Source organism: Ipomoea triloba, chromosome 1 (assembly GCF_003576645.1).
Source record: "Ipomoea triloba cultivar NCNSP0323 chromosome 1, ASM357664v1".
In the NCBI taxonomy this organism is placed as follows: Eukaryota; Viridiplantae; Streptophyta; class Magnoliopsida; order Solanales; family Convolvulaceae; genus Ipomoea; species Ipomoea triloba.
Genome location: NC_044916.1, coordinates 6,164,402 through 6,236,490, shown reverse-complemented (window position 1 = coordinate 6,236,490; position 72,089 = coordinate 6,164,402). Strand labels below are relative to the sequence as shown.

Sequence of the window (72,089 nt, the reverse complement as noted above, 5' to 3'; positions counted from 1 at the left end):
ATAGGGGTTCTCTTAGTAGTAATGTTTTTTTGTGATTTTTATGCTACACATAGGAGAGAGATGAGGGATAGATAAAAAAAAAGGGGGGAAAAAAACCAAAAGCTGGGATGTTGTATCTCTCCGTTCAGAAATGAATCACTGTTTCAAAAACCATACTTTGCAGAAGAACCAAGTACATTCTCTCTCCCTTGTCTCTTTCTTCCACATCACAAATCACTATTCCAAAAACCACTAAAAAATCATTGATAGGTATGCTCGAGCAAACCCATTAGTTGGGTTTTAATTTGGTTTTTGTCAAAAATTGAAATAATAATAATAAAAGAGTGTGGTCGTGTCTACACACGCCTACTGGGCGTTGTTGGTTTGCTTAACTTGCCATAGCTATTGTTTATTTTTTAAAAATTTCTTTTGCGGGGTCCACTGTTCAAACAAAAAACCACTCTCTTGTAAGAATCTTTTATCTTCTCTCTCCACTTTCTCTCTCTTGCACATTTCATTTTGTCCCATAAAAAACCTCCTAAAATTTACAATTGGGGATGCTCTAATGCAATAATTCACTTTTTGTTTGGAATGTGCTCACATTTTTTTTTGATTGATTGTTCAATTTAGATATAAACTTGTATCACTATAACATATTTAGTAACTCTCGAAATTTACTTAACTATGCAATTTAATATAATACTAAGAAAGACAAAATTTTAATTTTCTGAAAATAAGAAAATTACAATTCCTTCCATCAAACAAAAAAATTTGTGTGCCTTCCAAATTAAATGGGAGTGAAACTCTAATTCCTTTCCACCAAACCCGCTGTATAGGTGCTGTAAATGTTGATTTGTGCATAAATTATAAAAATAATAAAATAATGAATTATAGGGATAAAAATATTATTTTTAATTTATGAGAAAAATTTAAATGTTCAAGTAAATATATCTCTTTTATCTGCGCTTTATCTATCTGTTCTCTCTATCTGCAACTCTGCCGCTTTCAACCGGCTCCAATGTCGCAAAGCACGCAGCGTATGCTGAGGGAGGTGAAGAAATTCGCTGACCTTCATTACACCCTCTTCACTAAGCGCTATGGCCACCAAATCAGGGACATTCTCGAGTTCCCAGTAAAGGTGGTCTTGACCCCCTTCACTCTCCCCTTCGACATTGCTGGCTCCGCCCAACGCGGCTTTGGCGTCCCCGAGCTCATTTCTAAGCTCTCCTATTGCACAGTCTTCGTAAGTATCCAATCTGATTCCTTGGAAAAATTTAGTCTTTTGACGCTGGTTTTATTGGCCTTTGCTTTTGGCGGAATGGGCCACCATATGTTCGTCCATTTGTCTGTTAGAGGTCTGTGTACATAGTTTTTATTGAATTGGGGGTCTGGTTCACATATATTGCTTGAATTGGAGTGTAGGCAATAGCTACCATTGGGACGTATGATATTGCGCTGGAGCTGGGAAAGAAGTTGGTTTGTACAAGGTAGTTAAGTAGTCGTGGCTGGGCTTAATATAACTTAAATTTGTTCAGTTTACATGAAGGTAATAACATGATATTGTTTGAAACCTGTTTTTGAGCTGCAGTGACTGTGGGGCCTGCAATGGGTGGAAGGCTTTACAGTGCACAATGTGCAAGGGGTCAGGGATGGTGCAATACCAGGTGAAAGATTACCGCCTGAGAAGGTAGGTTCCCACTGATGCAATAATCTTTTGGTGTAATAAGATATAGCCAGAACTCCCATCCTGAGAAAAATGCTGATCTTTATATGTTCATCAGTTCCATAGTCTTTTACGGATTTATTATAAGTATTCTGAGCTGCAACCCATCCTTTTATGTGAAGTAGATATGCACTTTGTAAACTCTATAAGTTCAAAATGGCTTTATTCTCTTGCAACACTTTTACCCTAATTTGATGGCTACTTGATTGTTACACCACTTTTTTTCCTCCCCAAACTCAAGGGAAGAAACAAAAAAGCCAGAGTGTTTCTTATATTTCAAAAATCTATTTGCAGGGGAGAGAAGCCAACAGCTGAATCCATTGCAGATGCCATAGCAGATAATCGAGCTGAGTTAGTGCACTTTCCTTCAGTGGTGGACCTTCATTTGCCACTGCCATATAAAGATTGTCCAAACTGCGACGGAACTGTGAGAACTATTATACTTTTATTTCTGTGAAATATTTTCCTATGCTCCATTGCTCCCAAATTGTAATTTCATTTAATGTTTACTTGATTACTTATTCTGTAGGGTTCTATGATGTGCCCAGAATGCAAAGACAAGTTACCAATAAAGATATCTATAGATAATGTGAGTTCAATCGCAAGATTAATTTCAGGGTAAATTTAGAACTTCACCAGTTTATATTTTTAATTTCTCATGTTTGTATTCTCTTACCACAGATAATGGAGCCTCCATGGATACCTTATAACATAATGAGAAAGATGGACTACCCATATGAGGCTAGTGCTATCTTATCCATTTTTACTTCTATTTCAATTGTTAACAATAATTTGAACTTCTTTGTCTGTTATATGACTACACATCATTAATATGGATAGAAGGCAAACATTAACTTGCACTAGAATACATCAAACATTCAAAGAATGAATATTGTAAATGATGATACTTTATCATTCTTCATTTGAATTGTTATTTTAAATGAGTCCTACATGTTCAAGTGTAATAAGGCATGCACTTTGTGCTGATTCTCGTAGTATGTAAATTGCAGTTTTATTTCTAGCTTTAGCCATTGGAGAGGGTGGATTGCAGTGTAAATTATTCTTTTCCTGGTTTAGGATATGAAATCGTTTCCCACTTAATGTATTTGCAAGAAATTGAAAGTCTGAAGATGAGAGCTAAAGTGTGTTTTGACCTTGAAGAACCCAAGATCATGTAGCATTGCTCGATTTTTTTGTATTAATGTTCAGAATTTCCTTAAGATTTCATAGTTCTGAATCCTGCTTTTGATTGCAGCATATAGTGGACAGTATGAAAAACCCCAGCATTGCCGAATTTTGGTTGATTACCTTGCCTCAGGTTGTGGGAGGATTTGAATATGATGATGATGTCAAGAGGAAGATTTGGTGGCAATACAAGGTTCACTTCTGTTTACATCTGTATTTCATTGCAAACCCTAGTGTGAATTTCTATTCTATGTAGCCCATTTTTAGCTATTTAGCAAGAAAATTAGCTTGTCTTGATTTTCATTTACCAAGGGTCAAAGGCTCAAAGCGTCCATCACTCCAAGCTCTTTCTTAAACCAACTTCTTTTTTCTGCTTTCCAAACATAAGAGAAGGAAAGAAAGTGAATGAATATTAATCTTAACAATTAAGTTGATTACATTATTGACTTCTCAAATATGTATGTTCATTTGCTCACGGACATTTTGTTTGGTAAACCTACACGGCTACACCTTCTGAGAAACAACTGATTGATAAAAATTTGACTCAACAAGCACTGAATATTTAGTTGGCTGGTTATATCAGTTAATGTATAACTTGTTAATCTTATAGGAAAAAATTTTGAAAATTCACATCCTATTTTTGGCATCCAAAATTTCATTACTAATTTACTAAGATTCTTCTGTTCCTTTGATCACTGGTTTTTGAGTGTGCCAGGACTGCAACTCTGGAAAAGTGTCCTATTTAAGTTTGAATTTAAAATAAAACACTGAATCTACATGCAATTATGCACATGTTGAACCTACATGCAACTCTGGTTGTGCATTTTTATTTTTACAAATTTATTTTAGCTTATAGTAATCTATAGTGTTCAGTAGAGCAAGAATACACACACATACATACACATACGCATAAGATATAGAAACTCAATCCATGAAAGCAATAGAAGAAAACAGGTTTATGTTGGGCTATATGCTTATGCTGCATTCTTGAACTGTTTTCTCGAGTGTTTTTAATTGAGTTCTAATCAGTTTGTGTAATTAATCTTTCAATGTACTTAAACTTAGTCCAACTTCATGTATGTGTTACCATTTATTATATTATGATTAGTTTTCAGCTTCCTATCCTTTCAATTTTATAGGAAGAATTTCAATAATAGATGTATGGAAATACGGTCCACTTGATATATTAATTACATCCTTGCACAAAGTGTCAAATTCTTTTTCTAGTAAATTACAGTAGCATTTAAGACTATTGAAACATCAAATCAACTAATGGTAATTTACAAATTGAGATGCAGAATCTTCACTTTATCTGGTGCAAGATGCATTTCTCCATATTGAATCTTTTTAGAATATCTAACATGTTGTGAAGTCATTGGTAACTTGTGATATTTCTTTTTTAATTCTTTAGGAATCTATGCGATATGATCAACTAAGAGATGAGGTTGCCAAGCGAAAGCCTGGATGGGAGTATTTGCAAGAAGTACGGTGATTTATTGTGATACATTCTATAAATGGTTGAAACAGATTTTTATTGGAAAAAAAATTTTCTACAGGCCTTGATCTCAATCGATCCTGCCCGTGCTAGGGATGATCCTGTTATTGTGAAAAATATTCCTTATTACAGGGCCAAGAAGGCATTAGAAACTGAAGTAATGAAACTTCACCCTCCACCACGGCCTCAAAATTGGGGAGTAAGTCTATTAGCTTTATTTAATTTAAAATGTTATTTTTACTAAGCTCACAAGATTAAATGACTTCAACTTGTGGAAAACAAATTTGTTGCTGTAATTCATAATGAGCTTGTCTCAGTTTAGACTGATATATGACCTGAATGAATGACTGTTGGCGTTAGATAATTCATTGCATTTGTCTTAACTTTTTATCAGGGAGTTCAAAGCACACATGTTAGGTTCTTTAGTTCTTATATGTTTAGTTGAAATGCAGAGGGGTATAGGCCAGGTGTGGCATGCTAACCTAGGAATATACACCCCATTTTAGAGTGCAGCTTCTGGTGTTGGACTCAGAAGGGGGTAAAATCCTGTCCAAATGGGCCAGTCGTAAGCCATTTTTGAAGACTGTAACCTGTTGATTTGTTACATCCAAGTTTAGAGGAAGAGCATAAATAGTTCAGAGAAAAATTTATATATATATACATGTGTGTGTGTGTGTATATACATGCATACATAGAATCCATAAATGTAACTCTCAGCATCATTTGGCATGAAAAAAAACATAGTTACATAGGACCTTCTTGGTGTCAAGATTGTTAGCTTTGGTCTTAGCCAAGCGTGATTTGACCAATTTAGTAAGTATGCTCGCTAGCTTATGTTAAATACTCTTATAAATAGTTGTATAGAAGCTTATGCCATACATGGTTGAGATTTGTACTCTGAAGTTGTATGTGTTGTGAATCTGTAGAAAAGTTCTTTATTTTCAATTGTTCATTTCATTATGAAACCATCTACAGGAGTTGAACCTTCCACTTAATGCATCTTCTTGGAGCGAAGAGGATCTCAAAGATCCAAAAACACTCTATGAAATGACGGTACTTCTTAATGCTCAAAGGGAAATTGCAGAGAAGATGCTGGATGCTCAGTGGGAAGCCAATTGGCGGGAAGAAAAGGTCAGTAACAAAACTCTTTGTGTTGGAAATGAATCTACATCATTCTTTGTTTGGGTGATGTAGAATTGCTTGCTCTGTACAACTTTAACTAGTCATGAAGGTTCAACATTAACATTTCCTTTTCCTTTTCTATGGGTAATCTAAGAACCAAACTGTTGTTTTTGCTAAATATACGGAGATTTAGTGAACAGTGATTTCCCTGTTTTTGCTATTACATGTCTATTGGCTTGATCTGCCTTTTATCTGACGTCATCATTTGTCGTTGATGGAGTTTTCCTGATAGTAACCCTAACATTTGATGAAATTTAGCTAAACAAAATGCTGGAGGAGAAGGTGCAACCATACATTCAGAAAATTGACAATGGTGTCCTCTCTACGCCTATCGTGATAACCCGACAAAATGTGACCCGAAAGGTGCAATTCTTTGCTTACTCATGAAAGCTCATTTCTTTTTCTCCCTTTATTCCATCTAAGTAAGAGAATCCTTAAAATGTTCACTAATGCTCTGCTCACTCTGTGTAAAATAACCATAAAGTATTTTGTGTAAAATGGTTTATGATTTATTTTGTTTGCATCATATCCATTAGAAAAGCTTATGCTGATATGTGATACCTTTTTAATGCCGATATTATTAATATTTTTTTCTTAATTCTTATTTTTGAAAAAGTGATTTATGATTGGTAAGTAATTGGTTTAATTTGGTGCAGAAAAAACGATGGTGGTTCTTTTAATGCTGTGCTGTGAAATAAACAATTCTTCCTGTAATGCATCACTCTGCCTTTTTTACCTTTTACCTGGGTTCTATGAGGCCGCTCTGTTAGTATAATATTATTATTATCCCCTTTTCTGTAACTTAGAAGAAAAATGCTACAGTACATCAATTTGAGCATTTCTTCTTAAAAAGCTTACACTTAAGATTTTACTGTTGTATGAAATTTTGAGTATTTAAGAATGGTATATATATAAGAAAACTTTGAATTTAAATGCAGCCTTGAATTTTAATTTTATTATAGAAGAATTTCAAAAAAAAATTATATTTCAGAGAAAATGGAGTTGGAATTTGGATACACGTCAGAAAGGTCCAAACGTTACAATAATTTAATTTCACGACATATAACAATTGAGCCCAAATGTTACAATAATTTGATTTTACAACATATAACAATTGAGTCCAAATGTTACAATAATTTGATTTCACAACATATAACAATTGAACGACTAAAATTGTTATTTTCTCATTAAAATTCATTTTTAACTGTAAAAGAATGGTTTTACTAAGGTTTTTTTTTTTTTTTTTTTTTTTTTTTTTTTTTTTAAATTTTAAATAATCTAATTTTGATGTTTAAATTAGTTTGACATGATTCATTTTCAAAAATTAACTCTATGATCTCTATTCAACCATAATTTAAGAATTAAAACTACATTTCCCCCTAAAAATCATATATTCAAATCTTTATACCTTAGCTAACTTGACAAAATTATCTGCCAAAAATTATAAGGATATTTATTAATGATGAACTGAAAGATTACAATAATGAACTGGAATACATGAAAAAAAAAAAAAAATCTAATACCCAAATACTTAAAAACCTAATATATAATTTTAACAAAAAATAATAAGTTCTCCAAAAGCAAAACACATAGTAAGTATGAAGGTAGGAACCAATATGGCTGAAAGATGGATTGCCGCTGTTGCTGCTGACGTTGACTGTGGAGGTGAACTCGCCGGCGAGTTATGAACATTCGCCGGATCGCTTCGGATACTCGAACCGTTACAACCCCCTCCAGCCGGAGGAGATTTCGCCGGCGACACTGGTATCGTTGGTAAAGGAGTTTCAGAATAAGCCGGCGAAGGTGGTTCGGGCGTCCCCGCCGGCGCCGGAGGCTTTGCCGGTGCATTAAACGCCGGCGGAGAACCCGCCGGAGCACTGCCAGAAGGCCCTTTAGGCGGAGCGGCGCTGGGACGGTGAGGACTAGCCCAGGGAGCCACGCCGGCCGGCGAAGCCGTTGAGGAACAGCCTTTAGGCGGAGCATCGCCGCCAGTTGACGGCGGCGGCGGAGGAGCATTATGGTGTTTGGGAGCAAGAACAACCACAACGATTTTTTGTCCATTTTCACAGTTTTGTTGAATCCCAGAAATGAAATAAAACGGCCCAGATCTATCCAACTCCAAAACAGAATACCCATCCTCCATTTTCTTCATGGGATTTTCGACGTTACATTTTTCATAATCTTCCTCGCCAACCTCCAACACCGATTCGCGTCCTTTCTCGTACCTAAACACTATACAACCAAACAAAAAAAAAAAAACTATTTTTAACGACTACTTTTTTTCACACACTTTTGAAAATTAAATTTGATTTTCCAAACAAATACTGCTTCAATTCTATCTTTTTGTATAAATTAACAAATAAATCATAATTTTTTTTATAAAATTTAAATTTATTAAAAAAAATTATAGAATAAGTATTAATTTTTTTCACATTCAAATCATAAACATAATTGAAAACTAAAAAATTTGGAATAATTTTGCTTAATCTTTTTTTTTTAACATTACTCTGCAAATCTTTTTTTTCTACCATTAAATTTACAAATATGATTGAATATAACATTAAATCGAGTTGACAAATAAAAGAAATATAAATATCATATTGCTTTTGTATTTAACAAAGAAAAATGCAATAAAACATCATAGGATTCCCCGAAAAACATTAAACAAACTTACATAGAGTGTCGTTAACTTGAAATCTCATACGGGCAGCCCAATGGCTATAACTTTCAGAAGGGTTTAAAACCCAGCCGTCGTTGCCACCGACGTCAAACTCCAAAGCGTCGTAAGAAGGGAAAAACAAGGATGCAAAGAAAACCACAACTGTTGAGAAATAATGTATTTTTTGTAGAGCCATAATTATTTCTACGCTATCAGTAATGAGAAGGGGTATATATATTTATTTTATTTTTTAATTAAATAATAAAATACGATAATTTTTTTTTTGTTTAAATTAACTTGGGAAAAGAAATAATGAAAGGAAAAAAGAATTACTGTAATTAATGGGGAGAGTGAAATGTACAAGAAATTGAGGGAGGGAAACAATAAAGAAGAAGAAATGGAAACCGAAGCCAAGGTTTATAATAGAAACCGAAAAACATGGAGGTTACTGTTGGAAGATTAAAAATAAAATATTTGTTTTTTGAAAGAATTAAAAATAAAATATTAAAATTTTAAAATAGAATATTCAATTCTTTATTAAGGTAAATTATATCGTGGACCAAGTTCACTTTGCATTGTAATATTTTTGGTCCAAAATAACGTCAATTTGTTTCTTTCTTTTTCCCTTCCGTTTGGTTAACCTTCACATTTGTAATAGGTACATAATCCGTTAATTATGGATACATACTCTGCTAAATGTGTCATGTCAAGTAATTATTGTTCTAAATTCATAATATGGGAATTACTGTACTAGCTTTAGGTAAAGAAACTTGCTAAATGTTTATAAATTGAGTGTTTGACATGTAATCATGATTATAATGTAGTTTTAAAATATAGTATTTGGTTGAAAATTAACAAGTTTTTATTATGTAATGTACTTAACGTATTGATTTTATAAATATGTAGTCAACCAATTATATGTACATATAGTTAACATATTATGTATTTACAATTACAAGATTATATACCTATAGTACCAATGTTGTTACGTTTTTGGTTGCACGATAAAAAATTGTGTTACTAAAGACGCCGTTTATGTAAGTTATGAATATTGCCAAGATAAAAATTATGTTCATTATATCGTGTTTATGTGTATATATATTATGAACATTAGTTCTGTGTATTATGAATATGAATTATGTGCATTATAGAGTTGAATTCTGTGTATTGGACCACGATATAAATTGCTGGAAAATTATATCATCAACTCATCAAATTCATAATCATAATAACCTAAGTTCATAAAAATAATTATAAAATGGCTGCAATTGATCAATCATCATCATTTATATATATATTGTTCTTTAATTCTTTATGTATAAATAAAATACATATATCATTAAAATTATCTCTCCTTGAGATCTTTTAAATGTATTAGAGCTTATTAGTTTGACTACCAAAAAAATGCAAAACCTCATTGAGTACAATCCTCATATAGCTTTTTTACATTTCTAATAATAATAATAATAATAATAATAATAATAGTAGTAGTAGTAGTAATAGTAGGGAAAATGTTGTATGCGTAGGGGGAGGGAAATAGAAGGAAAAAAAAGATAGTAATAGTAATATGTTGTGAAACGGGATGTATCCTGATGTGAGCAGTGTATGGTTACAATTGCAGTAAAGTAATAAGGTAGAGAGGAAGACTGCGAATACAGAGAGAATAATGGATACTCTTATTAGTCATCTTTCAATTAATATATACAAGATATACAAAAGTTCTAATACGACTATAAGACTAATAACGATGAAGAAGTATTATCGTAGTAAAATATCTCTAGTAATGTGTCCACATATAATTATTTACAACACTCTCCTTTGACATTACTATATCATACTCTTAAAACCTCACTAGAAAAACCCATTGAGCAAAAGAATACATGATATATGTGTATTCGTTTGTTACACTAGTTGCCTCGTTTAAAAACCTTTAATTAATAAATTATATATAAAAAAGAATGTCAATCAAAAGAAAAAGAGTACAACTCTTGATCTCAAGACCCAATCTTCAGGATTGATATAAGTAAATGACACTCCTCCAAGTAACAATCTTCAAATCCCACACATCAAAATATCTTTCTAAAAAGAAGTATAGAAACAGGTTTTGTGAACAAATATGATCTTCTAGATTGTCACTAGAGTGAATATCTCGTATAATAATCTTGTGACTCTTCTAGAATACATATGGGTTGAATTTTAATTTGATGCTATATATACTTTGTCAAATTCATAAAATACTCATTTATCATTTGTGCAACACACGCTTTATTGTATTGTCCTTATATAGGACAGTGAGGGTAAAACAAAGCACAACCAGTTTGGAAATGACATCATGGAGATCAAATAAGATAGCCAATGCCCAAGTAGCCTATCAAAATCATATATTGGGTTCTCACATCAAATTCAAGATCTTTGTATCTCTAAGATACTATAAAGATATATGTTAAGCACTATTCCAATATTTCATTATAGGAGGAGCGCTAAATGTTGCTAGCAATTTGATCGCGAATACAATATCAGGCATGATGTGATTATGGAACTTCTTATCATAATGTAGTGCTCCAACAACAATGAAATAATGGACTTTTGGTCTTAAGTTATCCTCATTATCTTCTTCGATTTCAAACGGTTCTTTGACTACTTCAAGAGATTAATAGGCAACGATTAGTATGATAAGAAAATAATACTTATCCATATAAAACATCTTCAAGATGTTTTTCAAGATAGACTGAGCGTGACTTTTAACAACATTGGTTTCAACAACATATTTTTTACCTAGTAGACAATGGTTAAAAACCGCTGTCTTTGTGCATTTTTCTTGTAGTGATAGTAGAAGATACTAGAAGTGCAACACAATATTGATGTGATGCGTGTGAAAAAGATTGTGTGTGATGGTCTTGTAAACTCTTCTAAACATAAAAGGTAGGACAAAAGATGGAGTCAAAGCTAGATTAAATTTGGTCGATATGGGTATATCAGCTTCATTAGCTCTACGCACTGGGGATAAGAAAACATATTTGGCCATAGCTTCTCCTAACGTTATAAAAAATGGAGCTTAGTTTTTACATAGAGTTAAGGTACCCCATGATATTTATCAAATATAAAAAATCTTGCATTGTGAACATGCAACATCAAAATTAAAGTTGTTGGGTTGAAGCATCGTGAATTACATGTCTTAATGCAACAACGATTGCTATTGGCTAATAGAGGAATATTGACTAAAAAAATTGAGACGCACTATTATAAGATTTTGTTTTGTTTTGTTTTTTTTTTCTTCTTCAATGAAATTTGTGTAAAAGTTATTGATCCAAATAGTGTAGTCAAATTTACTTAAGGTGGATATACCCATTTGAAAGATATATGAAAGTTATATATACAAGGGTATGTGAGGAATCAATATATAGCTAAGAAGCATCCCTTTTTGAAACATATATTGCTCAAGAAGTAATTGATTTTGTACTAAATATTTGGCAAGGGAAGAAAGAAAAGTTGTTATGTTCCTATGGATGAAAGGACAAGATATGCCACTTAAACCATACCAAAAAAAAAAAAAAAATTTGTTAGTAGGTTACATGCATGCCTTCTCGGCCTTCTCAACTGTTTAGATTATAAGTATATGCGTGTGTATGTATGAATGTATACGTATACACACATATATATGTATGTGTGAATGTATACATACATATATACATATATATTATAAAATACAAATGATTATTTATTTTTTGTGGACATTGGATGTTAATGGCGCTCAATTACACACAAAAAATTTTAATTCGATTATATTTGACACTATTCCCTTGAAAATATTAAGGATACAATAGAAACGTATATATGTTGGATGGAAAGAAACTAAATGTCAACGGATATAGATTAATAAAAATTCCATTCCTTTTTTTTTTAAAAAACAAAAAGCAGCATTAATATTAAACATCAAAAATCAAATGTTGAATACAAGTTGGGTAAGAATGAAACCAATTACAAGAACCAGAAAATGAACTTGCTATCCTAGGTAAAGCATGAACCAGCTTATTCTCTAATCTACTAACAAAACGAAAGGACACCTTATCAAAATGTCGTTTTATCATTTGATACGTACTGCCTAATGACAAAACCACCATAGGAGTAATTTGTAGGGGAAGCTTCAAGCATCAAGCAAATCATTTATTATTTAGACAAAGAATTGTAACATGCACCTAATTGACTGAGCCATGCATCCAACCTCATAAGAAATAAATAAAAAAAAATAAAAAAGATTGACAATCAACAAAATTGCTACAAGGTAATAAGACGCGAATATCATTAAAACAAGGCTTGTGAACCTTACAATATGCGTACCGTCGAGTAACGCAAGTTTAACCCAAAATTAAATAACATTATCAAAACCCTAGGAGACCTATAGGAAATGATATCTTAATTCAAAATAAAATATTAAAATTGTAAAAAGTACTAGAACAAAGGAAGAGATAAAAATAATTTAAACACCACTTGGTCCAGCGCCATCATTGGCTCCAAAGCGAGTTTCCATGGCTTGAGATTGTGCCCCCATTATGGAAATCATATTTACCATGGCTTGAGATTGTGCCCCCATTATGGAAATCATATTTAATTTCTCAGTTACTTGATCAAGGAGTGTTTAAATCATATTTAATTTCTCAGTTACTTGATCAAGGAGTGTTTTCATGTGGTGTTCCATGGATTGTAGCTCAGGCAATTGAAGATCAGATATGGATGGTCTACCTTTTTCAGCCTCTCTCAAAGCTTGATCGACCAACATTTCTTCATCGATTAGAGCTTCAAGGACGTTGATTTGAGAGGTCATCACTCTCATTTTAGCGTCCTGGTGAGCACGGATAATATGTTCAGCTACGTTGACTTCTGTCCTGGGGATTTCACCAAAGTACTTGGTAAGGACTGTATTCATATCAGGGTTGCTAAAGGAGAAAGGTTTGCCGGATGGTGAGAATACACCACCATCGCAATCTCGGTGCCACATAAAGTGGACATCTCACTAGCTTTTTTAAATAGACCAGTGCGCCGTTTTGAAAATGTTACAAGACGTTGAACCTCATTTTCTATTCTAGCAAGGGGAACCCTTTGCCGACCTCTTGTCACTCCTCTAGAATTTACTCACTAGTACGGTAAAACAATGTATATTGATAATGTAGAATGAAGGTCGTATTTATAACCTAGACTTTTCACTTTGTGGAATTTTTTTATGGTTAAAGTAAAATAAAAATAAATTTCTAAATTTATGACTTGGTTTCGATAGAGATTTTTACCATGTTAGTTAGTAATATCTAGAATTACGAATATTTTAAGGGAAAATTTTAATTTTATCGAATTTATTTTGTGGCATAAAGAGTAATATGATTTAATTTCCAAATTTACAAAGATTTTGGTGACACTAGCTTAATACATTACTAAATTTGATTCCAAAAAATTAGTGTAAATTTTTATCTTTAGAAAATTTGTAAAGGCAAAAATTCTTGATAATGGAACAAATTTTGTAGAGTTAATAAATTAGTAAATACACAAAAATAGTACGGACTACGGAGTAACATTAATTATAAGTGTTTGTCAAAAGATTTAGGTTAAAAGAATGAGCTTTGAACCAGACGAATAATTTTGATTGTAACGTTAGGTTAATTGATTCGAATATATGATAGAACAAAACATTCAATTTATATGGAAATCTTGGCAATGATGGGAATTGAAGAATAAGATGTCTAGGTAAAAGAGTCCAAAGTTGAACCTTTGACATTTATTTGAAGATGTTCACACACCTAAGAGACTTCTAATTATAAGAGTTATATCTTTGAGGGGTATAATCAATAGAAGATACTCTTAGGGGTCGTTTCATCAGATTAATTCTTTATTTTTTTTTTTGGAATAAGGTTCAAATTGGCCACTGAACGTAACCTGAAAGTGCAATTAGGCCACTGAACGAAAAAATGTGCAATTTGAACACTCCAAATGCATGCAATTTCACATGATAACATGTTACCTTCCATTTCAACAGGTTACCTGCTTACATAGATGATGATGTGACATTTTAAAATAAAATTTTAATAATAAATATAAAAAATTTAAAATTAAAAAATATTAATTTTTAAATATTAATTTTTAAATATTTTAATATTTATATTTTTATATTTTAATACATTTTTATTTTTAAAGTTTATTATTTAATAAAAATTCAAAATTAAAAAATATTAATTTTTTAATATTAATATTTTTAATATTAATTTTTTAATATTTTAATATTTTAATTAATTTTTTTTTGCTTTCAAAAAATAATTTTTTAATATTTTTAATTAATTTTTAATTTTAGAGTTTATTATTAAAAACACCATCAATGTAAGCAGGTAACCTGATAAAATGGAAGGTAACTTGCTATCAGGTGAAATTGCATGCATTTGGAGTGTTCAGTGGTATAATTGCACATTGTTTTCGTTCAGTGGCTTAATTGCATTTTCAGATTACGTTTAGTGGTCAATTTGAACCTTATTCTTTTTTCTTTTTTTTTTTTCTCAATTTACATTCTCCATATCTCCAGTTTTTCATTTATCTAATTTTCTGATTTCATTCTTCAAATTCAACTTTAAGATAAAAAATATATTCAATACACTAATATTAAATGTGTAAAATGTAACAAAAGTCAATAAACACATATTACTAAATAAATTACAATTATTTCAGTCACATCTTGACACTTATATTGATATATATTTTTAATATTATCATTTCAATAGTTGTGTGATGAACTTGTAGTAATATAATTACTTAATGAACGTGACAATAATCAATACAATACATGTTAATTATTTTTGTTGTAAATTATGAAAACCAAATCTTGCATGAATTGAATTTAGATGTTATTATTATTTTTTTTTAAATCTTTAATTTTTATTAGTTGAATAAGTCTACTTATCGCAAAATTAATAAAAATTTTATGTATTAATTAAATATTAGAAAAGAATAAAAATAGAGAAATTACATTCTCATCTTTTGGTCTTTGCTCTAGAACCATCTAACCAAAAAAAAAAAAAAAAAAAAAACAATTCGATTTGAATAACTCAACTAGTCTAGGTTGGTCATGTGATTGATGTTTTACGTACCCTTACAAAAAAGTGATGATATTCTCATAATTATTTTATCGTCAAGGAATCATTAAATAAAAATTAAAGTATAGCTTACTATATAGTAACGCTCTCAACCTGATAGAGAATGCATTAAACTACCTACTTGGAATTCTCCAAAACGTACAAATAGAGTAATATTAGGAAGAAGCTCATAATAATATAATGCTAGCTTGAGTTAAGCCAATAATGGTTTTTCATTATTGTTGGTAGTTGAGAGTACCAGTCTGCTCCACTTGGTGAAGATGGAGAGCAACAACAAACCGCAAGCTTGACAAACCAGACCACAGATCAATCCAATCCACAACCCCTATATGTGCCACAATAAAATTTCCACATTCAATACAAAATCTTGTGGTAGTCCTTAAGCCAACATATATAGGTGATTGGTCTAGAGGTTCAATTAAGGATGCCAATTTTTATTTTTTTTTTATTATTTTTTTTTTGGGAAGGGATACCCGGATGAAAAACAAAACAAGGGGAGACTACACCCATGCTTGAACAGAACGCCAGAACACTGTTAAACAGTACTCAAGATGTCGTCTCTCACAATTTCAGAGCAACCTAAGGATGGCAATTTTGACATAAAAGATGTTGATATATAGCCCTCTAACCCATCACTTTCATCCAATTTAATCATGCATCGCCTTAACGATATTATCTACTAACATTCATTTTAAATAAGCTTTACATTGGCTAGTATATGATAGTTATCAAGTGTAAATTATCTGTTTTCTTAATTAGTGAGACCTTTTACAATCGTAAATCTCCATAAGTTAGATAAAGTAATATTACTAGAATTAGGTATAACATCTAATTCTGGCCTTCTAATCTCAACTTTTTTGAACTACCTCATATTGATGAGTTGCTCACTTGTTCCATCTCTAATATGCTTCCAATTCAATCAATTGTACTATATTTCCTTTGTGAATTTGGACAAATTTAAAACATAACACATTCTTACCTTGACATAGAGTTTCAACTTGAAAGCAAAGAGTGCAGCAATTGGCATTCCAATGAAATAAAATGTTGCCAAGTTTATGCACATAGCCAAGTGCTGCCAACCGCACCCCCTAGCCACCCCTGTTCACAAATTTGCCCAAAAAAAAAACATATCTCATTTAGTAAGCGAGGATAAGATTTCATTCAAAAATATCAAAATTATTCATATTTACCTGATAAGATTCCTTGGACAAAATCGAATATGATCGATGTAACGAGAAGGTACGTCATTGAACTGAAATTTGATATTACAACCGAGCTATTGCTAAAGAGACTGGCCCATGCATCGTGACCAAAAATTAGAAAAAGGGCGGTTGCAATAGCCAAAAGAATGCACAACTTGAGAGCAACAAACATGGCGTGCTTGGCTTGGTTAGGATTCCCGGCTCCTAACTCATTGGAGACTCTGGTGCTGCATATATATAATTTTGATTCAATTTTCACTCTGCTAACAAAAATTTAAACCAGAAAAGAAGACTGAAAATGGATGAGAGATTTAATTTGTGAATTGAAATACCTGGCAGCTGCGCTAAGACCATATGCGATCATGTAGGCTATGGCTTCAGTATTCACACTGAATATAATGTACAACATAAAAAAGATAATGAAAATGTTAATGTTTTAGGAGAATATGTTTGGTCAGTTTAGGTCGGTTATAAAGACTAAAAAAATGCTTTGCATTATCCGTCGGTTATTAACTGAAACTGATTAATGCTCACCCCTACTTACCACATGGCAACAAGTGAAGTTGTTATTTCCGAGTTTGGCATAATGCCTGCCAACAACACCAGAATCTCGAAAGCGCAATATTCCAAGCTGTTCAACAATATAATGACCAAAGATATATAGATCAGATCATCAAACATCGCAAATCCTATGCTAATTTATACTTAAAACCAATTTCATTAAATAAATACTAACCACACCATAGCAGCAGAGGGCAGGGCCAACTTCAAGGTTTTATAGATATGATCAAATGACTCAAATGAAAATCCCGTCCAAGTATGCTTGAATTTCTCCGAAAACATTACATAAGCGCTTAACATAAGAAACGCAATCCACAACGAAATGGAAGCAGCCAAGGGTGCCCCCTTGAAACCTAAACTCGTTAACCGAACCAAAACATATGCGATGCCGATGTGGATTACTAACGGCACCATTGAACACACGACCAATGGTAAAACAACCGTTTGTGTTTGTAAAAATCTAAGCAAGTTTTGCACAAAACCGTAGGCGAACAATCCGGGTATTAGAAACTTGAGGTACTGGCCAGCCATGTGTGCTATTTGAGGTTCTTGGTGTAGTAAAATCAGAATGGAATCAGAAAAGTACCAAATAATAGCCACAATGACGCAGAAAACAAAGGTTATGATGCATGATGTCTGGAGGTAAATCCCCATCATCTTGTACAACTTTGCGCCATATCCTTGTCCGCATAGTGTCTCAAGTGCACCACTTAGGCCAATCTATTACCAAGATCATATCGTCATCAGCAAACATGTTTTATCAACATACAGTCTGGCAGTGTAGGTGGTAAATTGATGGGGTAATCCAATCAAATTGGTCAGACTGTTGACTTGGTAACAGTAATGTTACAAATTCAATTCTTAGCAGAGTAGCCTATAGGATATAGGTTTTCTTGATTTGAGTATGTCAACTATTTATATGTGTCTACGAACATAATTAATTGAAGAGTTCTATTGCATAACTTCTAATCCCTTAATTAAACGCTCTCATGCATTTTCAAAAAAAAAAAAAAAAACGCTCTCATGCATGTAGTCAACATGAATAAGATATATATCATGGGAGTACATGTATAATTTTCCTTGAATTTAAATTGGCACGTGTTGGAAACAACACGTTATAATTATATAAATTTTTTACAATAAAATACATCATGGTACCATATAATTAATTAAATATATTGAATTTTTTTTGAGAATAAATATATTATTGTATTATTATATACTTGCAAATAATAACAATAATTAAAAAAACAAGAAGGTAAAACTGCAAGAAGTATAAAGTATATTGGATCCTAGTTCCATTATGCCTTTGTATTTACTTTAAAAGAGAAATCATGTTCCCTCAATTATTTCCTAACTGTCAATGCAGTCTCTAGTTTTCAACTTCAATCAATTTGATCATCAAATTGTTTAAAATTTTGACAATTAAACCCTTTTAGAGACCAAATTGATAAAATTTAAAAAATGTGAAAATCATCATCTTGGTCTCTAGAAGGGCTTAATTGACAAAATTTTAAAAAAATCCGATGACCAAATTGGTTGAAATTGAAAAATAGGGACTACATTGATAATTGAAAATAATTAAGGGACCAAAATAGTAATTAACTCTACTTTAAATGTATAGTAGGGTTGTAATATATATTAACAAATGTAAAATACAAATTTAGGAATTTTTATATGGTCTTATAAGTAAAAATGGTGCCTAAGCCTATTATAAATAGTAAGTGATTAAATTGTAATTTAATGGATTTAGCTATATATATAAGTAATATATTAGGTACTCCGTATAATATTAGGTACCTTGAAAAATATGTTAGGTATAGTTTTTTTTTTTTTTTCCCAACAATTTCAACTCTGAACAATTCAAAGACCAATAATGTTATGACTTATGAGATGTCCCTGTTAATGAATAATTAGTGAGATCAGATGAGAGAGTCCAACGTAATATGATCATCAAAATCCTATCTTCTTTTCCCATGTTATCTCCTACCAACTAAAAAAAAAAAAAAAAAAAAGAACACAAATGGAACACGGAATCTTTAATTTTATTTTTTTTTTGAAAACCACGGAATCTTTAATTAATCTTGAATAATCCCATAGATAGAAGATATGAGATGTGAGTATTGAATCGTACCATGAAAGAGAGGCCGGTGACGAAGGCCCAAGAGTTGGCGAGATTAGAGGCGGCGAGGGGAAGCTGTCCGAGGTGGCCGGAAAACATGACGGAGACGAGAGGGATGAAATAGAAAGAGGCGTTGGTGAGAATCATTGGTAAGGCGAACACTATTTGATGCTTCGATTCTTCCAAGTCCATTGCCCTTCTCCACCATCTTTCTCTATTTGGAATTGCCTCTAACACTAGAGGACTTCTAACTTCTGACGCTGAACTCTCCATCTCTCTCTCTCTCTTTTCTAAATTTTGAACTCTCTCATTCAGCATACATTCCAAACCACTTTTAAGAATGATAATATAATAAAATAATAATATTTAAAAAAAAATCTGATTTGACTGACAAATGCAGCCTTTGTCTATATGAAAACAAAATGTTAGCTTGCAAGTTAACTCAGTCTTATAAAAAAAATTAAATTAAAAAAAAAACAACAACAACAACAAAAAACAAAAATTGATCTGAGATGGCACGTTGCCGTCAGATTACATACAATACCCTCAATTGTGGTTGAGACAGGTAAGGTGCCAGCAATGCATGGACAATGTCACAATGCGGTTATTGTGCTGTTATTCTGCTACAACTGATATTTCAATCATTTATTAAGGGTTATGGCCAAAAAAATTTATCCCGATAAACATTCAACCCAAAATCGACTAGTTGGATGGCCCAAGCATTAAATATGACGTAAGTCACGTAACAGTCGCTTCATACGCAAGAATAATATTTTTTTTTGTGACTACGCAAGAATAATTAAAAATTTACAATATCTAAATCATTTAAATTTGAAAAAAATTTGTGTGAGACTGTTTCACCGTAAGACGAGTCGGATCAATGTGAAAATGTCATACTTATACGCACAAATGCCATACTTATATGCTCAAATATAATACTAATCAAACATAAAATTTTTGTTACTTGTAATGGTAAATGTAATACTTTTAAAGGAAAATATAATACTTTTACATTTCGATTTAAAAGTATTATATTTTTTCTCAAAAGTATTACAGTATATTTTTCCTTATAAGTAAGGGGAACATTACTATTTATGGAATATGTAATACTTTTGATGGAAAATATAATACTTTTATATCAAAATGTAAAATTATTATATATATATATATATATATATATATATATATATATATATATATATATATATATATTTCAAAGTATTACATTTTTTCTTATAAATATAATGACAAAAATTTTATTTCTGATTAGCATTACATTTCAGCATATAAGTATGTCATTTGTGCGTATAAGTATGGCATTTACATGCTGATTCGACCCGACTCAACCCGTTTCACAATTAAGGATCCATGAGACGGTCTCATGCAAGTGTAACCATTTAAATATTTATTTACCTAATTCATCAAAATATCTATTTCACAAAAAAATTATTAAAATTCAAAATTAAACATTTAAAATACCAAAATTTAAATTAAAATAAAATAATAATAGTAATTCTTTGCCCCATAGGTATGCACACGTTAACATGCACACATTAATATATAAGCACAAAAAATTACCTCAAATCCTTATATATATATATATATGATGCGTTCAAATAAGAACCACTTGCCCAGGAGAGAAATCAGAACGCATATCATCCGTCCACATGTCCAGATCTAACGCATCAGAAACACTTATTTTATATATAAAAAAAACATAGTGAAATTTTCGTAAATAATTAAACATCAAAGTGCAAGTAAAATGTATTACAAGTGCAAGTAACAGTTTCATACAGTGCACCAAGTGCAAGTAAAATGTATTAAAAATGCATGTAAAATGTATTACAGGTGCAAGTAAAATTGACACTGAGCATCAATACTAAATACACCTAACGTTATAACTAGTTGCACCTAACATTATAATTAGGTGCACCTAAGTGCACGAATGTTAACAAGGTAAATTACTTGCACTTGTAAGTTATTTTACTTGCACTTTTTACTTGAAAAGGTGCACTAGTTACTTGCATTTACAAAAATGTCACCGCGTCATTTTTCTTTTAAATTAAATCTGATTCGTTGATCTGAAAACATGGACAACTGTAAATTGTTTTATTTTTTTTTCTCTCCTGGGCACTTGTTCTCATTAGAGTGCCCCTATATATATATATATATATATATATATATATATATATATATATATAATCACCAAAATTCATATTTTCTTTTACATATCAAGATATAATAATAACAACAACAACAGCAAATTAATACAAATTCAAAATAAAAATTCTAAAAAATCAACAAATATCATATTTAACAAAATAATTAAAAAAAACACGTATTTTAATAATTAAAAAAAAAAAAGATTTACCCGCCAAAAAAAGGTGTGCGGTAGCTAAACGCGGTGGTGGAGATGGGGTTAGTAGTGGTTGAGCATGGCAGTGACTTCAGTGCGTGGAGAAGAGAGGAGTGTGGCTTGGAGTCGCGATCTATACAGATCTAGATTTGTATAGAATAACTTTTGGCGACCCTTTTCGAGAAAGTTGACAAATATTTTTTTAATTAACTTTCCGTGAAGCCAAGAACTTTGTATTCAGATGGCATGTAGTGACTCTCTCATATGACAAGTCATGAGATCAAGTCTCTGTGGAGGCATGCTTCAATAGGTTGAAAAAGTATAGATAAACAGATATTACTACTATATATATATATATATATATATATATATATATATATATATATGATAGAGTAAATACGCTAGTAAAAAATTCTCTTTATTGATAAACAAGTCTCAACATGACAGTGCGCGGCCAAATGTTGCAAGGCCAAAAGAGCTTAGACTCTGAGAAGGGTGTAAGGTCAGTGATCAGCCCGCTCATTCCGAGCTTTAAGGTCGGGTCTTAGTCTGGCCCAGGCTACCAAAAGAGCTTAGACTCTAAGAAAGGTGCAAGGTCAGCGATCGGCCTGCTCATTCCAAGCTCTAAGGTCGGGTCTTAGTCTGGCCGAAGCTGACTCCAATAGACCGGCTGCCAAAAGAGCTTAGACTCTGAGAAAGGTGCAAGGTCAGCAATCGAAAAGAGCTTAGACTCTGAGAAAGGTGCAAGGTCAGCAATCGGCCTGCTCATTCCGAGCTCTAAGGTCGGGTCTTAGTCTGGCCGCCTGCTCATTCCGAGCTCTAAGGTCGGGTCTTAGTCTGGCCGAAGCTGACTCCAATAGACCGGCTGCCAAAAGAGCTTAGACTCTGAGAAAGGTGCAAGGTCAGCAATCGAAAAGAGCTTAGACTCTGAGAAAGGTGCAAGGTCAGCAATCGGCCTGCTCATTCCGAGCTCTAAGGTCGGGTCTTAGTCTGGCCGCCTGCTCATTCCGAGCTCTAAGGTCGGGTCTTAGTCTGGCCCAAGCTGACTCCAATAGACCGGCTGCCAGAAGAGCTTAGACTCTGAGAAAGGTGCAAGGTCAGCAATAGGCCTGTTCATTCCGAGCTCTAAGGTCGAGTCTTAGTCTGGCCCAAGCTGACTCTAATAGACCGGCTAAGAAAGGTGCAAGGTCAGCGATCGGCCCGCTCATTCCGAGCTCTAAGGTCGGGTCTTAGTCTGGTCCAAGCTGACTCCAACAGACCGGAGTGGCCGAATGGACCGGGAAAGAGGAGAAGACCAGTCGGGCAGAGAGAACTGAGAAAGAATCACAACGCACTAGGTGCACCCAGGTGCATAAAGTAAATTACTTGTACTTGTACTTGTAAGTCAAAATAGGTGGTCAAAATAGGTGCATAAGTGTAAGTAAAATGTATTACATGTACATGTGCAAGTAAATTGTATACTGAGCATCAATACTAAGTGCACCTAATATTTAAAATACCTCACAATTATAAATTCTTAACAATCATCTAACCCTGCTGTGATTATTACATACCCCACTACTCCAAATAATCACATTAAAAGTAAATCACATTCATATGAATAGTAGTTTTTCAATAAATTTTTCAACAAAGAATTGGAACCTCATAGTCCCATGCAGCTAGGAAACCTCACACTTGAGTTAAGCCAATGATGGTTTTTCATTATTAGTTGAGAGGTCCACTCTGTTCCACTTGGTGAAGATGGAAAGCATCAACAAACCCGCCGATTGACAGACCAGACCACAGATCAACCCAATCCATAAGCCCTGTTTGTGCCACAATATTTTTCTTTCACATTCAATACAAAATCTTGTGATTTTTAAGCTAACATAGGTCTAAAAGTTTGATTAAGGTTAGCAATTTTTACTATAATAACAACACATTTTCCAGGAGTATATGTTTATAGTCCACCACTTACCTTAGCATAGAGTTTCAACTTGAAAGCAAAGAGTGCAGCAATTGGCATTCCAATGAAATAAAACGTTGCCAAGTTTATGCACATAGCTAAGTGCTGCCAACCGCATCCCCTAGCTACCCCTGTTCACAAAAATTGACCCAAAAAAGAAACATATAAGAAAGGATAAGATTTCATTGAAAAAAAAATTCAAAATTATTCATATTATACCTGATAAGATTCCTTGGACAAAATCGAATATGAAAGATGTAACTAGAAGGTACGTCATTGAACCAAAATTTGATATTACAAGCGAGCTATCGCTAAAGAGACCAGCCCATACGTCGTGACCAAAAATTAGAGCGGAGGCGGTTGCAATAGCAAAAAGAATGCACAATTTGAGAGTAACAAACATGGCGTGCTTAGCCTGGTTAGGATTTCCGGCTCCTAACTCGTTGGAGACTCTAGTGCTGCAGGCATATAATTTTCATTCAATTTTCACTCTCCACAAGAAATTCAAACAAATAAAGATCTAAACCGCCCGCATTGGCAGCTCAGTTGATCACAGAGATTAAATTTAAAAAGAAAAATCAGTGATTGAGTCTCATCAGCTCCAGTTTGGGAGCAACCCCTCAAAGTGAGAGACTCTTGGTGTGCAATAAGCAAGTGTCTAACAATTGTGTTCAGCTGAATTAACATGATTTACATTATCATAGATGCTCTGTCGGGCCGGACTGGCCTGGAGCATAGGGGCCCTTGGGTTGGGGATTGAACCTTTCGGGAAGAACTAAAGATGAAAGACTAAAAAGGGATGCATATATGGTGGGTTTATGAATTGAATTACCTGGCAGCTGCACTAAGACCATATGCGATCATATATGCAATGGCTTCTGTATTCACACTGAATGCACACCACCAAACAATCAATCTTTTTACTGCATTAGACTGGTAATTTAACAACAAAGAAGTACATATATGCTTACCACATGGCAACAACTGAAGTTGTTATTTCCGAGTTTGGCATAATGCCTGCCAACAACACCAGAAGCTCAAAAGCCCAATACTCCATGCTGTTTACAAATGACCAAGATACTTAATCATCAGACATCACAAATCCTATGTTAATTTATACTTAAAAACCAATTTCATTAAATAAACACTAACCACACCATAGCAGCAGAGGGCAGAGCCAACTTCAAAGTTGTCCAGATATGTCTAAACGACTCCGATGAAAATCCCTCCCAAGTATACTTGAATTTCTCCGAAAACATAACATAAGTGCCTAACATAAGGAACGAGATCCACAATGAAATAGAAGCCGCCAACGGTGCTCCTTTGTAACCCAGACTCGTTAGTCGAACCAAGACATAAGTGATTCCAATGTGGATTACTAATGGCACCATTGAGCACACAACCAACGGTATAACAACCGTTTGCGTCTGCAAAAATCTCAACAAGTTTTGTAAAAAACCGTAGGCAAACAGTCCAGGTATTAGAAATTTTAAGTACAAGCCGGCCAAATGTGCTATTTGAGGTTCTTGTTGTAGTAAAATCAAAATGGAATCAGAAAAACACCAAATAATGGCAACAATGACGCAGAAAAAAAATGTTATGATGGATGATGTCTGGAGGTAAATCCCCATCATTCTGTATAACTTCGCACCGTATCCTTGTCCGCATAATGTCTCAAGTGCACCACTTAGGCCAACCTATTACCATCAACATCATCAGTGAGTGTGACAATTTAAACGATTTAGATTTCAATAAAAATAGGAATAATGTTCAAATTGACCACTGAACGTAACTTGAAAGTGCAATTAAATCACTGAACGAATAAAAAAGTGTAATTAGGTCACTGAACACTCCAAATACATGCAATTGCACCTGATAGCAGGTTACCTTCCATTTCATCACGTTGCCTGCTTACATGGTGAGTTGACATTTTAAAATTTTTTTTTAATAATAAACTTTAAAAATAAAAATAAAATAAAATTTAAAATTTAAAATTTAAAATTTTTATTAAAAAAAAAACAAACAAATGCCCGGATGTAGTGTTTATTAGAGTTTTATTTTCAATGTATTATAGATAGAATTTATGAGTCATTTCTAGTTGGAGACGAAGGAAGGGGAGGGGGGAGGGTGGCTACCATTTTTTTTTAAAAAAATTTAATTTTTTATTTTTATTTTTAATATTTATTATTAAAAAAATATTTTAAAATGTCAATTCACCATCCACATAAGCATGCGACCTGATGAAATGAAAGGTAACATGCTATCAAGTGAAATTGCATGTATTTGGAGTGTTCAATGGCGTAATTGCCCTTTTTTTTTTTTGTTCAATGGCTTAATTGCACTTTCAGATTACGTTCAGTGGATAATTTGAACCTTATTCAATAAAAATAAATCATTCATTTTAAGGAAAATTGCACTTTTTGTCCTTAAATTATAGAATAATTGTATAATTTGTCCCTGAGTATTATTGATGTTGCACTTTTCTACGTTACTAATAAAACATTAGGGACGAGATTTGCAATTTTAGTATATATCATGGACAAAAAGTGAGCAAAGAACGAAAAGTGCAACACCGTACCAATGATAACTTAGAAACGAAAAGTGAACATAACCAACACTCGTGGACGAATTCTACAAATACCTTATAACTTAGAGACGAAAAATGTAATTTTCTATTCATTTTATATTATAAGTCAATTTAGTTGATTGAATTTTATCCCATTTCTAGGGTGATTAAATACAGAATAAGATAAAATCGTATTAAGGGTATGTTTGGAAACTCAAAAAATAATTTTCGAAAATCATTTTTCGGGTTTTCTTTGTTTGGGAAGGCATGGAAAATGCGGTCAACGGAAAACAGTTCCATTGACGATGAAAAATAAGGTCATTTTTTTCGGAAAAATGACTTCCGAAATTTTTTTTTTTCCGAAAGTCATTTTCTGAAATTGTCTTGGGTGATGATTTGGCTATTTTGGCCAAATCTCTGGTTTCCGGTGGAAAACAGTCCGCCAGACCTTTTTTATATACTTTTTTATAATAAATATTCTTATTACTTTTTATATTATTATAATTTTTTTATATTTAAAAAATTAAAATGTAAAATTATACAATTTTAGACAATTTCCAGAAAATGAACTAAACACCCAAAGACAGTTTTCCAGAATACAACCAAAAATTGAAAATGAAACTGTTTTCTGGGAAAGACTCATTTTTCAGAAAATATTTTGCAGAAGTCATTTTCTTACTTTCCAAACACACCCTAAGTTCAGATTTACTATAAATTTTTATTCAAAATACCATTATATTATTTATTTAACCATATATAAATATTACTAAGTAAGTGGTAATTCAAGCCTTGCTTAATATTATATACATGAGATTTTTAACAGCTTTAGCTCCCGTTTGGTTCGAGAAAAATATTTGAGGGGGAATGGAATTGAAATTCTATGGGAAAACAATTACTATGAAGATGAATTTCATTGTTTGGTTGGGAAAAAAATAAATTATTGGAAATAGTTTCATTATTTGGTTGGATTTGAAATTGTAAGAAATAAAAACTATAAAAACATATATGCTCCTACACAATGTTAATAATAATCACTGTTGCAAAAATCGGCCGCCTAAGCGTTAGGCGCCCCTAGGTCGAGGCAAATTGCTCCCAAGGCGGCCGCTGCCTAGCACCTAACTCGGCCGACCCGACCGAGTTAACTCGCCCAACTCACAGAGTTACCCGAGTGAATCGGCCTTATTAATTTTTTTATATTTAAATTTATTTATTTATATAAATAAGAGATCAGAAGTAAGATTTATATATATATATATATATATATATATATATATATATATATATATATATGACATACACTGATAATACACCCACACACATGCATTATTTTTTTATTTTTATATAGGTCGCTGTCTAGTGCCTACTGCAAACATAATAATAATAATAATAATACTCCGTAATTAAGAAAGAATAACAAGGGCAATATCACCATTTTTTATTTTAGGCATTATTGTCAATATCCCCAATAATATCAAATAATCAAAATGTAACATTTATTTTGTTGATGTGACGCATAATCCTTTGCTCAGAGTAGGTGATCTGATGAGAATGTATTCAAGTCCCCACCTACCAGAGTACAGGTACAATGTATGCGTGGCTACAAGATTAAATGACACTATTTGCAATTATGGCCTGTTTGGAGATTTGAGAGAAATCATTAGAGTAAAAATGTGAGTTAAAAGAAAAATGAGGGTTTTGTTAAAGAAAAATATCCTCATCTTTCAATTTTCACACCACCACCACTACATCATCATTACCGTCGCCACTATTATCACCACACCACCACGTACAACTACCGCAACCCTACCACCACACCACCGCAACCACTGCCACCACTACCGCAACTACCGCCACACTGCCACCACAATCACTGCTACCACGTGTAGCACCACCACCACCACCATTTATATTATTATTATATATTATAAACAAAACAATTAAAATGTTTTTTTAGGATAAACAATTAAAATATTTTAATTATACAATTCTGCTCATTTAAAAAAAAAAATGAATCAAACAAATCAATGCAGATTTCTAAAATGTAACCAAACACCGAAAATAAAAATATTTACTGAAAATGATATATTTTTCAAAAATCATTTTTTATGATTTTCAAACACACCTTTAATTGAAATTGGGAGATGTTGAGAAATAATTGCTATACTGACGCTACTGACTAACCTGTAGGTAAACAGTGTGATTTGAAGAAGTCCACACACTGTGATTCCTGAGTGAGGCTGAGTAGTAGAAACTATAATGTATATTAGTTACTGGAGTGGTGAATTCAGTTACCTCTGATCCACCCGACCTTTACCTATTACTATAGGGAAAATACTACTTCGACTCTTAAGTTATACTCCCTACTTTTATTTCCTTATACAAAAGTTTGACGTTGACACTTTCTTTAGGACTCGATAAAGATAATCGAGTAAAAGTGATGGATTAGAAAATAGGAGTCCATGTAGTAGAACTCTTACCATACCTACAACCAACTGAAAACAAACTACAAAAAGCTCAAAGAAACCTTGTTACAAGGTCAACTCTTAATTCTTTTGAGCTGGTAAATTAAGATAACCTAAATTGATTTGTTTACTTGTGACCTTTTGCTAATTAGGGTTACAATGCAAAATTTACCTGTAGTAAGTACGAGTTTCCATGTCATCCAAAAGAGAAAAAAGCTCAAAATTTACCTAGTACAGACATTTTGAACCAAATAATAATAACAATAACAATAATATTGTATTCAAGTTTGAATTAGGCGCAGCCATATATACGGAGTATGATTTATGGAGGTTTGGACAGTGAAACATGGTAAATAGGTAAGTAGGTATGAGATGAGAAAATTATTAAAGCAGGAAATGTTAGTACGTACCATGAAAGAGAGGCCGGTGACGACGGCCCAAGAGTTGGCGAGATTAGAGGCGGCGAGCGGAAGCTGTCCGAGGTGGCCGGCGAACATGACGGAGACGAGAGGGATGAAATAGAAAGAAGCGGTGGTGAGAATCATTGGTAAGGCGAACAGTATCTGATGCTTCGCTTCTTCCAAGTCCAAGTCCATTGCCCTTTTCCACCATCTATCTCTACTTGACTCTACCAGTAGGGGACTTCTAATTTCTGACGCTGAACTCTCCATCTCTCTCTCTTTTCTTAATTTTTGAACTACCTCACTCTAGGCTCTCCCTATATATATAGAAAATACATTTCTTACTCTAAACTTCTACTCTTTCTCACAAATTTTGTATGTATGATACTTTTCTTGTTACCCACATAATAAAAATATCTCATTCTTATTTTTCAAATCATAAAATAAAAATGAGAAGGTAGAATTTAGAAGTATAAATGTTTTTTCTGTCTCATTTTATCTATCATATTTACTATTCATTGGTCAAACCAACTCTTTCTTCCTTACTTATTTTCTTTAGTAATTTTTTATTATTTTTAAATTTAATTTTTTGTGTTTAATAGTACTTTTAAAATAGTTTCTAAATATATAAATTTTATATATTAATGCTAAACTTAATATTATTAAAAATTAGATTAAAAATAACTTCAATCAAGTCTCGTTAAACGAACTAGACAATCAAAATGGGACGGAAGTAGTATGATACAACTCCGATATATAATAGGAAGAATGACAATAAAGAAAAAGAAAAACGTTTTTGCAGTAAAATAATAGTGAATAAAAAGTGGGGTATATATGATTCATCACCATGTGATGCACGGAGACGTGGTTTTCGTGCTGTTTCCTTAATTAAACATTATTTAGAGATGCGTTTATGGGTGTTAGGTGTTTATTTGAGAAAATTACTTAACACGCTTCGCGCAAATAGTCTAATACTTAATATGTATTTTTAAATTAATGTTTTAAAATTAATTAAAGTATCATTCGATATCCTGAAAATTATCACATTTTTTCATAAAAGTAAATATTTTAAAAAGTTGGACAGAATAACATCGCAAAAGTGAGATTTACAAATATCAAAATCTCTTCAAGTTGAAATCAAGAACAAGTGGCCAAATACTTTATGGTCTAGTGGCACCCGGTTTACACTCCCACATAGAAGGAAGTGGGTTCGAGCCTTAGAGTAGTTATGAAAAGATACTAGTAGCATTAGAGTTGACCTGGCCTCTAACACTAGTAGCATTAGAGTTGTTGAAATGGACCAGTGTGAAGGGAACAGGCTAAAAAGCTCGTCAAAATACGAGCCTAAATTAGTCGCATCAAATTTTTTTTAAAATTTAAACAAAAATAATATGAAAAAGTTAATAAGTGTATACTAAAATAATTTGAATATATATTTTAAACATATATTAATGCATTTGTAATTTGTTGAACACAATAATAACTAATCTAGTAATAAGTCATATAGATGTCTATAGTAGTAGTAAACATTTTTATAAATTTGATATTTATATTTTAAAAAATAACTAACAATAACTCCAATACATAATGTGTGTTGATACCTTTGATTCTTTACCCTTTTTATACCCCATACTTTAACCATTTTTTATAACCAAATGCTTTAGTTTGAGTGGAATCTATGATTTGTTTGTGTGGTTTGATGTTTCTAGATAAAATAGGTCACAACGAGTTAATAGGAGGCTTCTTGGAGCATAAAGGAACAATTTTTGAAGTCGGGATTTCACTCAAGGAGATTCGGAGCAGCGAAGCGGAGAGAAGCTGAAAATTGCTTGCCATATGCATTGTCATCGTCACCATTGGAGAAGGAGCAAAAGCAGCCGCATCCTATCATCAACATCAATCACACATAATTATAGCCTCTTCTTCGCGGTAAGAAATCATCCACAACAATCAAAGTTCTGTGATTTTCGTCATAGATTTATCTATTGTAGTCTTGCATTTTTTTACTACCTCTGTAATCTAGCTTGCTTACTACCTTAGGTATAGTTCTTTTAAAAAAAACTTTTAAAAAATAAATAAAAAAGAAAGCGCGAAAAAAAGACAAAAAAAAAAAGAGACAAAAAAATCAGAAAAGGAAGTCCAAAAAAAAAAGTGAAAATTTTTCAAAAAGCAAAAAAAAAAATAAAAATGGAAAACATTACTCATCGGTGCTTATTGGTTTCTGTACACCAAGTATGGTACCCAATTGATGATTTTGTATTGTATGAGATTTTTTCCACAAAAGGACCCGTACAATATATTCATATTTTAAAGGATGAGGGTCACACCTTCCAAGCTTTGGTATGGTTTGATTCCATTGTGGATTCGATCATAGCCAAACAAACATTCCATGGCCAAAACATTTATGATGGGTATTGCACTATGAATATAGAATTCCCTGATGCAGAATTAATAATGGCTACATCNGCACTATGAATATAGAATTCCCTGATGCAGAATTAATAATGGCTACATCTGGGGAAATAGATAATCAAACTTCCGCTCTTCATGTGAAAATTGATGCGGAAGTAATGATACAAAAAGAGTTTGGTGGTAATGTGGTCGACATGATGAGTTCTAGTGCAATTGTTGGTGAAGAAATTAAAATATTTACTAATGAGGAGATAGATCATGCATCAAATACTTTGGAGGATCACATGACGATCTGCATGGATTCAACTCAAATTGAAGCACCAATTCAAGCTAAAGCAACGACTACAATCGGGTATATCAAGTCTCCCCAATTGTTTCAAGAATCAATTTTCACATCAGTATTGTCTTTGGAGGAAAGTCCCATCCACTTTACAATAGAAATGGCGCCCAAATTTGTCCAAATCATGACACCAACAAGGAATTTCGTTACAGGGCAATCCAGTGAACATGTTATCTATGATGTCCACGTTTGGCAAATCAATCAAGCAATATCATCAAGGCATGGATATGCTCATTTCCATACCTACACCTTGAGGACAAGGTGTTTTTTGAAGGGGTGGAGAGTGATACGCCCTTAAATGTAATTATTTTTGAAGGGGTGGAGAGTGATACGCCCTTAAATGTAATTATATAGCTTAATTAGGAAGAATTAATTATGTTTTTAGAATTAGTAGGATAATTAGGATGGTACAACTTAATTAGTGGGAGAGTTAATATTGTGCCTCAATTAGCATAGGAAATTATGTATATTGTGATATATCATTACCTTGTATAGTTAGTATAGTTTTGGTAGGTTAATTATTACATGTATTAGTAAATTAGTATAAATAGATCCATTGTATATAAAGATGAACAACCAGAGAAATATATTATTATTCTATTATTTTAGCTATTGTTCTTGGAGCTCTCACACGCTCGAAGTGTGAATTGAAATTGGAGTTGGCCATGACTCGAATACGGTTAGGAGCTAGAAGCCTGCTCGAAAGGTTTCTTTCGTTGCGTATTAAATTTCAATACGTAACACTGACTTAGTACATCTTATGGCCTAACAAAAAAAAAAGACTAATCATGTGAAAGGTGTTTTTAACGACTACAAAATTAACTATATCAAACGATACCCAACGTTATCTGTAAACAGTGTTGCAAAAATCCCGCCTAGGCGCCGATTAATCCCCGCTTAGGCGCTAAGCGGTGGTCGACCGCCTAGCGTATTACATTAAATGGTGGTCTAGGCGGCTGGCCGGCTAGGCGACCGCCTAGGCCGCCTAATCTCCGCCTAGGCCGCCAAAGCACCGCCTAGGCCGCTTAGGCGCTGACCGCCTAGGCGTCGACTAGACCGACTAGGCCTTCTAGTCGGTTGATTAACTATTGTTCTTTTTTTTAAATGGGTTATTTCACTCAAAACAACATAGTTTTGAGCGAAATAATCCTAAATTATACAAACTTTAGATTTTTTTAGGTTAATATTTAATATTTTAGTATTAACTATTAAAGTATTATATAATTTATAATTATTAGTCTTTAAAAAATTAAAAATACTTAAATAAATTTTTAAAAAAAAAATAAAAAAAAATACACGGACACCTAGGCGCCGATTAATCTCCGGCTAGGCGTCCTAGACGCTAGGCGCTCCCCAAGCGCCTAGGGAGCGCCTAGCGATTTTTTCAACCATGTCTGTAACAGGCGAAACTCATGACCATTTAGTATTTGTCATAACACATTCAATGGCCATTTCCTAGGAGAACTCTTGTTTCAGTGGCCAATTCCCAGAAGAAATCTTGCTCGTATGACTGAGCTTAGTTAAAGTGTCTGACGTTAACGATAACAGCTTTTCCAAAAGACAACCTCAAGAAATTCGCGAAGTTGAAGAAGCTGAAAGTTCTAAGATACAAAAGTATGTTAAAAATTATCGTGAATAAGATTTCGAACTACTTCAAGATATAAAACTCCAATTAACGCCAAAGCTATGTATATTTCAAATCTCCAAACATTTTCCATACAATCAATAAGGTACTCATATAGTATTGTGTTTGAAAAAAATAGCTAAAAATAACATTTAATTTGAATGGGGTCAAATATATTTAGATTTCATAAGTGAGCGGTTTAATTGGATAATTATACACTCAAAGTAGATAATAATAAGTGAATGAAAAGTTAATGAGCGATGTGTTTACATTAGTTGGTGTAGCCCTATCATGAAATTTCTCAAAACAAATCGTAGCTAAATTCACAATGGAACGTAACTGGATAGCCTTGGACAAGTGTAATAAAGAATATATATATATATATATATATATATATATATGGAAAATAATACTCCGTACATTTTTCCAAAATTCAACTTGTTGTGCTGCCCCCAAGAGTCACGTCCACCCTTTCCCACCCTTTCCTTTTGTTTTTATTACTCAAAGACAACAATTGTTAGTTCCACCTTTACACAAATATTCAAAACAACACAAGGCTCAACACATCATTTAATATACATGTATTAGTATTATTATTAGAGCAAATTCTACTTTTAGTGCTCGACTATTGTGACATTGTCACATTTAGTTCTATTCGTTTAATTTTACTATATTACATCTTGATTTTGAACAACTTCTATTTTTAGTCTTGGACTATTATAGCATTACCACATTTGGTCATATTCTTTTAATTAATTTTGTCATATTATATACGTGACTTTGAGCAACTTCTACTTTTAGTCCTTGACTATTGTGGCATTGTCATATTAGGGTCGCAGGTTATTCTATGGACCCGGGTCCCAAATTTTGAATGTTCACAATTTATTTTTTAAAAATTTACAATTTGTATACTACGAACACACAATGTTAATGTTCACAATATACATATTAAATGTTCACAATTTATCTTTTTAAAATTCACAATTTGTATACTACGAACACACAATTTGAATATTCACAATTTACATACTAAATATTCATAGTTTATCGTTTAAAATTTCACAACTTGTATAATATGAATACACAATATTAACATACAGAATTTATGTATTTTAATTTAAAAACACAATTTATATTCTAAAAGTTTACAATTTCAATACTAAAACTACCTAAGGTAGGCGTGGAACATTATTGACAGCTTTCATAAAAAAACATGTTTGTATTGAGGTTTATCCACGTTTTCAAAAAAAAAAAAGTTTATCCACCGACCATAAGGTGGGCGTCTAACATTAAGGACAAGAAGAAAACAATTCTAATTTGTGCTAATGCGCAGTATAATATTACTTTCTTTTCTTTACGTATGTACGGCTCCTTTATAGCAAAGATAAATAATAAAGTGGCTGTATTATAAAGACTAATAAGTGTGAACCTATAGTATGATCTGTAAGCCTTTGTCCCTTATTTGATATGTATTTTTTTAATAAGTCGTTGAATCAGACTCATTCAAAACCCGCCCTAGATTGAGATAAATTACTAATTGCGAAATCAATCCATCGTCATTATGTACCTAGTATTTAACTACAAACAGTTTATACATGAACAGTATCAAACTTGTTGAGAATTAAAGATGTTTTCTTCTCCATTATTTCATTTCCTCTTACTTTTTCCTACTACACTAATCTATGCATACTCCGATCTTGACACTCTATTGAAGCTCAAAGCCTCTTTGGTCGGACCGGGAAGCTCCGAGCTCGGTGATTGGGTCGCCGGCAACTCCCAGGCGCACTGTTTTTTCTCCGGCATTGCATGCGATCAGGATTCACGAGTCATTTCTATAGCCATTTCCGATGTTCCGCTCCTGGGCTCCCTCCCGCCGGAGATTGGACTGCTGGATAGGCTTTTAAACTTGACTCTCGCCTCCGTCAACCTCACTGGTGCGCTTCCATCGGAGATGGCGAAACTCACGTCCATTAAAGCCATTACTATCTCAAACAATCTGTTCAGTGGCCATTTCCCTGGAGAAATCTTGGTCGGTATGACTGAGCTTCAAGTGTTGGATGTTTACAATAACAACTTTTCCGGAAGACTTCCTCATGAATTGGTGAAGTTGAAGAAGCTGAAAGTTGTGAATCTGGGAGCAAATTACTTCACAGGAGAGATACCGGAAATATACTCTAACATTTCCAGTTTACACACTTTAAACTTACAAGTAAATAGCCTCACCGGAACTATACCGGCAAGCTTGGCGCAGCTTCAAAATCTTCGTGAGCTCCGCCTTGGCCACTTCAATACATTTGAAAGTGGCATTCCACCAGAATTAGGCTCCATCACCACACTTCAAATGCTTGGTCTTAGCGAATGCAACCTTTCTGGTGAAATTCCTCCAAGTCTAGGGAATCTACAACAGCTACGCACTCTGTTCTTGTACGGGAACAGCCTGACAGGTCATATTCCGCCGGAGCTCTCCGGTTTGGGGAGTTTGATGAGTTTGGACCTTTCAGGCAATAATATGATGGGAGAAATTCCTCAAAGTTTGGCTCAGTTGAAGAGCCTGACATGGATAAACTTATCCAGAAACAAGTTCCAAGGCACAATTCCGGAGTTCATCGGTGATCTACCCAAACTAGAGGTTTTACAGCTTTGGAACAACAATTTCACATCCGAGTTACCAGTAAACCTCGGACGAAACAGCCGATTGAGGTGGCTGGACGTTGCGTCAAACCAAATCAGCGGCAGAGTACCGGAAAATTTGTGTATGGGAGGGAAGCTGAGAGCACTAATTCTCATGGAAAACAATTTTTCTGGACCGTTTCCTCAAGACCTGGGCGAGTGCAAGTCCTTGAATGTGGTTCGTGTTGAGAAGAACTATCTCAATGGAACCATCCCGCCTGGGTTCTTCAATTTGCCGTTGCTTAATCGACTTCATCTCCAAGACAATTACTTCTCCGGCGAGCTTCCGACCAAGATGCTTGCCAAGAATCTCACAGATCTTGATCTTCACAACAACAGGATAAGTGGCCAGATTCCTCCGGCATTCGGAAATTTAGAGAACCTCTGGAAGTTATCCCTCCACTCCAACAGATTCTCCGGGAAAATTCCAAGTGAAATTTCACATTTGAAAAAGCTGGTGACCATGGATTTAAGCAGCAACAGTTTAACAGCTGAAATTCCAGCCTCAATTGCTCAGTGTACACAGCTGAATTCCCTTGACGTGAGTGCAAATAATTTAACCGGAAGAATTCCAAAGGAAATCTCTTTTTTGGGGAGCTTGAATGCACTCAACTTGTCCAGAAATCTACTCACCGGTTCAATTCCCAGTGAACTAGGGCTAATGAATAGTTTGACTGTCCTGGATCTTTCTTTCAATGATTTTTCAGGCCTCATACCCACCAATGGACAGTTACGAATTTTTGATAACCGGTCTTTCTACGGGAATCCAAGGCTCTTCTATTCACCTCCAAGTTCATCGCCAGTCAATCACAACAACCATTTTTGGACCAGAAAACGAATACTCATAATTACTGTCTTGATTTTGGGTACTGCAGCATTTTTATCTGCTGTTGCATGGTTAAGGTGCATTATTGTTGCTCGAAGAGAAAAGATTAGGAAATCCAATAATGCTTGGAAACTTAGAGCATTCAAGAAACTGGAATATAAAGTAGACGATGTTGTTGAGTGTTTGAAAGAGGAAAACATAATTGGGCAAGGGGGAGCAGGGACAGTATACAAAGGCTCCATGCCCGATGGTGTCATCATAGCAATAAAGAGGCTAGACAGGCAAGGAATTGGGCGTCGCGATCTTGGTTTCTCTGCTGAAATTAAAACATTGGGGAGAATCAGGCACCGACACATTGTTAGCTTACTTGGTTATGTATCAAACATAGATACTAATTTGTTGTTGTATGAGTACATGCCTAATGGGAGCTTGTCGGAGATATTGCACGGGACGAATGGGGCCAATTTGCTTTGGGAGATGCGGTTTCGAATTGCGGTGGAAGCGGCAAAGGGGCTATGTTACTTGCACCATGATTGCTCCCCTCCCATCATTCATAGAGACATAAAGTCTAATAATATTTTACTCACTACCGATTATATGGCTTGCATTGCCGATTTTGGACTGGCCAAATCCTTCAACAACGTTGGAGTTTCCGAGTACATGACATCTTGTGTTGGCACATTTGGTTACATTGCACCAGGTTAGTATGAATTCTATACATTTATTAACAAAAGATATATAATATCTATTTAGTATTAATGATAGATATGATGTAAATATTTTGTTGATATACATATGATTTGCTAAGGTTCAATTCTCAATGGATATGCAGAATATGCAAGAACTTTGAAAGCTAGCTTTAAAAGTGATGTGTACAGCTTTGGAGTGGTGTTATTAGAGCTAATCACGGGCTATAAGGCGTTGATTAAATTAGATGACGAAGTGATCAATCTCGTAGAATGGGTAAAAATGAGCATCTCAAAGCTAGATCAACAATCAAATGAAGATTGCATCTTAGCTTTGGTAGATTCAAGACTGAACGACTACTCAATTACAAGTGTGATTACCATGTTTAAAATTGCAATGTTGTGTGTGAGGGATGAGAGTGATAGCAGACCAACTATGAGAGAAGTTGTTCACTTCTTCACACTGCATTCTCATATATCCCACTAAGTATGGCCTCGTGTCCGTTCTCTCTTCAAGAATTCAAATGGAGTTATTTTTCACTTGTAATTTATTATATTGTGTTTGAGTTGATAGCGATTGTATTAATTATATCTTGGTTATATTGCACCCTTAGTATTCTTTCTTCCCAAAAAGTTGAATCTCCAACTCCAAGAGCCTCTCACGCTCGAACTCGATAAAGCATCTGGAAAGATGTAAATCATGCTAACTCAGTTGCGCTAATGAACACAGAGCGTTGGGAGAATATAAATCATGGTAAATCAACTGAATCTGAAACTTCATTCCTGTGACTCACCGAACTGCCCAAGCGTGCCGCATCGATAGTATTCTTTAGTCTTTACAATGCATGGATTCTAAACTTCATAATTATTCATCCACTAACTAAAAATAATGAGGAGTGCATATTTAACATAAAATGATTGGTACGTTGTAAAATTTATGTATATATTTCAAATTAAAAATTTCATAGTCCTAAATTTTTCTAATATTCTGGTTATTTTTCTTAAATGTTTTTTAACACTAAATATATATGGATGAGATATAGTGCAAAGAATCTCTCAGGTTCGAATATGCGATGAGATCTGTGGCATTGATCAAATTTAGATCAACGTGTAAAAATAGCACACCTTAAGTTTTATAAAGACGCATCTTTAAGTGTTAGAATGACGTACCATAAGTGTAAAAATGGCGCACGTTAAGTCTTAACATCGCGCACCTTTAGTTTTTAAAATGGTTGCATGAACCTCTCTCTACCTCACTGTGACACCCAAAAATTTTATTGAAATTATTTTCTCACAACAATATATGTATTTTTGGGAAATTACTTTTACCTGGTAGTTTTCCGAGAAAATTTTTTCCTGCCACAATCGGAAAAATAAATTTTGAAAAAAAAAGAAGAAGACTTTCTTAGACTCCTTTTTAATTGAAATTATTTGTGGAGAACCTACTATTATGAAATATTAATACTAAAATGAGAGCTTTGTAACCAAACTAAGGACCTTGTGATCTAGTGGCATCAAACTCTTTCCTTTATACGGGAGGTGGTGGGTTTGAGTCTCAGTGTCCTTTATACGGGAGGTGGTGGGTTTGAGTCTCCACACTTGTGCTTCAAAAAAAATAAAAAAGGTTTGTTATACCAAAAGGCTCATTTTGAAATTATCCCCCCTCCCCTGCGCGAGCGAGAGAGAGCTTCATGCTATACAATCAATGTGAGACAAATGCTTACTTCAAAGCTTTTCCCATCATTTTTCCAACTCAAATGGGTCAACTTTGAGAACCAATTTCTCATTCACCCATTATCCGTTTTGTGCGTACTATATATCAATGTCTTCATCTAACTACGAAGAACCCGAATCCACTTTGACCCGACCCAAATCAAAAGTGGACCCCCACATATATTTGTACCACAAAATAGCCACTAAAATTGCCATTTTATGCTATTTTTCCAACCCCTACACTTATAAAACTTGATGTCTATAAAAAGTTGGAATAAGGTCTAAATTGGCTAATGAACGAAATGTGAAAGTGCAATTTGGCCATTGAACAAAAAAAATGCAATTAAGCCACTCAACACTCCAAATGTATGCAATTTCACCTGGTAATAAGTTAACACCTCATCTAGCAAGTTTCATGTTGACATGGAAAATAACTTGAATTTTTTTTTTTTAAATTTTCTTGTCATTTCTTCTTTTCTTTTTGAAAACCCTGGCATAAACTGCTACAGTATGCACATGGTCCTTTCCTTTTTTTCTTTACTATCTTTTCACTCTTTCTTGCACCATGTACTAGGTAAAATTGGGTAAATTAAGCTTCAATCATTCTAAAAAGAGTATAGGATTCATGTTAATTGTAGCACTTGATTTTAAAAACTAACAAATTAATCCATTAACTATGCTTTTTTTAACAGATTTGATCCTCTCGGCCAAATGTCGCCGGAAAATCATAACCCAATTTTAAGTATTTATAAGTGAGGGCAAAACGGCCATTTTACGAGGTCATCTTTTTCCTTGCACTTGCTTGCCGGCAACTCTGCGACGGCAATATGTTGATGCGTGGAATGATGCAGAATCAGAAGCCAGTCGAGTATAATACCAGTCTGCAAAGCCAGTCGAACAGAAGCAAATCTGCAAAGCCAGTCGAACAGATCGCCGGCCGGCCCCATGGACCTCCGTCTTCTCCTCCGGCGACCTCTGTTCCTTCCGGCAGGGCAGAGCATCGAGGGCAAGGGTGGCAACCGGAGTAGTGGCGAAGCTCTAGTGTGAGGCGATGATTCGACGAAGCGTGAGTTTTTGGTTCAGATCTGACACTGGTTTTGGTTCAGATCTGTGTGTCTCCGTGAACGGTGCTGGTGGGAAGCTCCGGTGAGCGAGCTCCGGTTTCCATGAACGGGACGACGACGGATTTCTGGATTGAGTGATTTTGTAGCACACCCCGGAAACCTTGTTGAAATATCTGACCAATTTCATCTTCATCGCCACTGTTTTCCTCTTGGATTTCAAGCTAATTTATTTCTTCAGATTGGAAAATGGATTGTCATCATCGTCAATTTTGTCAACGACTTGTTGAATGAACTTATAGTCAAATTGAAGATAATTGATGTTTCTTAGAAGGGTGCTGCAAAATTTGGAAGAGCAAATTGATTATCAATTTGTTACTTGCAAGTGCTGATTCCGCAGGATTTCGTTAATTGCAGGAATTGCATTGCCGAGTTGCCATTGCCATTGCAAAGAAGAAGACCTTGTAAAATGACCGTTTTGCCCTCACTTATAAATAATTAAAATTGGGTTATTACCTTCCGGCCAAATTTGATCGGTGATTTGGCCGGGAGGATCAAATCTGTTAAAAAAAGCATAGTTAATGGACTAATTTGTTAGTTTGTAAAATCAAGTGCTGCAATTAACAGGAGTCCTATAGTCATAGGACCAAAAGTGCAATTTACTCTTCTAAAAAAAAAAACTTCAATTTGAAATCTCCAAATCAACTGTGAAATTCTCAAATCACGCATAAAATTCCTATTAGATTCGTTGTTGCTTCGGGGTTTCATCAGATTGAAGTTTATTAGTTCGTAGCTTCATCAATTTGCAGTTTCAATTTCTTATAGCCCGTTTGGTTTGCTGAAAAATATTAGAAGGGTGTATATGTTCATACAAAAGAACTAGGTACTGCTGCAAATTTTTTGCAAATTATAATGATAGGACGTGCACTGTGAAGAGAGGTTTTAACACCAAAGTAGTGTTTGGTCCACCTTTTGCTTAATCTAGCTCCGAAGTAGTGCACTGCGAAGGGGATCCTATTTCATTATATTTATTAACATCTTAATTATTATATAAAATTATAAATTGAATATATATCTCTCAAAAAAAAAGTTGAATATATATAACAGTAGATTTTATGCTAGAAAAGGGCTTTCAAAAATAAAAATAAGAAAATAAAATAAAATAAAATAAATAAAAAAATAAAAAGAAGCCAAATCATCGTAAACGTCAACATGCAACCTGCTAGATGGGGTGTTAACATGCTATCAGGTGAAATTGCATACATTTGGAGTGTTGAGTGACCTAATTGCACTCTTCTTCTTTTTTTTCGTTCAGTGGCCAAATTGCACTTTCACGTTTCGTTCAATGGTCAATTTAAACCTTATTCCTAAAAAGTATGGATTGAAAATGTACTCTAGTAAACACAGAAAATTCCGTTTATGCCCAAGCAGTGTGTTGTCCAGAAAATTCTTATGTCTCGAGTAGTTTTAGGGAAAATTTTAAGAAAATAACTTCTAGGTCTTGGCTTGAAATAAAAATTTTTGTGTATGACTTGTTGAACTTCATATATGAAAAGATTGGTATTAAAATTACTTACCAAATATTCCCAAAAAATTTCGTAATCTAGATCAATTTTTATTAAGTTTCTGCCTATTCTTTTGGCATGAATTTGGGGGAAGGGAGACTTGGCGTGAGTTTGGGGTACGCTTTGTTGGTTATGTTTGAATCTTTGACTCTTGGAGAAGAAAAGATAAATGAGGGAATTATTGGTTTGGACTGAGGAACACTCGACCCACTCTACACTCTCAATTAATATATATATATATATATATAATCTAAAAACATATTAAGTCTCAATCAAGGTTATATCCTTGATTTATGTCCCTCTTTTTGTATATTAATAAATGTATACATTTTACTTTAAATGTTGTACACTTCAATGTTATTAGACAAAACCGTACTACATTATTGTTATACAAAACTACCCTTATACCGTTATAACACCGTTACTTTTTAACTCTATCATTATTACCATACACCTATATCTATCATATCTTTTTCCTATTCTTTAATTATCATTTTATTAAAATCATTATATAATTAATTTAATAGTTGATTATATTTTAATTAAATTTCTATGAATGATAAATCATATATGTGTGTATAAAATGCATATATTATTTGTGTATATATAATTTGAATTATAAATTTTAATTATTTGTATTTATTAATATTTTAATATTGGACATGAATTTTCGTGCATCGCGCGTACAAAATACTAATGTACATATACATATACATATATATATATATATATATAATTCTATTGCATGAAATACTGATTTGAAAATTATAAATTATGATCATTATATGACTGATTTGATAATTGATGATATATAAAGGATTAATTCCTCTTTTTGGTAAGAGTGGACAAATGTGGAAGTTATGAAAACTTATGTAAGTATAACTTATGGTTACTATATTATTATTTTGAGAGCTTAGATCTCTTTATTTGATTTGGCCACCAATTTGTGGATTCATCCGGTTGATTTAGTGGTAAATGGCGGTGGAATATGGAAGCTTTAAAATGGAACATTATGAGACATGAATAATATGTTATTTTGGTATAGATTATAAACTTATATTTTATAAATCCTAGTTTGGTGAGAGTGGTATACTTATGTTTTATGAATCCTTGACAAAATGGTAAATTCTGGTAAAATGTAAATTATATACCTATATGGTTATGGTATCCTTTGGTAAGTTGTGAATTATAAACATATATAGATATGACTATATGGTTATAATGACTTGGTGTAAATGGTGGTTAAATATGGAAATGTCATAAGATATTTATGAATTATGGTAATGGGTGGTAAATAAAGGATTAAATCTTATTTATGGTAAAAGTGGCACAATATGAGAAGTTATGGAATTTTATGTGAAATTATCTATTATGAATATATATTATTATATGATTGATTGATTTGGTAAATGGTAGTTAAATGCATGTGGAAAATTATATAATGGAATGCAAAATGGATAAGGGATATTATGTGGAAATTATGTGATTGAAGTGTTATGTAATAAATGTTTTACGGGGTGGAATAAGTTTTACCGGGTTTATGTTGACTTTATTTCCTCCTTAGTTATTTTGTAGGTGGTGATTGATTGAACGTCGGCATGAGAGAGAATCAATATAATGGCTTAAATAGAAATTACATGTTGTATTTTTTTTTTTTGAAAACGAAATTACATGTTGTATAATTACAATTGGGTGGTAGTAATTAAGTTTGTACTTAGCATGCATGTGTGTACAATTATAAGAGATACACTTGAACATGGCGGTAAAACTCCATTTTCATTAGTTGATTTTTATTGTATACACTTCCGAAATGGTATTGGTATATATTAAAAAAAATGTCCAAAATTTTGGATATGAAAATTGGGGTGTTACACTCACCCTCCTATCTTAAGAAATCTCTCTATGCTCGAAATTCCACCAAACACTTGTATAAAACTTATAACGAAGTGTTCCTTATAAAAAAAAAAAAATCATTGAAAACGATATATTTGAGTTCTCAAATAGACTGGTTGGAATCCATTGTATCCTGAAAATTGACGCATTAACTCCCCTAACATCTTCGGAAGTAAGTTAACAGATTTTTAAAAATTATAAGTGTCACCGGTCTAGATTATTCATGAATTATCATGGACTTGAATTTGAAATTAACTTTTAGAGTGAAAATTGCCAATGATCTTATAATCTAGGGGTACAAAGTGGCTCACCTAAATAGGAGGTCATGATGAATTCGAGTCTTAGTGAGGCGATATTAACTCTTTGTGTTAGTAGTGTCAGTACTACTAACAAAAAATTACCTTTACTTACAACATCCTGTACACACATATAAAGAAGAGTTGGTTCAAGCTTTACACACCTTTTAGGCTTTCGAAAAAAAAAAACATTTTGACGAAGAAAACAATTTTGTGCTCATGCGCAGTATAATATTACTTGTAAAAAAACATGTTCACGAAGAGAACAATTTGTGCTAATGCGCAGTATAATATTACTTGCTTTTCTTTACTTACGGCTCCTTTATATGAATGGTAAGTATAGTTTCTTTGTTATCTTTATTAATCTACACCTGCCTCTACAATTTTAATAAGAACCAATAAAGTTATGGCTCTAACAGGAAGAAAAAAAATTATGGTTGTAATTTTTACTTAAATGAATGGTTCATATTACTTTGATTTTAGTAATTTTTATGATTTTTCTTCTTTATCCTCTATTATATTATTTTCTTCCTTTAGCCCCACATTCCGTTAGTATAAACTTTAGTAATAGAATATTCCGTTAACTTTTAACTTACCTATTAATTAATTTCTATAAAAAAGGTCTTAGTTCGAATCCCATCTTAATTTAACATAATTGTTAAATATATACTATGAATATGTTAGAGTATATTATTACCAAAAGTAGTATTTATTTATACCATCATTTTTAGACTAAGTATTTAGATTAGTGTTTTTATAAAATTGCAAACATTTACTTTAATGACAATTATAATCAACTTGTCATATATTATATTGCATTCATATACTTTCAATTTCTTATTTAAATAAAAAAAATTCAACATTCAATTAAATATGCATAAACATCTCCTATACAATCATGTATTTTGATATATTTTGAAGTATTTATTTTTAAAATAAACATTAGGCATTATATTTTCCTGAAAAACTAGTATATAAAGACTAATAAGTGTGAACGTATGACCAATAAGCCTCAGTCCTGGATTTGATATGTTCTTTTGTGGTTAGTTGATTTTGACTTTATCTAACTATAATAATTCAGAACCCGCCTTAGATTGAGGTAAATCACTAATTATGAAATCAGTCCATCTTTCAAATCCTAATCGTCGTGTGCCCAATATTTAACGACTACGGAAAGAGCTTATGCATCAACGGTATCAAACTTAGCTTGTTGAGAATCAAATTAAAGATGTTTTCTTCTCCATTATTTCATTTCCTCTTATTATTTCCTGCTACCCTAATCTATGCATACTCCGATCTTGACACTCTATTGAAGCTCAAAGCCTCTCTGGTCAGACCGGGAAGCTCCGAGCTCGGTGATTGGGTCGCCGGCATCTCCCAGGCGCACTGTTTTTTCTCCGGCATTGCATGCGATCAGGATTCACGAGTCATTTCTATAGCCATATCCGGTGTTCCGCTCTTGGGCTCCCTCCCGCCAGAGATTGGACTGCTAGATAGGCTTTTAAACTTGACTCTCGCTTCCGTCAACCTCACTGGTGAGCTTCCATGGGAGATGGCGAAACTCACGTCCATTAAAGCCATTAATATGTCAAAGAATTCGTTCAGCGGCCATTTCCCTGGAGAAATCTTGGTCGGTATGACTGAGCTTCAAGTGTTGGATGTTTACAATAGCAACTTTTCCGGAAGACTTCCTCATGAATTGGTGAAGTTGAAGAAGCTGAAAGTTGTGAACCTGGGAGCAAATTACTTCACAGGAGAGATACCGGAAATATACTCTAACATTTCCAGTTTACACACTTTAATCTTACAATCAAATAGCCTCACCGGAACTATACCGGCAAGCTTGGCGCAGCTCCAGAATCTTCGTGAGCTGTGCCTTGGCCGCTTCAATACATTTGAAAGAGGCATTCCACCAGAATTAGGCTCCATCACCACACTTGAAGTGCTTGATCTTAGCGAATGCAATCTTTCTGGTGAAATTCCTCCAAGTCTAGGGAATCTAAAACAGCTAAACACTCTGTTCTTGTACGGGAACAGCCTGACAGGTCATATTCCGCCGGAGCTCTCAGGTTTGGAGAGTTTGATGAGTCTGGACCTTTCAGAAAATAATATGATGGGAGAAATTCCTCAAAGTTTGGCTCAGTTGAAGAGCCTGACATTGATAAACTTGATCAGTAACAATTTCCAACGCACGATTCCGGCGTTCATCGGTGATCTACCCAAACTAGAGGTTTTACAGCTTTGGAACAACAATTTCACATCCGAGTTACCGGTAAACCTCGGACGAAACCGCCGATTGAGGTGGCTGGACGTTGCGTCAAACCAAATCAGCGGCAGAGTACCTGAAAATTTGTGTATGGGGGGGAAGCTGAGAGCACTAATTCTCATGGAAAACAATTTTTCTGGACCGTTTCCTCAAGACCTGGGCGAGTGCAAGTCCTTGAATGAGGTTCGTGTTGAGAAGAACTATCTCAATGGAACCATTCCGCCTGGCTTCTTCAATTTGCCGTTGCTTAATATACTTTATCTCCAAGACAATTACTTCTCCGGCCAGCTTCCCACCAAGATGCTTGCCAAGAATCTCACTGATCTTCATCTTCACAATAACAGGATAAGTGGCGAGATTCCTCTGGCATTGGGAAATTTAGAGAACCTCTGGAAGTTATCCCTCCACTCCAACAGATTGTCCGGGAAAATTCCAAATGAAATTTCACATTTGAAAAAGCTGGTGACCATGGATTTAAGCAGCAACAGTTTAACAGGTGAAATTCCAGCCTCAATTGCTCAGTGTACACAGCTGAATTCCTTTGACTTGAGTGCAAATAATTTAACCGGAAAAATTCCAAAGGAAATCTCTTCTCTGGGCCGCCTGAATGCACTCAACTTGTCCAGAAATCTACTCACCGGTTCAATTCCCAGTGAACTGGGGCTAATCAATAGTTTGACTATCCTGGATCTTTCGTTCAATTATTTTTCAGGCCCGATACCCACCAATGGACAGTTAGGATTTTTCGATAACCGGTCTTTCTACGGGAATCCAAGACTCTTCTATTCACCTCCAAGTTCATTGCCAGTCAATCACAACAACCATTCTTGGACCACAAAACAAATACGCATAATTATTACTGTCTTGATTTTGGGTACTGCAGCAGCATTTTTATCTACTGTTGCATTGTTAAGGTGCATTATTGTTGCTCGAAGAAAAAAGATTATGAAATCCAATAATGCTTGGAAACTAAGAGCATTCAAGAAACTGGAATATGAAGTAGATGATGTGGTTGAGTGTTTGAAAGAGGAAAACATAATTGGGCGAGGAGGAGCAGGGACAGTATACAAAGGGTCCATGCCCGATGGTGTCATCATAGCAATAAAGAGGCTAGACAGGCGAGGAGCTGGGCGTCGTGATCTTGGTTTCTCTGCTGAAATTAAAACATTGGGGAGAATCAGGCACCGAAATATTGTTAGATTACTTGGTTATGTATCAAACATAGATACTAATTTGTTGTTGTACGAGTACATGCCTAATGGGAGCTTATCGGAGATATTGCATGGGACGAATGGGGCCAATTTGTTTTGGGAGATGCGGTTTCAGATTGCGGTGGAAGCGGCAAAGGGGCTATGTTACTTACATCATGATTGCTCCCCTCTCATCATTCATAGAGATATAAAGTCTAATAATATTTTACTCACTTATAATTATATGGCTTGCATTGCCGATTTTGGGCTGGCCAAATCCTTCAACAACATTGGAGTTTCCGAGTACATGTCCTCTTGTGTTGGCACATTTGGTTACATTGCACCAGGTCAGTATGAATTCTACACTTGATATCCATACATTTATTAGCAAAAGATATATAATATCTATTTAATATTAATGATAGATATGTTGTAAATATTTTGTTGATATACATATGATTTGCTAAGGTTCAATTCTCAATGGATATGCAGAATATGCAAGAACTTTGAAAGCTAGCGTCAAAAGTGATGTGTACAGCTTTGGAGTGGTGTTATTAGAGTTAATCACTGGCCGTAAGGCATTGATTAAATTCGATGACGAAGTGATCAATCTCGTAACATGGGTAAAAATGAGTATCTCAAAACGAGATCAACAATCAAATGAAGATTGCATCTTAGCTTTGGTGGATTCGAGACTGAAAGACTACTCAATTACAAGTGTGATTACCATGTTTAAAATTGCAATGTTGTGTGTGAGGGATGAGAGTGATAGTAGGCCAAGTATGAGAGAAGTTGTTCACTTGTTCACACTGCATTCTCACATATCTCACTAAGTATAGCCTCGTGTCCGTTATCTCTTCAACAATTCAAATGGAGTTATCTTTCAATTCACTTGTATGTAATTTATTATATTGTATTTGAGTTGATAGCGATTGCATTAATTATCTTGGTTATATTCTTCCGGCATTCGGAAATTTAGATAACCTCTGAAAGTTATCTCTCCACTCCAACAGATTCTCGGGGGAGATAACGATAGCGTACTACTTGGTAATATAAAGGAGAATGAGCAACAAATTACAAGAATAACTTTCCTTAACAAATTAAACTAGAGAAATTACAAGAATAATTTATTACTCCTTTCTTCCTCAACCTGGCCTGCTGTAACATAATTATGGCCGCAATTCAAGAGGCTTCGTCTTAATTCCCTGGCCTCATAGGCCGCAATTTAGTCTTCATCCTCGGTCGGACTTTATTAACAATCTGTTCAATAGTAAGTCTTGGTATATGTTCAACCTTCCATCGATCTGATCCTTCAACACTTATCCCTTGAGCAAGTTGTTGAGATGGGAAATATAGACTCAATTCTTTCAAATACTCAAGTTCTCTCAACCCTTCTGGAAGCATTTCTAGATTTGTGCACGGAATCAAAGAGACTGACTCAAGACATTTCATGGCTCCTTTTCCAATTTCCCACTTGGTAAGCTTCTTGCACTCTATCACTAGCTTCTTGAGTTTTGGAAAGCTTCCGTCACTGCACAATAACTGTTCTTCACTGTAAGAGCGAATGAAAAGGCGCACCAGGCTTGGCAGTTTTTCCAAACTATTGAAGAAATCCCCATCTACATAACACCGTCGTATATTGATGGAGCGAAGATATTTAAGAGAACAGGTAAAATTTACCAATTTCTGAAAATTTTCCAGCTCGAGCTTCTCGAGATAAAGGGGTGGTGAGAAATTTCCGAATTCCCATACCATAGCATCACCTTTAGATTGAGGGCTTTGACGTCGAATAAGTAGAGAGCGAAGATTTGTCATTTTATTGACGGAATCACAAATTGCTCTCCAACATTCCTCCCCTTCCTTGAATGTAATGCACAACTCAGTGAGTTGTGTGATGTTTACTAATTCTCTTGCTTGAATGGTATTAATCATAACGCCAGATAATGTTTGAAGCTGAGAAAATGTGAATACAATATCTGGCATTTGTGATGCATAGCTTCCAAAGAGATGTCTCAGTTGCATAAGCTGTGACAGGCATTTAAGTAAACTCTCCACCTTAGTATGTGTTAAATCCAATGTCTGTAGATTGTGCAATCTTCCCAAGGAATCAGGGAGATATCTCATCTTATAATTACCATACAGACTGATGTACCTAAGATGAATTAGATCCCCAACCTCATTGGGTAGTTCCTTCACACCATCAGGTAACCGTCCCAACGCCAAAACTCTGAGCAACTTCATGTTTTGGAGCATCTGAGGGAGCGAATTCAGAATAATCCCTCCACCATGGATGATGAGTGTACGTAGCTTCTTCATCTGAGGGACCTTTAGAAGATTCACCTTTGGCTCGCCTTCCAGGATTATCAAACTACGCCTTTGATTCCACTCAAGTTTGGTATTATGCATTCCACTCAATTTGATTTCAGCAAACATTTCCCTTCTAATCACCTCACCAGCTACATCTCGGAACAGGTCATGCATTTTAATTTCGTCGTCCACTCTAATAAATACAGACTCTGTGGTGACGATCCGAATCAAGCTTCTATTATTGAGCTGAAGGAGGTAATCCCTTGCTATGCCTTCTAGTGGTCTGCCACCATGCTCTGCGATAAACCCCTCCGCTATGCACATCCGGATCAACTCTTTGACATGAAGGCTCTTTGTTTTGGGGAACATTGCACAGTATAAGAAACATGACTTGAGGTGAGTTGGGAGCTCATTGTAACTCAACAATAGGGCTCTGTTCACACATTTTAGACTCCCACCTTCTTCAGATTCAGCTGAGTAGTACTCAAGGCTTTCCACAGCTTCCTTCCAATTCTTTAGATTATCACCCTTTGTGGACATCAACCCAGCCATTGCAAGAATTGCAACAGGTAAACCCGAGCATCTCTTAACCAATGCTTCTCCCAATTCTTTAACCATCTCGTTAGGCCAGTTGCCCTCAGGAAAAGCATATTTGCAGAAAAGGTGGCATGCTATATTGGAGTCTAGTGGCTTCACCTCAACACAATGAGGCGTAGCCGCAAGAAAAGAGCCGCTAGCAATACCTTTATCACGGCTAGTGATAATAATTGCAGATTCATCTTGGACCGGAATATTGATTTGACTCAACAGCTTCTCATCCCACACATCATCAAAGAATACAACATACCTCTTTCCCTTCAAGTAATCACAAATGTGGTCCTGAAGAGAATTTTTTTTTGCTTTCTCCAGTTTAGGCGGCATCTCTGTTCCAACACTTGTGTACAGCCCATTGATTGTTTCCCTCAGAACAAATTCAATATCTGAGGAGTGGTTTACATCAACCCAAGATAAACAATCAATGCTCCCATCATTCTTCACTCTTTCATAAACTTGCTTCGCCAAAGTAGTTTTCCCACAACCTCCGGCTCCCCAAACTGTGATCACCAACATCCGCTCTCTACGCTTCTGAATGAGTTGTGCTATGTCCTCCACCTGCTTGTCAATCCCCACCGCTTTTATCCCCACCATATATCCGCTCCCACTGCCCATCACTAACTCATTTTTTCCGTCATCGTTTGTCTTGAGTTTTATACCGTACTTTGATTTGTCTGTTTCCAGAGCAAGTAGCTTCTCATCCATGGCTTTTAACTGCTGATGGAAGCAAAACTGGATCTTCACCCTCTCCACCAAGCTCTGCACGTTGGCAAACAGGGACTTCACTTCACAAAAATTGAAGGGAGGAGTATTGAGTTCCACAAGCTTGGAATCCAACATGAATTCCTCCACCAAGTCCTCAAGTTCAAGTGTGGTATCCCTCAGTTGTGTCACCCAGCTCTCTGCTACTTTGGTGTCTTGTTTCCCCTTCCCTGAAGAATCCTCAACGTAGCCTTTCATGTTGGCTAGCCGAGCAGTGATTTTGTCCACCTCATCTTTGATTTTCCACTGGAATAATACTTCTTGGAAAGCTTGCTCCTTCAGCTTTCCAACTACAAAATCAACAATAGCACCAGCCATAACGTAACTATGGCAAAACACAGATTGTGTCAATTGAACAAATTAAAGATGGATTTGCTTAATTGTGGGGGTGATTCAACATTATGGTTTTTGCTGCAAATATATACACCAAATTAATCCCTCCTTTGGTGAGATAGATACCATTTCCAAATTAATTAATCCCACCACTAACTCCCTCAAAATATTTAATCTCCAACTTGCATTGGTTTACAACGTAACAACCAATTAATTAATGGGTCAACTTGGTCTTTATTTATACACCTAATGAGCTGTTCCTAGTATAATTTGCCTAGATAATATCAAACATTATTGGATGTTGTATCAATCCATGCCCTCCACCGTAATGATATATATTATGATATATATTATTTGTGTATTGAATGTACATTATTTGATATTATGCAAAATAATGTTTTTTCAATAGTTAAATAATGTACTTTATAAACACAAATAATATACTTTTAGTTTATATTAAAAATGTACTTTTTTATCATAGTTCAAGTCCATACAACTGTGTGAACCATGGTCTATGAAACAATAGTTGTTAAGTGGAAAGAGCAATATATGTCTAGTAACTACAAAAAAATCTACCACATTAGGTGAAGCTCTAATACTATGACTACCAACAATCTTCAATTAGTCTCTAATGAGTTATATAAATAAACAAGTCTATCAACCATATTATTATTATTATTAGTCATGCACCATCAAACCCGTCAATTTTCTTTAAATATTTTATATCCAAGTTGGTCGCAAACAACCAACACTAACAAATGGACCTAGTCATTAGTATTTTTTTAGTACCACTAATCGGGTGAACCCTGATCCATGGTATAAGGATTGGACCGATAACCAAAAACATTAAAATCATTAAAACAACAAAATTATGTTCTTCAATTTCCTTAATTTAGAGTTATTACAATTATCAATACTTGATTAAATATGAGACTGGTCGGACCGAACCAAATAATAAAGATCATGACTCTAATCGACGGCAAATTATACCGTGGACTACGGTGCACATAGCAATGTGCACCGTGGTCCACGATATAACGATTGCTAATCGACCTACAACAAAAAAAAAAAGGAGTTTTCTCCAATTTCTTTAGTTCAGTATTATTATATTCATCAATTTATGTATTTGTTTTTTTTATAATAAGACACAAGTTAAATATTATTTATTTACTTCTTTTTATTATAATTATTAATAATCTTTGTAATTATTATAAATTTTAATTTATAATTTTATTTTAATATACATAATAATTATTATCATCTTTAAAATAATTAATATTTTATTAGAAATAATTTTGTAATTGATTTATATTCATGTTTTTAAAAAATGATTCCCACCAGCCACCACTAACCCCCTCAAAATATTTAATCTCCAACTTGCATTCGTCTACAACTACCAATTAATTAATGGGTGATTAATTAATCTAATCAACTTAGTATTTATTTATACACCTAATGAGTTGTTCCTAGCAATTTAAATAATCAAAGCAATCACATGTCATATAGGATACTAAATAAAATACGAAAAAAAAAACCATAATAAAAAGTATTGTATTATTCCAAAAGCAAATCTAAATAAAAGGATATTGAAGAACAAAATTAACAATATCGACGAACGAAATAATACATTGTACACGAACTGAGGTTTCTCTTGTTCTTGTACTATATATATATATATATATATATAGAGGTAAGGTTCCAATGAGATTACTTATTTAGGTAAGATTATGAGATCAAATCTTTTGCATTCATGTAATATTTTTTAATAGTCTAGATTGATTGACACACACTCCGTTCGCACACATTTAATCACCGTTCACACAAACTGCAACTTGGAATCTTAATCAATCTAGACCATTAAAATAATTTGAGATCAAATCTTATACATCAATCTAAAAAATTTTAATGGTCTAGATTATTATTTGACACACCTACTCCGTTCGCACACATTTAACCACCGTTTGCACACATTTAATCACCGTTCACACACGTTTTATCACCGTTCACACACACTTCAACTTAGAATCTTAAATCAATTTAGACCATTAAATTATGACATGGATGCACAAGATCTGATCTCATGATCTTACCTAAACAAGTAATTTCATATGATCCTAACTCTATATATATATATAGGGTTTAGGTGAAAACACATCCCCTGTAAAAAAAAATGTGGACACATGCACACTATTAATTTTGATTTTTTTTGTTTTTTGTTTTGTTTTTTGCCCTTTACAAGGGGAGGAGAATATATGTGTGATTCATATCAAATTTTTATATTTTATCAGTCTGTCATAGACGTTTTTTGGTTCATTTGAACTTTGCCCCCTCTCAGCAAAATTCCTGGATCCGCTATTGATTACACTTTGTGGTATTCATAGAAGTTATAGCTCTTTCAATTATCTTTCTAATTCCATTTGAATTACTTGATTTGGACATTTCTATGCTAAGATATTATTAAAATACTGAGACATCGCATGATAGAGGATACCAGAGTTTGTCACGCTGACGGTCATCACGATCTTAAGCATTAGCGTGAGGCTTGACTTTCATTCCAAAATACACTTTTCTTTATTTTCTTTACTCTTTTTGGCCACTGTGTCATGCTTTAGTACTTCCAACTCACTCATTTTCACTTTTTTAACCTCTTACGACTCCTAGAGCATGTCTTTGTGTCAAGATGACTTCAAAATACATCTAATTGAGCTCCAATATAATTTAAAAAATGGCTCAAAATCACTTTAATGACAGAAAGGAATAAAATAAGCACATACCTAGCACCATTGATAGAGAGAAAGAAGCTTTTCTACAGAACAAGGATAACTACTTGGTATTATAAAGGATCGGATGAATGACCAATAAATTACAAGAATACACCCCGATAACAAACTAGATAAAGTACATGCAGTTTCGTAAGAGGTTCGATCTGGTGCTCAACTGTGCAGATCAGAGAGCTTGTGCTGCTGCTCCAATTCAAAATTAGGCTACATCGATCCCCTGCAGGCCTCATACCTGCACTTTATTTATTAGTTGGAGGACTCCATCATCTATCATTGTTTTGAATTGTGACCAGACGGCTTTACTATTATCATGATGAATAGCAACTCTTGGTATATGTCTAATCTTCCATCGATCTGATCCTTTAACACATATCCTTTGAGCAAGTTGTTGAGATGGGTGGAATAGATGCAATTCTTTCAAATACTCAAGTTCTCTCAACCCTTCTGGAACCATTTCTAGACGTGTGCAAGAAATCATAGATACTGACTCAACACATTTCAAAGCTCCTTTTCCAATTTCCCAGTTGGTAAGCTTCTCGCACTTTATCTCCAGCTTCTTGAGTTTTGGAAAGCTTCCGTCACTGCACAATAACTGTTCTTCACTGTAAGAGTGAATGTAGAGGCACACCAGGCTTGGCAGTTTCTCCAAACTATTGAAGAAATCCCCATCCACATCACACTGTTCTATATAGATTGAGCGAAGATAGCTAAGAGTGGAGGTAAACTTTACCAATTTCTGAAAATAAAAGAGCGCGAGCTTCTCCAGATAAAGGGGTGGTGAGAAATTTCCAAATTCCCATACCATACCATCACCTTTAATGAATCGATTATATTTATAACGAATAAGTAGAGAGCAAAGATTTGTCATTTTATTGACAGAATCACAAATTGCTCTCCAGCATTCCTCCCCTTCCGTGAATATTATGTCTAACTCAGTGAGTTGTGTGAGGTTTACTAATTCTCTTGCTTGAATGGTATTAATCACCATGCCAGATAATGTTTGAAGCTGAGAAGATGTGAATACAATATCTGGCAATTGTAAGTTATAGTGCCCAAAGAGATGTCTCAGCTGCATAAGCTGTGACACGCATTTAGGCAAACTACTCACCGAAGTACGTCTTAAATCCAATGTCTGTAGATTGTGCAATCTTCCCAAGGAATCAGGGAGATGTCTCATCTTATAATTACCATTCAGACTTAAGTACCTAAGATGAATTAGATCCCCAACCTCATTGGGTAGTTCCTCCACACCAGGTAACCATCCCAACGCCAAAACTCTGAGCAACTTCATGTTTTGGAGCATCTGAGGGAGCGAATTCACAATAATCCCTCCACCGTCGATGATGAGTGTACGTAGCTTCTTCATCTGAGGGACCTTTTCAAGAGTCACCTTTCCCTCGCGTTCCTTCAGGATTATCAAACTACGCCTTTGATTCCACTCAACTTTGGTATTATGCATTCCACTCAATTTGATTTCAGAAAACATTTCCCTTCTAATCACCTCACCAGCTACATCACGGAACAGGTCATGCATTTTAATTTCGTCGTCGTCCCTTCTAACATATATAGACTCTGTGGGGACGATCTGAATCAAGCTTCTGTTATTGAGCTGAAGGAGGTAATCCTTTGCTATGACTTCTAGTGCTCTGCCACCATGCTCTGCGATAAACCCCTCCGCTATGCACATCCGGATCAACTCTTTGACATGAATGCTCTTTGTTTTGGGGAACATTGCACAGTATAAGAAACATGACTTGAGGTGAGTTGGGAGCTCATTGTAACTCAACAATAGGGCTCTGTTCACACATTTTAGACTCCCACTTTCTTCAGATTCTGCTGAGTAGTACTCAAGGCTTTCCACAGCTTCCTTCCAATTCTTTAGATAATCACCCTTTGTGGACATCAACCCAGCCATTGCAAGAATTGCAACAGGTAAACCCGAGCATCTCTTAACCAATGCTTCTCCCCATTTTTTAACCTCCTCGTTAGGCCAGTTGCCCTCGGGCTTAGCAGGAGGAGGAAAAGCATATTTGCAGAAAAGGTCGCATGCTATATTGGAGTCTAGTGGCTTCACCTCAACAAACTGAGGTGTAGCAGGAATAAAGGAGCCTTTAGCAATATCTTTATCACGGCTAGTGATAATAATTGCAGATTCTTTATGGACCGGAAGGTTGATTTGACTCAACAGCTCATTATCCCACACATCATCAAAGAATACAACATACCTTTTTTCCATCAAGTAATCGCGGATGTGGTGCTCAAGAGATTTGCTATCTGCTTTCTCCAGTTCAGACGGCATCTTTGTTCCAACACTTGTGTACAGCCCATTGATTGTTGCCCTCAGAACAAATTCAATATCTGAGGAGTGGTTTACATCAACCCAACAAAAATATTTGATGTTCCCACCATTCTTCACTCTTTCGTAAACTTGCTTGGCCAAAGTGGTTTTCCCACAACCTCCGGCTCCCCAAACTGTGATCACCAACATCTGCTCTCTACGTTTCTGAATGAGTTGTGCTATGTCCTCCACCTGATCCTTAATCCCCACCGCGTCTATCCCCACCATATATCCACTCCCACTGCCCATCAGTAACTCATTTCTTCCCTCGTCGTTTGTCTTGAGTTTTATACCGTACTTTGATTTTTCTGTTTCCAGAGCAAGTAGCTTCTCATCCATGGCTTTTAACTGCTGATGGAAGCAAAACTGGATCTTCACCCTCTCCACCAAGCTCTGCACGTTGGCAAACAGGGACTTGACTTCACAGAAATTGAAGGGAGGAGTATTGAGTTCCACAAGCTTGGAATCCAACATGAACTCCTCCACCAAGTCCTCAACTTCAAGTGTGGTATCCCTCAGTTGTGTCACCCAGCTCTCTGCTACTTTGGTGTCTTGTTTCCCTTTGCCTGAAGAATCCTCAATGTAGCCTTTCATGTTGGCTAGCCGAGCACTGATTTTGTCAACCTCATCTTTGATTTTCCACTGGAATATTACTTCTTGGAAAGCTTGCTCCTTCAGCTTTCCAACTACAAAATCAACAATAGCACCAGCCATAACTATTGTGTCTTCTGAGTAAGTATATCAATTGAACAAATTAAAGATGGATTTGCTTAATTGTGGGGGTGATTCAACATTATGGGTTTTGCTGCAAATATATACACCAAATTAATCCCTCCTTTGGTGAGATAGATACCATTTCCAAATTAATTAATCCCACCACTAACCCCCTCAAAATATTTAATCTCCAACTTGCATTGCTCTACAACGTAACAACCAATTAATTAATGGGTCAACTTGGTCTTTATTTATACACCTAATGAGCTGTTCCTACGATGAGAACAATTATGTTTGTATTAGAGTTCACAAAATATAACTGTAGGAATACAAGAGTATATATACAAGAGAATCATAAGTAAACTAGGACTGAGAATCATAAGTAAACTAGGACTGAGACTTATAGTATGACTCTATTATGTAGAGTCCTAATACTCCCCCTCAAGCGGATGGTACGGAAGTAACCTGTAGCTTGTCACGTAAGAAGCAGAACCGGGGACCTGCGAGTGACTTGGTGAAAATATCAGCTAGCTGATCCTTAGTAGAAATAAAGTGCACCTGAATGTCTCCTGCAGCCACTCTGTCTCTCACAAAGTGATAATCAATTTCGACATGCTTTGTGCGAGCATGAAAAATAGGATTAGCACACATATAAGTAGCTCCAAGATTGTCACACCAAAGTTTGGGCACTGGAAGAGGTGAAATTCCTATTTCTCGCAGCAAAGAGAGGATCCACAGAACTTCAGCACATACATCTGCAAGAGCCTTGTACTCTGCTTCAGTAGAAGATCGAGCAACAGTCCTTTGTTTCTTGCATACCCAGGACACTAGATTGGTTCCAAGAAACACAGCATGCCCACTAGTAGACTTTCTATCCGTAGGACAACTAGCCCAGTCAGAATCCGAGAATGCATGAAGCTCACCTGAACTTGACTTTCTCAATCGCAGACCCAAAGACATAGTACCTTTAACATACCTTAACACACGTTTCAGTTGTTCCCAATGTGCAGTGGTTGGAGCATGCATGTGCTGACAAAGTAGATTAACTGCAAAGGATAAATCTGGTCTCGTGATAGTTAGGTACTGTAGTGCACCTGCAATGCTCCGGTATTGCGTGGGATCATCATATGGATCTGTACAGGTAGATATTGTCTTTGAAGTCGTAGTAGGTGTAGACACAGGTTTGCAGTCTGTCATACCAGCTCGTTTAAGTATGTCANCCAGAAGGAACCGGCAAGGTATAGAGCCCACCGGAACTATTGCCCCGCAAAAGAATTTCCTTGGTCCGAATATCCTTCACAACAAAGAAGGAAGGGTGAAACTCAAAAAACACCTGATTATCCGACGCCAAGCGCTGAACGGATAATAAAGAGGCAGAAAGACGGGGAACATGTAAAATATGAGACAACTTAAGAGACCTAGAAGGCGTAGAAATAGAAGCATGACCCACGTTACTAATAAGTAAAGGCGTACCGTCACCAACACGTAAAGTGTCGTTACCACCATATTCTTCAGAAGTAGAGAGGGCAGCTATATCAGGTGTGGCATGATGTGTTGCACCAGTGTCAGGCAACCAGGTATGAGCAGTCACGTTATTCGCCGAATCACCCTGATGAATAAAATTCGCTTGCGGAGAAACAACATAAGGCAACTTGTAACAAGACAAAGCCGAGTGACCAAATGAACCGCAAATTTGACACTGGATGGAAGAGCCTCTGCCACGGCCTCTCCCACCGCCACGTGACTGCCGACCAGAACCGCCGCCGCCGCGCCATGCAGAACCTCCGCGACCGCGAGCAGAACTAGAACCAGCACGACCGAACGGTGCTCCGCCAGCCGAACGGCCTCCTCCACGACCACGCGACTGGCGATCTCCCTGAGCAGCGAAAGCCGCCGGTGCAGCACCTCCAGGCAATGCGTAATCATCACCGGCGATAAAGTCTTGCGCGCCCAGCAAGTCAGCAAGCTCAAGGAGCGTCACCGGATGTCCTCGAACCGCCAGCGAAGAGGTGACACCCTTGAACTCCGGTCGAAGGCCGCGGAACACGTACAGGTTCTGTTCTTCCAGCGTTACCTTCCGGCCGGCGAGAGCTAAATCTTCAACAATAAGCCGAGCTCGCCCGAGATACTCTGCCGTCGATGAATCTCCTTGCCGGAGACCATGGAGTTGGCTAAGCAAGTGAAGTTGGTGGGATTGAGAGGCGGAAGCGAGGGACTGCTCAATGGCATCCCACAACTCCTTCGATGTCCGACAGCCGACGGCGATGGAGAGCACCTCCTCGGACAGCGAAGAAACCAGGAGAGACAGCAACCCTTGATCACGGCGAGACCACGCAACAAACGCCGGATTCCGAACGCGGGCAGCAGCAGCGGACGAGGTAGCAGCAGACACGGCAGGGAGGAACTCCTCCGGGCAAGGACACGATCCATCAACAAGATCAATGAGATCATGGCCACGTAGAAACGGGAGAACCTGAGTACGCCAAAACAAAAAATTGCGGTGGTTGAGTTTGATGCTAATGTAGTGATGAGCAGAAGAGAGCGACGACACGGGAGCCGGCGCCGCAGAACTCACAGCAACATCTGAAACGGTCCGCTCAGAGGCAGAGCCGTCATTCGTAGCCATGGGAACAAGAACGAAACCCTAGCGACTGATACCAGATGAGAACAATTATGTTTGTATTAGAGTTCACAAAATATAACTGTAGGAATACAAGAGTATATATACAAGAGAATCATAAGTAAACTAGGACTGAGAATCATAAGTAAACTAGGACTGAGACTTATAGTATGACTCTATTATGTAGAGTCCTAATACCTACCAATTTAACTAATCAAAGGTAAGCATCCATCACGTGTCATATATGATACTATACTCAAAACATAATTAATAATTGCTATTTTTGTGTATAAATAATATCAATCATTATACTCAGATCATGGTCCAGCTTACAAAATAAACCATTACTATAAAATTCATTATTAGTATATTGAATGTTCATATTTAGATATACTATTAAAAGATAAATTTTTAGTACATTAAAAATATAATAAATATTTAGTATACCAATCGTTATACCCTACACCACGGTGCACATAACAATGTGCACCACGTACATAAACGACGTCGTTTCGATGTTAGTGGACATCGTACGTAAACGATGTTAGTATACTAAAAATAAACATTTATTAGTTGTTCACAATGCAATGTTGATCCTAGTCCATAGTATAATTTGCCTACATAATATCAAACATTATTGGATGTTGTATCAATCCATGTCCTCCACAGTCCACACCTTATCACGAAAGAATAATGAATGGGTAAATTATGTTGAATAAAGAGCCCATTAAGTGGGGGTTAATTTTTCAATGGATCATTATTCATACAACTGTGTAAACCATGAATACAAGATTACAAGGTACATATTTAATATAGTAAAAGTATATTATTTCTGTATTGAATGGACATTATTTGATAATATGCAAAATAATGTTCTTTCAATAGTCAAATAATGTACTTTATAAACACAAATAATGTACTTTTAGTTTATATTAAAAATGCATTTTTTTTTATCATGATTTAAGTCCACACAACTATATGAACCATGGTCTATGATTGAAATAATAGTTGTTAAGTGGAAAGAGCAATATATGTCTAGTACCTACAAAAAAATCTATCACATTATTAGGTAAAACTCTCATACTATGACTACCAACAATTTTCCATTAGTGTCTAATATATCTACTATACTAATAAGAGCCAAAGAGAGTTAGACCTAAAATGGGTAGAAAAAATAGCGGTCAAATTATTTAATCAAATGGATGGTTCAGATGAATTATTTAATCAAATAGATGGTTAAGATAATTCAGATTAATATTATTAATAGAGATTACCTAATTTAACCTTACTTTTATGATTATCCGTTAAGTTTTCCGTTAAATATTCTCTTCTCCGTTAATATTCCGTTAACTTTTAACTTACCCATTAATTTATATAAGAAATGTCTTAGGTTCGAACCTCATCTCAATCAAATTTCACATAATTAAGTTTCTCACTCTATTTTACTCTTATTAAATTAAATAAATTAGTAGCTACAACAAAAAATGATACATATGTATTTCTTTAATTTAGAATTATGTGTCTACAATACCTTTATTTGAAAAAATTATTCATTATCAAAAAATTAAATTAAATAAGAGAAATAATTTCATTAGTTATATTGTCTTTATTTTCTCTCATGCAAAGATTCTTTACATTCAAATTTATCAATTGATATTCATTACATTGTCCATTATCTTATTTTTACAATTTCTTGTAATTAAATATCAAAGTTATAGTACAAAATAATGTTATATATTTATTTACCAAGTATTTTATTAATACTATGAAAAAAAATTTTAAAATAATTTGAAGCTAATTATATTAACTACTTAAGGATTGGTTGACAAAGAGAGTACTCAAATAACCCAACAAATTGAAGCGGAATCACTCTATTTTACTCTTATTGAATTAAATAAATTAGTAGTTACACAAAAAATGATACATATGTATTTCTTTAATACCATGAAAAAAATAAAAAAGAATAGTTTGAAACCAATCATATTAACTACTTGGGGGATTTGTTGACAATGAAAGTACTCAAATAACCCATTACCCAGCAAATTGAAGCCATAAACTACCTTTTAATATCTTTGTAATACATAATATTTTAAATTTTCAAATTTTTATTAATTAATTTAATTTTTTTTTTAAACTATGAATTTCTTTATCCACAATAACTCATTCAACAATAATGGTTGAACCAAATGAACCACAAGCAGAACATCTAAAGGAAAGTCCATAGCTCCTATATCATAATCTCAATGCATGACGTTGTCATCTATGCTACCAACAATAACCAAATTGCAAATAACACACTACCAACAAAAAGGAAGAGAACAAATAGTAAAGATGAAGACAATGACAATGTTACTCAAAAGAAAATTAAGAACACTTAGAAAAATTCAAATTAAAAGTAGTATTTATTTAGACTATCATTTTTAGACCAAATATTTAGACTATCAATTTTACAAGGTTGCAAACATTTATTTTAGTAATAATTATAATGAATTTTCTATTTTATCTTGGATTCATATACTTTGAGTTAGATATTTAAATAAAAAAATTCGACATTCAATTACCCATGTATAAACTTCTCCTATATAATCTTGCATTCATATACTTTCAAATATTTGTTTAAATATAAATATTGGGCATTAACCGATTTGCGCAATGCGCGTATAAAACTAGTAAGTTATATAAATAAACAAGTCTATCAACCAAATTATTATTATTATTCACCATCAAACCCCTCAATTTTCTTTAAATATTTTATATCCAAGTTGGTCACAAACGGCCTAACACTAACAAATGGACCTAGTCATTAGTATTTTTTTAGTACCACTAACCGGGTGAACCCTGATCCATGATATAAGAATCGGATCGATAACCAAAAACATTAAAAAGCATTAGAAAATCTAAAGTCTGTTCTTCAATTTCCTTAATTTAGAGTTATTACAATTATCAACACTTGATTAAATATGAGTATGGTTGGACCGAACCAAATAATAAAGATCATGACTCTAATCGACCAACAACCAAAAGAAAACAAAAACGTTTTCTCCAATTTCTTTAGTTCATAATTATTATATTCATCAATTTATGTATTTATTTTTATTATAATAACACACAAGTTATAAATTATTTCTTTACTTCTTTTTTTTATAATTATTAATAATCTTTGTAATTATTATAAATTTTAATTTATAATTTTATTTTAGTATAAATAATAATTATTATCATCTTTAAAATAATTAATATTTTATTAGAAATAATTTTGTAATTAACTTACATTCATGTTTAAAAAAAAAAAGGAATCAAACCGATAAAAATAAATTTTTTTAATTTTTAACTAACTATAAAAGGAATGTTTTTTTTCTCTTTCAGCCAAATAAAAAAAAAAGTATTTTTAGTAAAATGAATCATTTTTTGAAAATTATTTTTTATTTTAACATTTTTCATATTTTTAGACGGACCCTTTTATTATTATTATTATTATTATTATTATTATTATTATTATTATTATTGATTATAAGTTCAAATTTAATGGAATATTTACGAAAATGACTAATACCACCCCTTTTACTTTAGAGTAACTAATAGACATGAATATAAGTGAGTCACTGGGTTTTACCTAAGGTGTAACTTAAGAAGAAAATATGTGATTTTCTTTATTTGATTATAAAATGTCTATTTTGTGATAATAAAACTCTTTATATTTGTTAATTTGTTATCCATGAATTAACTAACATAGCAATATGTTAAAAAAACTTGGGCTATGTTTGGCAAACGTAGCTGAAAAGGTAGCTGAAAGCTGAAAGCTGAAAACTTATAAGCTAGTAACAAATTAGTTGACCACTCCTATTGGATTTGTTGGGGGATTACTTTTGGATTGGAATTAAAACCGGATCAACCTGGGTATTGAGCGCCCTAGCTCTCAAGCAATTCACTACATCGTTAGGGACTCGAGAGGCCTTGCACATGTCTCTCTTTCGCCTATGTCCGACCTAACGAAAGAGCCAAAGACCTTTTTGGGAGGATTGCAAAGATAATTACATCGGCTCATTCAGTGGCCCGTGGATTTTACTGGGTGACTTAAATGATATTACGGGTCAAGAGGAGCAATGGAGCAGCAGTGACATCAATTATTGCAATATTAATAGATTTTGTTAGTACAAAATTAATATGCAAATATTAATTTAGTTTTTAAATTAGCATATGTTAGTTGGTTTTGATTGGATTATTAAAAATGTGATGGTCCATATTCATTATGAATTGTTGATGTTATTATTGAGGAGTCAAATGCTGATGGAGTAACATGGAAGTGACTGATTTCTCTCAACAATGTTGTGGTTGAGAATTGCTCTCCACTAATCCTGCCTGAAAATATAGTTGGCATCATGGGATTAAGTTAGCTAAAATCATGGCGTCCTTACACTATAAATTTGTAGCATTGTAATGAAACAAATTGAAGTTTCAAGGGCTGTTATTATGATAATTACCCACTAAATTCGTGTAAAAAATTTCAAGAAAAATAGAGACAGATTAGAGTATCATCCGGACTAATTGCTCCACTTGGACAAATTAAATATCGATTTTCTTAATTGTGGGGGTGATTCAACATGGTTTTTGCTGCAAATATACAATCGTTATACCCTGCACCACGGTGCACATAGCAATGTGCATCACGTACGTAAAACGACGTCGTTTCGGTGTTAGTAGACGCGGACGCGAATGACTCAGATATACTATTAAAAAAATAGTACATTAATTTTTTGCACTAAATGTTCTTTTTTTAGATATACTATTAAAAAAATAAACATTTAGTACATTAAAAATATAATGAATATTTAGTATACTAAAAATAAATATTTTATCAGTTGTTCACATTGCAATGTTGATCATAATCCATAGTAGAATTTACCTACATAATATAAAACATTATTGGATGTTGTATCAATCCATGGCCTCCACTGTCCACACCTCGGCCGAAAGAATAATGAAAGGGTACATTATTGATGGGTAAATATGCACATGTACTAGTCGGTCCGTAAATCACCTGTCCGTCAACGGTCACCAACCTGTCCGTCGACCGCATGAATGGAAGCAACACACCTTGTGGATTGGAGGCTCACGAGCGCAACAGTTGCTTGATGTGACGACCCGACAACTTTTCGGGAACAAGGGATCCGTGTTTTCATCACCTCGAGTGACTCAACCACTTCGAGCAAACCAATGCGCATTTTGCGGAGTGACTGTTCAGCCCATGCAAATATGCCATCCACTTGCATATCAGACACCATGTGCATAGTGAATCCACTTTGTATAAATATAGGGGTCATTCCCCTCACTTAGGGAAGAAGGAGAAAAAGAAGGGGATAACTCATCAGTACTACACTAATACACTTGCGATTTGCTCATTGTCTTTCTCCTGCTTACTCTTTATCACTGTTCGTCACCCGTAGAGCGATACCGCTCAGTCGTTGACCGGTAGACCGACCGTCTGACCGGCAGAGCGACATTCCACACCACCCGTAACACACGTATCCGTAGCGTAATCGTAGACCCCGTTTACATTTACGCTATCAATTATATTGAATCAAGAGCCTATTAAGTGGGGGCAAGTTTTTCGATGGATCATGATGATTTACACAATTGTGTGAACTATGAATACAAGATATATTTTTAATATAGTAAAAGTATATTATTTGTGTTTTGAATGTACATTATTTGATAATATGTAAAATAATGTACTTTCAATAGTCAAATAATGCATTTTTAGTTTATATTAAAAATGTACTTTTTATTTATGGTTCAAGTTCACACAATTGTGTGAATCATGATCCATGGAATAATGATTTTTAAGTGGGAAGAACAATGCCTGGCGCCTACAAAAAATCTATCATATTGAGTAAAACTCCCACACTGCGACCAACAATAATCTTCTATGAGTCTCTAACTTATATAAATAAACAAGTCTACCAACCAAATTATTATTATTATTACTAATCATGCTCCATCAAACCAGTCAATTTTCTTTAAATATTTTATATCCAAGTTGGTCACAAACGGCCAAAACTAACAAATGGACCTAAGTATTTTATATCCAAGTTGGTCACAAACGGCCAACACTAACAATTGACCTAGTTATTAGTAATTTTTTTAGTACTAGTGACTTTGTTATAATGTAATATTTGTTCATAAACTACTTTCTTAACCTACTGATATACAAAGAGTTAATACCGCTTAACTCCAATGAATCAAAGACTCTTCTACCTCAGCTTTGATTCTCCACTGGAATATTACTTCTTGGAAAGCTTGCTCCTTCAGCTTTCCGGCCAACTACAAAATCAACAATAGCACCAGCCATAAGTATACCAATTGATGAACAAATTAAAGGTCGATTTGCTTAATTGTGGGCCGGGGTGATTCAACATGGTTTTTGCTGCAAATATATACACCAAATTAATCCCTCAGATAGATGCCATTACCGGCCAAATTAATTAATCCCACCACTAACCCCCTAAAAATATTTAATATCCAACTTGGTAAAAATATTTAATATCCAACTTGGTCTACAACGTAACAACCAATTGATTAACCTAATCCACTTGGTCTTTATTTATAAACCGATGAGCTATTCCTAGCAATTTAACTAATCAAAGATAAACATCAATGACATGTCATATATGATTCTATACTCAAAACATAATTAATAATTCCTGTTTTTGTGTATAAATAATATCAATCATTATACAATCCAGCTTACAAAATGAATCATTAACCTGCTAACATTCATTACTAATATATTGAATTTCCCTTTTATTAGTACATTGAATTTTAATTTTTTGTGCCTACTAAATGTTCTTTTTTTTAGATATACTATTAAAAATTGAACTTTTAATATATTATTAAAAATATAATAAATATTTAATATACTAAAAATAAACATTTATCAGTTGTTCACATTGCAATGTTGATCCTAGTCCACAGTATAAAAGAAAAAATTATAATTTATGCCCCTCCATAATGGTCTTGTTTGGTTATTGGCAGATCCGCCAATTTTTGGCGGATCCGCCAATTTCATCAAAACGCTGAAAAAACGTTTGGTTAATGGCGGTTTAGAACAACGGATTTGCTCCAAACCGCCAACTTTCAAAACGCTGCTCTGTTTTGGGGAAATAATTTGTTTCCCCAAAACGCCCTTATAATTAATTTAAAAAAAAATTAAACTTCAAGTCTATTGATCAAGTCTATTGAAAATAAAATGGAGAGGCTCCTTTGGCTCCATTCCCCACTTATCCCACCGATGTGGGATAAGTGGGGAAACAAAGGGGAGCCGCACACTCTTTCTTTTTTTTTTTTCTTTAAAACATTATTATTATTATTATTATTATTATTATTGTTATTGTTGTTGTTATATATATATATATATATATATTATGTATACCCTTTTGGTCATTTTACATGTTAACCGCTAATCTAAACAGCTAATTTAACCAAACATCTTTTTACAAACCGCTAATACAATTCGTTGGTCAAACCCGCTAATACAATCCACTATTTGATAACCGCTAACACAATCCGCTACCGCTAACTTCTAACCGTTGATAACCAAACAAGCCCAATATGTCAATTATCAATGTTACCCCTGAATTATTAATGGTGTAAATGTTGCCCCTCAATTTCCAAAATGATACATATATTGCTCCTCTCAAGTGTAAATATTGCCCATCAATTTTCAAAACGTTACATATATTGCCCCTCCCATACGGTAAGTGAGAGGCAATATATATACTGTTTTGAAAATTGAGGGGCAACATTTACACCATTAATAATTCAGGGGTGACATTATTAATAATTGACATATTATGGAGGGGCATAAATTACAATTTTACTTATAATTTGCCTACATAATATAAAACAGTATTGGATGTTATATCAATCCATGACCTCCACTGTCCACACCTCGGCCCGAAAGAATAATGAATGGGTAAATTATAGGGGTGTGCAAACTACTAAAAAAATTCAGTTAACCGATCGAACCGAAAAAATTCTGTTAATAGTTAAAGGAATCTTAAAATTTCGGTTAACGGTTAATTCGGTTCGAAATGTCGGTTAATCGAAGTTTTTAATTTATATATAAATAAATAAATATAAATACTTATCTAGTTATGTGATCCTAAATTCCTAATTCCTATTATGATTTGTATTTTATTTTAATGAGATTTATTATGATTTGTATTTTATTTTAATTGGATTTATTATTTTAGGTGTTATTTTTAGAATTTTAAATTTTAGGTTTAAAAAGTTCGGTTAACTGACCGATTAGCCGAAAAAAATTTCGGTTCAGTTAATTCGGTAACACAAACTTCGGTTCGGTCAACGGTTAAAAGTTTAAAAATTTTGATTAATTCGGTTCGATTAACCAAATGCACACCCCTAGTAAATTATGTTGAATCAAGAGCCCATTAAGTGAGGTCAAAATTTTCAATGGATCATGGTTCACACAACTGTGTGAACCATGAATACAAGATACATTTTTAATATAGTAAAAGTAAATTATTTGTGTATTAAATATACATTATAATTATTTGATAACATATAAAATCATGTACTTTACATACACAAATAATATAATACTTTTAATTTATATTAAAAATGTATTTTTTTATTTATGGTTCAAGTCCACACAACTGTGTGAATCATGATCAATGAAATCATGATTGTTAAGTGAGAAGAGCAATGTCTGGTTATGCCTACAAAAAATCTATTACATTAGGTGAACTCCTACACTATCATGACCAACAATCTTCCATTAGTCTCTATGTTATATAAATAAACAAGTCTACCAACCAAATTATTATTATTAATCATGCACCATTAAACCCATCAATTTTCTTTAAATATTTTATATCCAAGTTGGTCACAAACGGCAAACACTAACAAGTGGAACTAAATTCTCAATCTACTGAAGCAAAGGAAAAAAAAAAAAAAAAGAAGTCAATATATAGTATATATTTATAAACTACTTTCTCAACCTACTGAAGCACAAAAAGTCAATATGTAGTATCTTTATTGTCTTGATTTTGGCTACTGCAGCATTTTTATCTGCTATTGCATGGTTAAGGTGCATTGCTGTTGATCGAAGAGAAAAGATTATGAAATCCTATAATGCTTGGAAACTATGAGCATTCAAGAAACTGGAATATAAAGTAGATGATATTGTTGAGTGTTTGAAAGAGGAAAACATAGATGGGCAAGGGGGAGCAGGGACAGTATACAAAGTGAGCAAGAGTTCGGCGCTTCCACATGCGGATTTCTTTGTCGGAGGAACCGGTGAAAAGGAATATATGATTTGCCAAAATTGCCTCTGATATTAACGTTTAGTTGATAGCTAAAGAGACGGAGGACCAAAATGAGTACAATTTGTATACTTGAGGATTTAATTTGTTAAAATTATTAGTCGAGGACTAAATTGTGCATTATGGCATAGTCGATGGACCATTTTGGTAATTTACCCTTTTTCTAATATTCTGGTTATTTTTCTTCAATGTTTTTTAACCCTAAATATATAAGTATTTCTTAATTAACATATATAAATATTTTTGAACTATATATATATATATATATATATATATATAGTGCAAAAAATCTTTGAGGCTCGAATATGCGATGAGATCTAAGCCATTAATCAAATCTAGATCAACGTGTAAAAATAGCACACCTTAAGTGTTACAAAGATGCATCAAAGTGTTAGAATGGTGTACCATAAATGTTAAAATGACGCACGTTAAGTCTTAACATCGCGCACCTTTAGTTTTTAAAATGGTTGCATGAACCTCTCTCTACCTCAATGTGACACCCAAAAATTTTATTGAAATTATTTTCTTACAAAAATGTATTTTTGGGAAATTACTTTTACCCGGTAGCTTTCTGGGAAAATTTCTTCCTGCCACAATCGGAAAAATAAATTTGGAAAAAATACTTTCTTAGACTCCTTTTCAATTGAAATTATTTTTGGAGAACCTACACTTATAAAACTTGATGTCTATAAAAAGTTGGAATAAGGTCTAAATTGGCCACGGAACGAAATGTGAAAGTGCAATTTGACCATTGAACAAAAAAAAATGCAATTAAGTCATTCAACACTCCAAATGTATACAATTTCACCTGATAGCAAGTTAACACATCATCTAGCAAGTTGCATGTTGACATGGAAAATGACTTAAATTTTTTTTTTTTTAAATTTTCATGTCATTTTTTTTTTTGAAAACCCTTGCATAAAATCTGCTGCAATATCCACCAGGTCCTTTCCTTTCTTTCTTTACTCTTTTTTCACTCTTTCTTCCACCAAACACTTGTATAAAACTTATAATGAAGTGTTCCTTTAAAAAAAAAATCATTAAAAACGATATATTTGAGTTCTCAAATAGACTTGTTGGAATCCATTGTATCTTGAAAATTGACGCATCAACTCTCCTAACATCCTCGGAAGTAAGTTAATAGATTTTTAAAAATTACAAGTGTCACCGGTCTAGATTATTCATGAATTATCATGGACTTGAATTTGAAATTAACTTTTAGAGTGAAAATTGCCAATGATCTTGTGTTCTAATGGTACAAAATGACTCTCCTAAATAGGAGGTCATGAATTCGAGCCTTAGTGGGACGATGACTCTTTATGTTAATAGAGTTAGTAGTACTAAAAAAAAAGGTACCTTTACTTACAACATCTTCTACACACATGTAAAGAGGAGTTGGTTCAAGCTTTACACACCTTTTAGGCTTTCGTAAAAATAAAAAATAAAATAAAAATAAAAAAACATTTTGACGAAGAAAACAATTTTGTGCTAAAGCGCAGTATAATTTTACTTGTAAAAAAACATGTTCACGAAGAGAACAATTTGTGCTAATGCGCAGTATAATATTACTTGCTTTTCTTTACTTTCGGCTCCTTTATATCAATGATAAATATAGTGTCTTTATTATCTTTATTAATAATAAAGACTAATAAGTGTGAACGTATGACCTATAAGCCTCAGTCCTGGATTTGATATGTTTTTTTTTATGGTTAGTTGATTTTGACTTTATCTAACTAATTCAGACCCCGCCTTAGATTGAGGTAAATCACTAATTATGAAATCAGTCCATTTTCAGATCCTAATCGTCGTGTGTTCAATATTTCCCATCATCAACGGTATCAAACTTAGCTTGTTGAGAATCAAATTAAAGATGTTTTCTTCTCCATTTCATTTCCTCTTATTAATTCCTGCTACCCTCTTGTTGAGAATCAAGCTTATTATTTCTTCTCCATTTCATTTCCGGTTTGGAGAGTTTGATGAGTCTGGAGCTTTCAGAAAATAATATGATGGGAGAAATTCCTCAAAGTTTGGCTGAGTTGAAGAGCCTGGCATTGATAAACTTGATCAGTAACAATTTCCAACGCACAATTCCGGCGTTCATCGGTGATCTACCCAAACTAGAGGTTTTACAGCTTTGGAACAACAAATTCACATCTGAGTTACCGGTAAACCTCGGACGAAACGGCCGATTGATGATTCTGGACGTTTCGTCAAACCAAATCAGCGGGAAAATTTGTGTATGGGAGGGAAGCTGAGAGCACTAATTCTCATGGAAAACAATTTTTCTGGACCGTTTCCTCAAGACCTGTGCGAGTGCAAGTCCTTGATGTGTAATTTTAAGTGAGGTTCACTTCTGATTTAGGTTGGGTAGTCAATATGGATTCCGGTTATCTTAATTGAGAGTTTTAATTTGCTATATTGTATACACACTCAAAATGTATAATGGATGAATGAGAAATTGATTCTTAGGGAGGTGTATTCAATCATGACTTTTGTATATTTTTAAAAACTTTTAAAATGATAGATTTTAATAAACTTTTATTGACTTTCATAGAGTCATTCAAAACTTTTTAAAACTTTGTAAAACTCTATAAAAATCTGTATAATAAACTTGCATAAACTTTTATCAATTTTTTTATTTTAAAAAGTCTACAAAAATCATTAAAATTCTAAATTGAATACATCCTTACAAACTTTCATAAGCAATTCATAACAATATTAAACACTATAATTTATAGTTATAGAATTGTTCAAATAAAATATTTAAAAATATAATTACTTTTTCTTGAG

At 34.1% G+C, this 72,089-nt stretch overlaps 8 protein-coding genes across 8 annotated transcripts; 3 read left to right on the top strand and 5 right to left on the bottom strand.

The window, feature by feature from the left end:
- The first annotated feature begins 949 nt into the window (after nt 1-949).
- LOC116015281 lies at nt 950-6,497 on the top strand. Its single transcript, XM_031255319.1, has 12 exons — nt 950-1,222; nt 1,402-1,466; nt 1,568-1,666; nt 1,997-2,129; nt 2,232-2,291; nt 2,384-2,443; nt 2,958-3,080; nt 4,299-4,370; nt 4,444-4,581; nt 5,358-5,513; nt 5,823-5,927; nt 6,221-6,497. Exons 1-12 carry the CDS (start codon nt 998-1,000, stop codon nt 6,242-6,244), a joined length of 1,260 nt encoding a protein of 419 aa, XP_031111179.1. The 5' UTR covers nt 950-997; the 3' UTR covers nt 6,245-6,497.
- Nucleotides 6,498-7,116: 619 nt separating this feature from the next.
- Nucleotides 7,117-13,147, bottom strand: LOC116019635 (early nodulin-like protein 2). Its single transcript, XM_031259942.1, has 3 exons — nt 12,964-13,147; nt 8,239-8,385; nt 7,117-7,796 (listed from the first exon to the last, which is right to left on the bottom strand). The coding sequence occupies exons 1-3, from the start codon at nt 13,145-13,147 to the stop codon at nt 7,117-7,119; spliced, it is 1,011 nt and encodes a 336-aa protein (XP_031115802.1).
- A 2,196-nt stretch (nt 13,148-15,343) lies between these two features.
- LOC116014825 (protein DETOXIFICATION 19-like) lies at nt 15,344-19,596 on the bottom strand. The gene is made up of 7 exons (XM_031254782.1): nt 19,248-19,596; nt 17,289-17,833; nt 17,097-17,183; nt 16,885-16,941; nt 16,541-16,779; nt 16,330-16,448; nt 15,344-15,675 (listed from the first exon to the last, which is right to left on the bottom strand). The coding sequence occupies exons 1-7, from the start codon at nt 19,551-19,553 to the stop codon at nt 15,544-15,546; spliced, it is 1,485 nt and encodes a 494-aa protein (XP_031110642.1). The 5' UTR covers nt 19,554-19,596; the 3' UTR covers nt 15,344-15,543.
- A 3,375-nt stretch (nt 19,597-22,971) lies between these two features.
- Nucleotides 22,972-29,266, bottom strand: LOC115999045 (protein DETOXIFICATION 19-like). Its single transcript, XM_031238784.1, has 7 exons — nt 28,975-29,266; nt 24,689-25,233; nt 24,508-24,594; nt 24,369-24,425; nt 23,756-23,994; nt 23,549-23,667; nt 22,972-23,396 (listed from the first exon to the last, which is right to left on the bottom strand). The coding sequence occupies exons 1-7, from the start codon at nt 29,233-29,235 to the stop codon at nt 23,271-23,273; spliced, it is 1,434 nt and encodes a 477-aa protein (XP_031094644.1). The 5' UTR covers nt 29,236-29,266; the 3' UTR covers nt 22,972-23,270.
- A 5,659-nt stretch (nt 29,267-34,925) lies between these two features.
- On the top strand, nt 34,926-38,010 carry LOC116019550 (receptor protein kinase CLAVATA1-like). Its single transcript, XM_031259847.1, has 2 exons — nt 34,926-37,537; nt 37,670-38,010. The coding sequence occupies exons 1-2, from the start codon at nt 34,969-34,971 to the stop codon at nt 38,008-38,010; spliced, it is 2,910 nt and encodes a 969-aa protein (XP_031115707.1). The 5' UTR covers nt 34,926-34,968.
- A 7,269-nt stretch (nt 38,011-45,279) lies between these two features.
- Nucleotides 45,280-48,340, top strand: LOC116019480 (receptor protein kinase CLAVATA1-like). The gene is made up of 2 exons (XM_031259736.1): nt 45,280-47,854; nt 48,000-48,340. Exons 1-2 carry the CDS (start codon nt 45,280-45,282, stop codon nt 48,338-48,340), a joined length of 2,916 nt encoding a protein of 971 aa, XP_031115596.1.
- A 364-nt stretch (nt 48,341-48,704) lies between these two features.
- LOC116019398 (disease resistance protein RPM1-like) lies at nt 48,705-51,488 on the bottom strand. Its single transcript, XM_031259616.1, has one exon. The coding sequence runs from the start codon at nt 51,486-51,488 to the stop codon at nt 48,705-48,707; it is 2,784 nt and encodes a 927-aa protein (XP_031115476.1).
- A 3,021-nt stretch (nt 51,489-54,509) lies between these two features.
- LOC116019317 (disease resistance protein RPM1-like) lies at nt 54,510-57,335 on the bottom strand. Its single transcript, XM_031259508.1, has one exon. The coding sequence runs from the start codon at nt 57,333-57,335 to the stop codon at nt 54,510-54,512; it is 2,826 nt and encodes a 941-aa protein (XP_031115368.1).
- Between the last annotated feature and the right edge of the window lie 14,754 nt (nt 57,336-72,089).

Coding starts and splice junctions, on each gene's coding strand:
- LOC116019398 (XM_031259616.1), bottom strand. CDS start 51,488: ATGGCTGGTGCTATTGTTGATTTTGTAGTTGGAAAGCTGAAGGAGCAA.
- LOC116019480 (XM_031259736.1), top strand. CDS start 45,280: ATGTTTTCTTCTCCATTATTTCATTTCCTCTTATTATTTCCTGCTACC. Junction 47,855..47,999: donor ATTTGGTTACATTGCACCAG/GTCAGTATGAAT, acceptor ATGGATATGCAG/AATATGCAAGAACTTTGAAA.
- LOC116019550 (XM_031259847.1), top strand. CDS start 34,969: ATGTTTTCTTCTCCATTATTTCATTTCCTCTTACTTTTTCCTACTACA. Junction 37,538..37,669: donor ATTTGGTTACATTGCACCAG/GTTAGTATGAAT, acceptor ATGGATATGCAG/AATATGCAAGAACTTTGAAA.
- LOC116019635 (XM_031259942.1), bottom strand. CDS start 13,147: ATGAATACAGTCCTTACCAAGTACTTTGGTGAAATCCCCAGGACAGAA. Junction 8,386..12,963: donor TTTGAGAGAGGCTGAAAAAG/GTAGACCATCCA, acceptor ATTTCTCAACAG/TTGTGGTTTTCTTTGCATCC. Junction 7,797..8,238: donor TCAAGTTAACGACACTCTAT/GTAAGTTTGTTT, acceptor TTGGTTGTATAG/TGTTTAGGTACGAGAAAGGA.
- LOC116015281 (XM_031255319.1), top strand. CDS start 998: ATGTCGCAAAGCACGCAGCGTATGCTGAGGGAGGTGAAGAAATTCGCT. Junction 2,292..2,383: donor TAAAGATATCTATAGATAAT/GTGAGTTCAATC, acceptor CTCTTACCACAG/ATAATGGAGCCTCCATGGAT. Junction 5,928..6,220: donor GACAAAATGTGACCCGAAAG/GTGCAATTCTTT, acceptor AATTTGGTGCAG/AAAAAACGATGGTGGTTCTT.
- LOC116019317 (XM_031259508.1), bottom strand. CDS start 57,335: ATGGCTGGTGCTATTGTTGATTTTGTAGTTGGAAAGCTGAAGGAGCAA.
- LOC115999045 (XM_031238784.1), bottom strand. CDS start 29,235: ATGGAGAGTTCAGCGTCAGAAATTAGAAGTCCCCTACTGGTAGAGTCA. Junction 24,426..24,507: donor ACTTCAGTTGTTGCCATGTG/GTAAGCATATAT, acceptor GTGTGCATTCAG/TGTGAATACAGAAGCCATTG. Junction 23,668..23,755: donor TGTCCAAGGAATCTTATCAG/GTATAATATGAA, acceptor TTTTGTGAACAG/GGGTAGCTAGGGGATGCGGT.
- LOC116014825 (XM_031254782.1), bottom strand. CDS start 19,553: ATGCTGAATGAGAGAGTTCAAAATTTAGAAAAGAGAGAGAGAGAGATG. Junction 17,834..19,247: donor TCACCGGCCTCTCTTTCATG/GTACGATTCAAT, acceptor TCTTGGTAATAG/ATTGGCCTAAGTGGTGCACT. Junction 16,942..17,096: donor ACTTCACTTGTTGCCATGTG/GTAAGTAGGGGT, acceptor CATTATATTCAG/TGTGAATACTGAAGCCATAG.